At 50.9% G+C, this 71757-nt stretch overlaps 1 protein-coding gene across 1 annotated transcript; it reads left to right on the top strand.

Moving 5' to 3' along the window:
- The first annotated feature begins 26397 nt into the window (after positions 1–26397).
- Positions 26398–69833, top strand: LOC140385856 (dermatan-sulfate epimerase-like protein). Its single transcript, XM_072468449.1, has 2 exons — positions 26398–27574; positions 67046–69833. Exons 1-2 carry the CDS (start codon positions 26598–26600, stop codon positions 69639–69641), a joined length of 3573 nt encoding a protein of 1190 aa, XP_072324550.1. The 5' UTR covers positions 26398–26597; the 3' UTR covers positions 69642–69833.
- Positions 69834–71757: the final 1924 nt, after the last annotated feature.

The following is a 71757-nucleotide window of genomic DNA, read 5'->3' as shown; positions in this document are numbered from 1 at the left end:
TCTTGAAGATGTGGGGCGGAATTCTCCCCCCCCTCCCCCCCCGCCACGCCGGGTGGGAGAATCGCCCGGGCGCCACGCGAGTTCCGCCACGCCGTCCCGACGCCCGCACGCAATTCTCCCACCTCCACCCCCCCCAAACCGGCGCGGCGCGAATCACGGCTGGCCGCTGGGAGAATCGCCGCTTGCCGTTGGTAATGGGCGAGCGGCGATTCTCCGGCCCGGATGGGCCGAGCGGCCTGCCCAACACGACAGGTTCCCGCCGGCGCCAGCCACACCTGGTCGCTGCCGGCGGGAACAGCGCGGGAACGCTGGGGGGTGGGGCAGCCTGTGGGGGGGGGGGGGGCGAGGGGGGTTCCTGCACCAGGGGCGGCCTCAAAAGGGGTCTGGCCCGCGATCGGTGCCCACCGATTGGCGGGCCGGCCTCTCTGAAGGAGGACATCCTTTCCTCCGCTGCCCCGCAAGATCGATCCGCCATCTTCTTGCGGGGCGGCCGCGGGGAGGACGGCAACCGCGCATGCGCGGGTGACGTCATTTACGTGGCGCCGCTTTAACGTGGCGCCAAGGCCCCCGGGGGCGGGAGAATGGGGGGCCGGGAACGGCCTCCGACGCCAGAGTGAAAACGTCCGGTTTTCACTCCGGCATCGGGACTTAGTCTCCCGATGGGAGAATTGCGCCCGTGGTTTTCCCAACAATACTCATGTTGAGATCACATCAGGCGTGAATGCACCGTGCCTGCTGTCACACTTTGGAAATGCAAAACGCAGAAATCAATCTATAATTAATTTACCGTATCAAAATTAATGTGGTGTTGCCGGCGTTAGACTAGGGTGGGCACAGTAAGAAGTCTGACAACATCAGGTCAAAGTCCAACAGGTTTGATTCAAACACTAGCTTTCGGAGCACTGCTCCTTCCTCAGGCGAACTCAGCCTCGTTCACCTGAGGAAGGAGCAGTGCTCCGAAAGCTAGTGTTTGACAAAAACCTGTTGGACTTTGACCTGATGTCGTCAGACTTCTTACTGTAAATCAAAATTGGATCACTGTCGTGGCCTCTGCCCCCCTCTACGAACCCGCCTCGGAGTTATTATCGGGCTTTTTATATGTATGAACAAAATGAATTAGTCATGGAATATGGATGTTAACATTCCTTTCTCAGTCAAAGAAATCTCACCTAAATTTAAAAAGACACTTTGCAAACACCAATAAAACTACTCCTACCACAGAACAATGAGAATTCTGTTACTGTCAAGCTTTCCCTGGATTTTTTAAAAGCAGTTTTCAGGAGTCCCCTTGTCACATATTTTTCAGGGATTACAAATTGCTCGTCAACTTTCCAAGAAGGTCAGACCTCGTACCACGGTAACATATTAAAAAAACCTTTGCTGAGATGGATGTTGAAAGCTCTCTTCCCATACAAATTACCTTTCTGACATCCTACAATCATGTATTATTACCGCAAGATGTTGCTAATGTACTTTCTTTTCTTTTAACCAAAGGGAGAACGCTGACCAGTTGTCAGATTGCTGAATTTCTGCACCCTCGTTAGAGCCAGCTTCAAAGCGTGGTTAAAGATTGTCTGATCATATGACTTCACGAGTTCAAAGTGGTGCTGATGGGACCATAAAGGGAATGCACACTGTTCCCAGTGTTCCCAGGACCATCACTCACATCACTCATGCACCCCTAAGCCATTGATTGGCCTTCCGCGATTGCAGAATGTTGCTGTCAACGGGAAATCGCTCCATCAACTTAATCCAGTTGCCAGACGTTTTGACTTTCCAGCCACAAGTCAATTGTGACTCGGGGGGGGGGGGAGGGGGGATACTTCTTTTGATTCCAAATCATATCAATCTTTTTTTAAAAGTATGTGTATTAAGGATTTCCATTTTCAAGAACAGGGCAACTAAGTTACAAAGTAATACTTTGCCATAAGAGAGGGAAAAAAACGGCTCAACATACATGAGTGCGGAGGGAAACATGGGAACGGCATCACAATTGGCTCGATTCAATCGTTAGCCAGATCTAGATGCCAATACACTCCCAGCAGAGACCAAGGGAGAAACAGGGTGAGGCCATGGTAACATAGTAAAACGGTGCACAGCCTCCCACCCCGCCCAAACCCCCAATCATCACCAGAAATCAGGATAGATTTTCCCCTTGTGCCCGAGTGCACACCAATGTACATCAACTCTAGCAGCACCAGAGGCTTCAATGACCCATTGCAGCCTCTTCTCCTCGGACGGCATGTGGGAGCCAAGAATGAATTCATCATGCCCCCCCACCCCTTACAAAAAAAAAGAAAACACATGAAAACTGCTCCAGGCCCCCAATCCAGGCCCAGGGTCTAACCAATATCATTCCATACAATTGTGGAGAGGGGACCGGCAACGACGTGTTCGGATTATGATCAAATGAAAAAAGGAACAACGGAATGGAGGAAGAACTACCCGAATTAGCTCACCAGATAACAAGTGATTAGGACCCAACCCAGGCCCCACTTGAATGTGGTGGTGTTTCAAGTGCTTTTTGAAGCTTGTGAGGTTTCCAGCCTCCACTACCTTCCCAGGCCGTGCATCCCAGATTCTCACCACCCTCCGAGTGAAAGGTTTTTTTCTCAAATCCCCTCGGAGTTTCCTGCTCCTCATCCTAAAACCATTCCCCCTTGTGCTTGACCCCCCTCAACCTCGGGGAACAGTTGCTTCCAATTTATCTTGTCCAAACCCCTTATAACCTTACACACCTCAATCATATGCCCCTCAGCCTCCAAAGAAAATCAATCCAAATCTCTCCAGTCTCTCCTTATTGCTCAGATGCTCCATCCCAGGTAACGCCCAGGTGAATCTCCTCTGCACCCTCAGCAGTGCAAGAACCTCCTTCCTATACAGTGAGGTGACCAGAACTGCACACAGTACTCCAGCTGCGGCCTCGCCAACGTTCTGTACAGCTCCACACATTTCCACCAGAGGCCGGGTTCCTCATCCCAGACTACAGGGTAGCATTTTCCACCAGACTAGTTGCACATTTTAAAACGACTGGAGCCCATTCAGGGAGAAAAGTTCTCGACATGAATTTTGTTGTAGCAATTTGAGAAACCTTGTTGAAACGTTAATGGATGGAATGAATTCTGCCACATCCCTGAAGCTGAAATGGAGAAGCTCACTGAAAGCACAAATGTGCAGGTACCTATGTTCCCTTGCAGCATTCAAACCAGTGTAGATTGGCTGTAACCACTGCGACTCTTGCCTAGGCAATAATCTGGTATAACTTGACTAACCACCAGTCATTTGTGTTCAGCAAAGATATGCGGATTATTAAAAATGTATCGTTATTCAAAATTGATTTTAGGATGCCAGTTACTAGACGTTATCACATCCAGTTCCACCTACACAAATAGCCCTGAGGTTGAATGGGAAACGGCAGGAATTTCAGAGGTGTTGGGACGGCTAAAGAATGTGCAGTCGGGATGGATTCGGAACATTGTCTCAGGGCTCAAATCCTCCAAAGCTATCCTGGCAGATCTCAGACCTAAATCTGTGAACGTGAGTTCACACAAAGCTCTGCGGCCTGCACACCAACTCGCCACATTGGGGGGGGGCCACTAATTGACCTCCGGAGTATCAGAATTCCGCTGTCGACTCCCAGTCACATTCTTGCCTTGTTACCGAACAGAATGAATCCAGTGTCTCAGAGCAAGCTAAAGTGGCAGAGTTTGTACCTTAGCAGCTGATAATCAACTTTGAAGAAGCTAAAGCAAGTTAAACAAAAATTGAGTAATGTTTGAGATTAGTTTTTACCGGGTTGCTGTTGTGTCTCTCCTCAGAGACACTATTACAGCTGTTTGGCCGAGAGCAAGGTGCTGCATCCACAGTGTGTCTGAACAATGTGGTGATGTCCAGCAAGGGTCATGAAGGATGCACACATGGATAGTTAGTTCCATCCCGACCCCTTCCCCACTAATAGCCTGGATGAGCCAGGGTTCCTTGCTGGGCCTTTACGGTGACCCATCTGCAATAATCTCTGCTTGAAATGCTTCCCAAGAGGCTGGGTCACCGGAAGCAACCGGACAATGGAGCATCCGGTTCAAATCTAGTATCGGACAGGCGATGGTCCACGAGTAAACAGGATTGTCCAGTCTAAAACGAGACAACAGTCCACCCTACACACCCCAACGCTGTTTGCCCAGCACTTCTTGACTTTGCTCACTTATGTTAGTTCCCTGTCCAGCAACACCACAATTTTTAAAATTTTCAACCTTGTGCTCAAATTCCTTCACAGCTTTGGCCCCTTCCTTTCCCTGGAAAACATCACCAGTCCTGCAACACTTCAAGATCGGTAGCACAGTGGTTAGCACTGCTGCCTCACAGCACCAGGGGCCCGGTTCGATTCCGGTCTCGGGTAACTGTCTCTGTGGAGTCTACACATTCTCCCCATGTCTGCGTGGGTTTCCTCCGAACGCTCCGGATTCCTCCCACAGTCCAAAGACGTGCAGGTCAGGTGGATTGGTCATGCTAAATTGCTCTTAGTGTCCAAAAATGTTAGGAGGGGGTTTTGGGGTTATGGGGATAGGGTAGAAGTGAGGGCTTAAGTGGGTCGGTGCAGACTCGATGGGCCGGATGGCCTCCTTCTGCACTGTATGTTCTGTGTATCTGTGTATCTGTGTAAGACTGGTGGCCGTGACTTCAGCTCCCTTTGCCCTAAGTTCGGGAATTCACTCTCCAAACATTTCCATCTCTTCCTTCCTTTAAGTTGCTCATTAAAACCTCCCTCTTTGAAGAGGGTTCCCCAGTATTCCTCATTTAGCTCTGTGCCTCATTTTGTTTAATGGCTGTCCTGTCAGAACGCCGGCATCTCCACATCTTGCAATGAAGGCCAACATACCATTAGCCTTCTTTACTGCCTGCTGCACCTGCATGCTTACCTTCAGCGAATGGTTCACAAGGACACCCAGGTCACGCTGGACACTCCCCCTCTCCCAATTTACAACCATTTAGGTAGTAATTTGCCTTCCTGTTTTTGCTTTCAAAGCGTGCGACAAAACGGGCCTTTCACTAAAGGCCCATGAAACTAAGGTGCTCATCCAATCAGCTCCCACAGCACCCCCCCCCCCCCCCCCTCCACCCCAAATTGATAATGAAAGGCGAGACTCTGGAAAATGTGAACCATTACCTTCAGTTTGGCAGCCTTCTCTTGACAAAGACAGTTACAGATAATGAAATTCACCATCACCTCCAATCTTCCAGGAAAAGAATTTTTGAGGACCAGGATGTCAGACCAAAGATACACGCCCATGGTTGGCTGGGCAAAGTGATTCCAGTGCTCCTATATTCCCCAGCAGAGTGGGGGTCGGTTAGCTCAGTTGGCTGGACGGCTGGTTCGTGATGTGGCCAACAGCGCAGGTTCAATTCCTGTACCGGCCGAGGTTATTCACAAAGGCCCTGCCTTCTCCACCTTGCCCCTCGCCTGATGCGTGGGGACCCCCAGGTTAAATCATCGCCGGTCAGCTCGCTCTCACAAAGTGGAGGCAAGCCAATGGTCCTCGGGGTCGATGACAACTTTCATCTTCGTTCCTCAGAGAATTGGACATGCTATAGCAGGTATCATCAGTGGTGCCTTCACAAGATCCTCCAGGTCCAGTGGCAAGAAAGACCGTCCGACAGCAACGACCTTTCCCCAGCCAGTATGCCCAGCACCGAGGCGTTAATCACTGCAAACCAGTCCTGTTTGATACCAGACTCCCAAAGTCGCATGGCAGGCGACCCCCAGAAGGGCAGTGGGAATGTTTTAGGGATGTCCTCAAAGCATCGCCGAAGACGTCAAATATTCCGACTGACTCATGGGTGTCGCTGACTTGCCATTGGTCAAAATGGCGAAGGTTCATTCAGAGCGGCACATTGAGAGACGCCATTGGGAGCAAGCGGGGGCATAGTCGAGGCATCGGAGAGAGCGCACAGACCTCCAAACAATTGTGGGCGAGTCTCCAGACCGCACATTGGACTTGCCAGCCATCTCATCCCCATCAAACTGGAGCGGACGCAAGTCCTCCTTGATCCTGAGGGACCGCCTAAGAAAGGGAAGGAAGAAACCCAGCATGTTGGGGACAAATATCCTCCCACCATTCTGTAACTTTGTAATGCTCTGTGATTAGTTTGCCAATAACCTAGTCAACAACAGATAGCAGGGATTCCTCACCTTTAAAAAAATTTTTTTTTAGAGTACCCAATTCTTGTTTTTTCCAATTAAGGGGCAATTAAGCGTGGACAATTCACCCACCCTGAACATCTTTTTGGGTTGTGGGGTGAGACCCACGCAGACATGGGGAGAATGACGTCACCTTTTCTTAAGGAAGTGACAAGTCGATATGTTAGAGAAAGCCACATAATATGCTGCATCTTGACTCCCAAAAAAGTATTGGGGGGAGGGTGAGGGGGTGGGGGGAGGGGAAAGGGTGAGGGGGTGGGAGGGGGGGGGGGCGAAGGGTGAAGGGGGTGACCCTTCGGGGAATGGGAGTTTAATAGTATATCTTACTCAATCTCTTTCGTTGTATCCTGACGTGCGTCCTGTGAATGTTTCCCGCCCGTCGGATTCTACACCAAGTTCCATAAAGAAGTCAATGGGTGGGATTTTTCCGAGGAGGAGGAGGGGCTGAGGGGGGAGGGACACAATAAAGAGCAGGGCTGGATTCTAAACACCAAACTGGCACACAGGATAGTGGGCAGCACGGTAGCATTGTGGATAGCACAATTGCTTCACAGCTCCAGGGTTCCAGGTTCGATTCCCGGCTTGGGTCACTGTCTGTGCGGAGTCTGCACATCCTCCCCGTGTGTGCGTGGGTTTCCTCCGGGTGCTCCGGTTTCCTCCCACAGTCCAAAGATGTGCAGGTTAGGTGGATTGGCCATGATAAATTGCCCTTAGTGTCCAAAATTGCCCTTAGTGTTGGGTGGAGTTACTGGGCTATGGGGATGGGATGGAGGTGTGGACCTTTGGTAGGGTGCTCTTTCCAAGAGCCGGTGCAGTCTCGATGGGCCGAATGGCCTCCTTCTGCACTGTAAATTCTATGATTCTATGATAAGGGGACAGAATGAATACATGAGCCTAAAATGGTACTGCTGAGCCAATTTGTCCTGAATCAGGCACTAATGGGCATAATGAATGTCCCAGCAGTTTCAGTGCTGGAGTGGAGGACCTGGAACTATTGCAAACAGTCGTCTGAGTTCTCCCCCGTGACTTTTCTTGACCAAAATTGCTGAATGATTCATTGCACCCTGATTAGCATACTCCCCTTCCCACCCAAAGAAAACACCATTCACATCGACAGATGAACATACTGGATGAATAATTAAATAGGCTTCCCATCCCCGATCGCCATTTATACCCATGACAAACACTTTCTGGTTCTCTCAGGGTAAAACCGAGACAAATAGTACATCAATGGGCTGTGAAGCTGCAGGGCGCTTTCGAGTAACCTTTTCCCCGTGTTTAAGGCTACCTCCCACTGTGGGTGGAATCGAAAAGACGTCACAAGTCGCCCTCATTTCTCAAGAAAGTATTTAGCAGAGGGGGGGGGGGGAAGCAAAGTGTTTCCCGTACTGGTGAAAACAAAAATGCCTCTTTGATTTCAGACATCTTCTTAGTTGTCTGATTTGATTTTAAAATTCTCATTCTTGCATTCAAATCCCTGTGTGACCTCTCACCCCCCTCCCCCAGCCCCCCCTCCCCCCTCCCACCCCTCACAGATATCGGTGCCAATTCTGATTCTCTTGCGCATCACTGATTTTTATCGCTTCGCCCTTGTCGCCAATGTAACAATTCTGGCTCACCGGTTCGGTATGGAACAACTAACCTTGAAAGTGAAAGTGAAAGTGAAAATTGCTTATTGTCACAGGTAGACTTCAATGAAGTTACGGTGAAAAGCTCCTAGTCGCCACATTACGGCGCCTGTTCGGGGAGGCTGTTACGGCTTCCGGAGTCGATCCGAGGCAAATGTCGTCGCCCCCTGCAGCAGGAAGGAGTTGCTCTTGGCTAAATTACACGGTGCCCAGCCGGGCGTGTCCAAAATAAAGATGCTCAGCAGCAGTGATGCCGTCTTCACCACCTCATTGGTCTTCCCAAATACAATGCGGCTTCACCTCTTCAGAAACCGGCTGGTTGGTCCATCGTGTTAATATTCGGTGCTTCACTTTGGACCATAGCGGACCTCTGCAAGTCCAAACCTGCCAACACATCTAAGTGGTTTAGCACCATCACAATTTTCCTGTGATACTGTGGGGCGGGGGGGGGGGGGGGCCTGTGTGCCGGAGTGTACCACTTTCAGGCAATGGTAGGCGATTCAGTGCATCAGCATTTGCTACCTGCGTTTCCAGGCTGGAGTTGGAATGTCTACTCTGTTATGGGCCAGGGTTCAGAGAACACCAAAGTATATCATGGAGTTCACCTGACCTACAACTGTTTATAGATTTTGACTATGAGGAGCATAAGGGCCTACCTTTCAGGTGTTATTCAACAGAGGCATTCAGCACTTTTAATTAAAAACAAAGTTTATTCTACGAATTCAGTTAACATTTCTATAAACCACACATAGTCAGCATTTTTATCAACTACAAATCTAAATACCCCACACAGCTACAGTTCTCTATATTTAATTCTTAATAATGTCCCTTTACTGTTTCACTCAAGTAACAACATCCATAAATCAGACAATCCCTTTCACCACAAAACAGCAGGTTTGGATTCCTTCTAGAATACAGTTGTTCCTTTGAAGTTATCAAGTGATTTGGAGACACCTTTTTAATGCGCAGAGGGAGAGAGAGACTCCAAGATCCTTGTCGTCTGAATGCAGCTCCCAACTGTCTCAAGCGAAAGTAAAACTCAGAGCCACAAACAGCTTCCAGCTCAAACCGAAAGTAAAAACCAGAGCCACCGCCCAGCTCCACCCACACAATGACATCACTGCAGTCATTTGAGAAGACAAACAGTTCTTAAAGGGACATTCCCATGACAACTCGCATGCTGCTAAAATTAATGCCCAACGCTGAATCCTTGCCGATGCAATTGGTAGAACAGCCCTGTCTTCCTTAAAAAGGCCTAGAAGTGGTTTGTGACCATTACTATGGGAAAATGCCTTCCATACTCATACTGGTGAAACTTCTTTACTCCATACACGCCAAACAAATCTTCGTTTTCAAGCTGAGAATGGCCTTTTTCGGCCTCCGAGAGGGTTCTGGAGATATAATCCATAAGTCTTTCAGACCCCACATCCTGCACAAAACGGCACCGACGTCATAAGGAGAGGCATGCGAAGTTAACACCAATTTTCTGGATGGGTCGAAGTGCACCAATAAACAAGCTGCTTGATCTTGTTAAAGCTTCTCCCTGAGGCATACTCCAAAACTAAATTGTGTTTCTTCACTAACAAATGTATGGGCCTCACAATGTCGACAAATTCAGCAGGAAACACATAATAATTCACCATTCTGAACAAGGACTTAAGCTCAGATGTGTTGCTGGGGGCCTGGTGCCTTCTTTATTGCTCTAACCTTGGTGTGTACCCCATGTGCATCTACTCGGTAACCCAGGTAAATCATTTCATTGGTCTGGAAAGTACATTTCATCTTGAGGCAAAACCCAGTCTCTTGACATCTTAGCATCTCTTCCAAGTTAGGTCGGCTTCTGTCCATCCCGTTATCGATACGTCATCCATTATAGGGTGACAATCCTTGCAACACATTTTCCTTTGTTCTCCGGAATGTGGCACAAGCTAACGGCACGCCAAAGGGCAGGTGCGGCAACTAAAACAAACCCTTGTGGCCGTTATTTTGAACATAACTTTGGGAAGCACCATCCAACTCAAGCTGCTGGTAAGCACGGTTCATGTCTAACTTCATATAAGTTTGGCATCTGGCCAGCTTTGTGTACAAACCTTCTACCTTTGGTTGGGGTACTTGTCCAGTTTGGCTGCCTGATTCACTGTCAATCTGTAGTCCCCAAAGATGTGGACAGTCTTGTCTGGTTTTATCACAGGCACTGCGGGGGCTGCCCATTCTGCAAACTGGACTGGCGTGGTGATTTCCAGTTCTTCTAACTTTTTCAATTCTGGCTCCAATCATTTGAACAAGGCACAGTGCACGAGTCTAGCCCTGAAAAACCGTGGGGCTGCCTCTGGGTCAATGTGGATTTTCACCTGTGAGCCCTTAATTTTCATCGCAAAATATATCTTCGTCCTTCTGTATTAATTCTAGAAGTCCTCCTTTTATTTGAAAAAATTCCGTCCAATTTAATTTAATTTCTTTGAGTCAGTCACAGCCCAGTCCTCGGCCTGATACAGGTGTTACTGGGAGTTGGGCACGTTGCTGCTGATAGCTCACTGCGACGGTGCTGGTAACCATGATCTCAATGGCCTCTCCAGTATAGGTCGCCAACTTTGCTTAAAACCAGAGGCTGGACCCTTCCTCACAAGTACCTGTACATGTGGTCCCCTATTAATGTAGCAGACACTCCCGCCTCTACTTCAATCTATACAGGCATCACTCTGATGGGGGCATCTCGCCAAAATTCACATTATTCAGTGAATGAACACTCAAATTATTTGTGGGGAAATCTTCTACACTATTTATTTGTGGTGTGCTGCTGCGTTGAGTGGTTGAGCAGGCTTGGCTTGCTCTTATACCCGTGCCCCAAATGCCTCTTCCTGTGGCATGAATAACATTCTGCTTCCTTAAATCTGCAATCTTCTGGGGAGTGATCACCTCTGCACTGGTAACACTCTGCTTTGGTCCTTGATGTTGCATGCACTCTCCTAAATCTTCTAACTCTGCTTCTTGCTACATTTGTTTCCCGTTTAAAATTCACGTCTTCATTTTTGCCGCCTCTGCTGACTGCCTTTATTGATGACCCGCGCAGCCATTGAAGCTGCTCTGCACCCCCCCCCGAAGCTCTCCCGCTCCGTGTAAAAACTGATATCTGTCTCCGTCAGCAGCTTTCTCTGGATGGCATCATTATTAACTCCATAAACTAAGCGATCTCTTAACCCCTCCCCACCTCACTGCCCCTCCCCACCTTGCTGCCCCTCCCCACCCCACTGCCCGTCCCCACCTCGCAACCCCTCCCCACCCCACTGCCCCTCCCCACCTCACTGCCCCTCCCCATCCCACTGCCCCTCCCCACCTCACTGCCCCTCCCCACCTCACTTCCCCTCCCCACCTCGCAACCCCTCCCCACCTCACTGCCCCTCCCCACCCCACTGCCCCTCTCCACCCCACTGCCCCTCCCACCTCAATGCCCCTCCCCACCTCGCAAGCCCTCCCCACCCAACTGCCCCTCCCCACCTCGTTGCCCCTCCCCACCTCACTGCCCCTCCCCACCTCACTGCCCCTCCCCACCTCGCAACACCTCCCCACCTCACTGCCCCTCCCCACCTCACTGCCCCTCCCCACCTCTCTGCCCCTCCCCACCTCACTGCCCCTCCCCACCTCACGGCCCCTCCCCACCTCACTGCCCCTCCCCACCTCACTGCCACTCCCCACCTCACGGCCCCTCCCCACCTCACTGCCCCTCCCCAATTCACTGCCCCTCCCCACCTCACTGCCCCTCCCCACCTCTCTGCCCCTCCCCACCTCACTGACCCTCCCCACCTCACGGCTCCTCCCCACCTCACTGCCCCTCCCCAACTCACTGCCCCTCCCCACCCCACTGCCCCTCCCCACCTCGCTGCCCCTCCCCACCTCACTGCCCCTCCCCACCTCACTGCCCCTCCCCACCTCACTGCCCCTCCCCACCTCACTGCCCCTCCCCACCTCACTGCCCATCCCCACCTCACTGCCCCTCCCCCTCCCTGCCCCTCCCCACATCACTGCCCCTCCCCACCTCACGGCCCCTCCCCACTGCCCCTCCCCACCTCACTGCCCCTCCCCCTCACTGCCCCTCTCCACCTCGCTGCCCCTCCCCACCTCACTGCCCCTCCCCCTCACTGCCCCTCTCCACCTCGCTGCCCCTCCCCACCTCAATGCCCCTCCCCACCTCACTGCCCCTCCCCACCTCACTGCCCCTCCCCACTGCCCCTCCCCCCTCCCTGCCCCTCCCCACCTCACTGCCCCTCCACCTCACTGCCCCTCTCCACCTCGCTGCCCCTCCCCACCTCACTGCCCCTCCCCTCCTCACTCCCCCTCCCCACCTCACTGCCCCTCCCCACTGTCCCTCCCCCTCCCTGCCCCTCCCCACCTCATTGCCCCTCCCCACCTCACTGCCCCTCCCCACCACCCCTCCCCACCTCACTGCCCCTCCCTCCACCCAACTGCCCCTCCCCACCCCACTGCCCCTCTCCACCCCGCTGCCCCTCCCCACCCCGCTGCCCCTCCCCACCCCACTGCCCCTCCCCACCCCACTGCCCCTCCCCACCCCACTGCCCCTCCCCACCCCACTGCCCCTCCCCACCCCGCTGCCCCTCCCCGCCTCGCTGCCCCTCCCCACCTCACTGCCCCTCTCCACCCCGCTGGCCCTCCCCACCCCACTGCCCTTCCCCACCCCACTGCCCCTCCCCACCCCACTGCCCCTCCCCACCCCACTGCCCCTCCCCACCCCGCTGCCCCTCCCCACCTCGCTGCCCCTCCCCACCTCACTGCCCCTCTCCACCCCGCTGCCCCTCCCCACCCCACTGCCCTTCCCCACCCCACTGCCCCTCCCCACCCCACTGCCCATCCCCACCCCGCTGCCCCTCCCCACCCCGCTGACTCTCCCCGCCTCGCTGCCCCTCCCCACCTCACTGCCCCTCCCCACCCCACTGCCCCTCCCACCCCGCTGCCCCTCCCCACCTCACTGCCCCTCCCCATCCCAATTCCAACCATTGATTGGATGTGGGCCTCACTGTTGAGGCCAGCATTTGGTGCTGACCCCTCATTGCCCCTGAACTGAGGGGCTTGTTCACCCGGTTCAGAGTCACCCCCATCGCTGTGGGCCTGGAGTGACACGTGGGCCAGACCAAGAACCCTAATGGACATGAGTGAACGAGATGTTTAATGTAACAATCGATGATAGTTTTGTGCTCAACATTGCTGAGATGAGCTTTCAACTGCAGATTGAATTGAATTTAATCTCCACCAGCTGCTGTGTTGGGATTTGTCTGTAAAGTGAATTGCCAGTTACCCCATTGCCTTGTCCCAGCTGCCAAGTGCTCTGGGACAGCTGCCTCAGTATCAATGGGTATTGTAAGAAGTCTTACAACACCAGGTTAAAGCCCAACAGGTTTGTTTCAATATCACTAGCTTTCGGAGCGCTGCTCCTTCCTCAGGTGAAGGAGCAGCGCTCCGAAAGCTAGTGATATCGAAACAAACCTGTTGGACTTTAACCTGGTGTTGTAAGACTTCTTACTGTGCCCACCCCAGTCCAACGCCGGCATCTCCACATCAATGGATATTGTCACTTTACAGAGGGGGGTGGGGGAGCTGCCCTTCCCCCTCCCCCCTCCCCCTGTCCAAAGTGAAGACCCAGTGAGAGTGGGAATGCTCAACAAACACAGCCCCCCCTATCCCTGACAGCATCTTCTCCAGCGGGGTAACCTCAAACAGGAGGCAGCTTTTCCAATGGGCTCAGCCTGGAGTTGATCATTTGCACTGAGGCACGGCGCCCTCTCTTGCCTTCTCCCGGACTCTCCAGCACACCCAACGGTTAAACGCCTTTAGATAAATCATTGGCATTTTCTGAAATCACACGTTTGCAGATTTCAAATCCAACAGGATTGGAGTGAAAAGAAACTGGCGACTGCACACCCTCCCTGCCCTCAGGCAGTTTTCAGGCTGAGCTGAGCTCAGGATCTGGTGTGGGAGGTCCCTGGGTGCTGGCACAATAATCCCCGCAGGCAGGGGTGGCAGCAGGACGCTCTCAGCGACTCTGAGCCCGCACTGCTCAGGATTCACCTCTCCTGATATTTTGCAACTTCACCCGCATAAGGTGCATGTTTCTGAACCTTTCTTCCTCCCAAAGGTTTTTGGAAAACAAATGTGTTGGGAAAGCGTGGGAATGCGGACTCACTGATCCGATACTACAGAGAGACTCAGAGACAATCCCACAATAGCGAGAGAGAAGCTAGTCCCAATACACAGAGAGAGAGAGAGAGACCAGTCCCAGTAAAGGGAGAGAAAGAAAGAGCGAGAGAGACTAGTCCCAGTACAGAGAGAGGGTGAGACTGGTCCCAGTACAAAGAGAGAGGGACTAGACCTAGTACACAGAGAGGGAGAGACACCGATCCCAGTACAGAGAGAGGGAGAGAGACGAGTCCCAGTACAGAAAGAGAGAGAGAGAGAGAGAGAGACTAGTCTCAGTGCAGAGAGAGAAAGAAAGAGAGAGAGACTAGGCCGAGTAGAGAAAGTGCGGGAAACTTGTCCCAGTACAGAGAGAGAGAGAGACAGAGTGACTAAGCCCTTAACAGAGTGAGAGAGAGACAAGTCCCAATACAGAGAGTGAAAGAGAGCTGAGACTAGTGTCATGTGAGCACCTTTAAGAAATGGGTGTTTATAAATGGGTGTGTATATAAGTATCTGAAGTGAGTGTACCTTTAGGAAATGGGTGTTTATTACTTGAGTGATGTCAGAGAGTGGGTGGAGCTGGGCTGTCTGTCAGCTTTTTGCTGTCATTTTACGCTGTTTGCTGCAGGGTGTGTTTTAGTGTAGTTTTCAGTGTTGGAGCTGAAGCCAGACAGAGCAGGTGTACTGTTGATCTCTCTGCCATGAAAAGACTATCTCTTGATCATTTGGTGAATTCAGAATTATAAATGTTCTCAGTAGTGAATGTAAACCTAATGTGCTTCTGTTAAAAGGTGTTTTAAGTCTTATGGATGTTAAAAGGAAAGCTTAAAGGATTACTTGGTGTTGTATTCTTTGGGGTTGTATTTTAATTAATGGTTGCTAAGATGTTCACTGAATGTTTTAAAAAGATTAACTTGAGTTCATAGAATAAACATTGTTTTGCTTAAAAAAGTACTTTTCCATTTCTGCTGTACCACACCTGTAGAGTGGGCCGTGTGCTCCCCGTACCACAATCTATTAAAAGTTGTGGGTCAGGTGAACACCATGATACACTTTGGGGTTCTCTAAACCCTGGTCCATAACACTAGTCCCAGTGTCAAGAGAGAGAGAGTAAGCAAGAGAGAGTGACAGAGACTAGTCTTAATACAGAGAGAGAGAGAGAGACTAATCCCAATACAGTAAGAAGGCTTACAACACCAGGTTAAAGTCCAACTGGTTTGTTTCGAATCAATAGCCTTCGGAGCACAGCTCCTTCCTCAGGTGAATGAAGAGGTGGGTTCCAGAAACACATCTATAGACAAAGTCAATGATGCAAGACGATACTTTGAATGCGAGTCTTTGCAGGTAATTAAGTCTTTACAGGTCCTGACGGAGCCACTGGAGAGAGGGGTAACCCCAGGTTAAAGAGGTGTGAATTGTCTCAAGCCAGGTCAGTTGGTAGGATTTAGCAAGCCCAGGCCAGATGGTGGGGGGTGAACTTAATGCGACATGAATCCAAGGTCCCGGTTGAGGCCGTACTCATGTGTGCAGAACTTGGCTGGGTGGGGATCCAGCGGGTGCCAGGTCCCGGAGGGAGACTGTGTCCTGGCGTCCGCCGGGGTGTGCCACGTAGGCATACTGCGGGTTTGCATGTAGGAGGTGGACGTTTTCGACCACATGCTTCCGAGGGAGGATGGGTCCAGGAACTGTCAGCCATGTTGGGAGCAAGTCCCCGGAGGTGGACTCCCTGGGGAAGGCAAACACATGTTCGTGAAGGGTCTCGTCAGTCGCTGTGCAGAGGAGCGATCGGATGGAGTGGAGCGTGTCGGCGAGGACCTACTGCCAGCGGGATACCAGGAGATTTTTAGACCGCAGGGCCAGCAGGACAGCCTTCCAGACCGTCCTGTTCTCCCTCTCCACCTGCCCGTTTCCCCAGGGATTGTAGCTGGTCGTCCTGCTCGAGGCAATGCCCTTGCTGAGCAGGAACTGACGAAGCTCATCACTCATGAAAGAGGATCCCCGGTCGCAGTGGATGTAGGTGGGGAAACCGAACAGAGTGAAGATGCTGTGGAGGGCTTTAATTACCGTGGCAGAAGTCATATCGGGGCACGGGATGGCGAAAGGGAACCGGGAGTACTCATCAATCACGTTCAGAAAGTACGGGTTGCGGTCGGTGGAGTGAAGGGGCCCTTTGAAGTCCATGCTGAGGCGCTCAAAGGGGTGGGAGGCCTTCACCAGGTGCGCTCGATCTGGCCGGTAGAAGTGCGGCTTGCACTCAGCGCAGACCTGGCAGTCTCTGGTGATGGTCCTGACCTCCTCAATGCAGGAGGGCAGGTTGCGGGCCTTGATGAAATGGAAGAACCGCGTGACCCCCGGGTGGCAGAGGTCATAGTGGAGAGCCCGGAGTCGGTCCACTTGTGTGCTGGCACATATATCGCGGGAAAGGGCATCAGGGGGCTCGTTGAGCTTACCCGGTTGATACAAGATCTCATAATTATAGGTAGAGAGCTCGATCCTCCACCTCAAGATCTTGTCATTTTTGATCTTGCCCCGCTGTGTATTATTAAACAAAAAGGCGACCGACCGTTGGTCAGTGAGGAGAGTGAATCGCCTGTCTGCCAGGTAATGCCTCCAATGTCACACAGCTTCCACTATGGCTTGGGGCTCCTTTTCGACAGAGGAGTGCCGAATTTCGGAGGCATGGAGGGTGCGGGAAAAGAATGCCACGGGCCTGCCTGCCTGGTTGAGGGTGGCGGCCAGAGCTACGTCCGATGCATCGCACTCCACCTGGAAGAGGAGGGAGTCGTCGACCGCGTGCATCGTGGCCTTGGCGATGTCTGCCTTGATACGATTGAAGGCCTGGCAGGCCTTAGCAGTCAGGGGAAAAACTGGACTGAATGAGTAGTCCCAGTACAGAGAGAGAGAGAGACAAGTCCCAGTACAGAGAGAGAGAGAGAGAGAGGCTAGACCCAGTACAGAGAGAGAGAGAGAGAGAGAGACTAGCCCCAGTACAGAGAGAGAGAGAGAGAGAGGCTAGACCCAGTACAGAGAGAGAGAGAGAGAGAGAGGGACTAGTCCCAGTACAGAGAGAGAGGGAGACTAGTTGTGGTGAATGGAACCACGATTTACTTCTCAACGTGTCTCTCAGTGAATTGATGATCGCATCAATTTAATCAGCTTAAAATACTACTATGGAATCAGCCCGCAAACCTGATAGACTGGAACTCGATCCACAGGCCGCGGAGGCGAGAGAAATTTTTTCGCACTGGCTTCGATGCTTCAAGGCCTGTCTCGCCGCGTCGTCTACGCCATCCGTCACGGACGAACAGAAACTGAGTCTTCTCCACGCACGGGTGATCCATCGTATTTCTGTCCAGTTCGACGGCGCCGCGTCCTATACAGAGGCCCTCGCACTACTCAAACGCATATATGTACGGCCCGTGAACGAGGTCTACGCGTGACACATCTTCACCACTCGCCGCCAGCGCCCCGGGGAGTCGCTAGATGACTACCTACGCGACCTCAAAGCCCTTGCGCGCAACTGTAACTACCAGGCCGTTACGGCCCCTTAGCATATGGAGCTCGCTATCCGAGACGTTTACGTGGCGGGGCTCCGATCGAACTATGTAAGACATAGCTCTGGCCGCCACCCTCAACCAGGCAGGCAGGCCCGTGGCCTTCATTTCCTGCTAGGAAAAGGGGCCCAGGACCTGGAGGACACGGTAACACTAGCTGCCTCTCTGGAGGTCGCGTTTCAGAGCCTTACTATGTTACCTGCCGACCACGCGACCCCCTCGTGGGCCCCTGACCAGAGACTACCGCAGGCTTGCACCGCGCGGCCGCCCGCCCATCATGGGGGGGGCTGCCCTGCTATTTTTCCGGCCAGTCCCAACAACCCCGACTGCACTGCCCGGCCGGCAACGCGAACTGTAGTAACTGCGGGCGAAAAGGACACTTCGCCAAGGTCTGCCTGGCCAGGTCTAAAAACTCGAACTCACAGACCCGATCCACAGACTCACAGGCCTGCAGACCCTGCAAAGTGGCAGCTTGTCTGCCGACTCAGCCTCCGCACCGCACGTGCGACTCATGGGGGCCACCATCTTGGCCTTCCTCCCCCACGTGGCCGGCCACGTGCGATCCATGGGGGCCACCATCTTGGATGCCATCGTCCTCACGGCCCGCCACGCTTGACCAACGGGGGCCGCCATCTGCTACACCGCCCGAGATGTACGAACGACATGGACAGCAGCCATCGCGGGGCCGCCCCAGCACCTCCAATCACGCCGCCGGCTACCCCCAGCTCAGCGCTGTCACCCTGGACCAGTCGTGACCGAAGCACCTCCGGAGCTCCATGATGGCCGTCCGGGTAAACGGGTACGAGACACCTTGCCTTTTCGACTCCGGGAGCACAGAGATCTTCATTCACCCGGACATGGTAAGACGTTGTTCGCTCCCAATATTCCCGACACGACAAACTATCTCCCTCGCCTCTGGGTCGCACTCGGTGCAAATCCAAGGGTGCACTACTGCAACCCTAGCGATCCAGGGCGCTGAGTACGCTAATTTTAAACATTATGTGCTCCCAGACCTTTGCGCTCCTCTCCTCGTAGGACTCGATTTTCAGTGCAACCTCAGGAGCCTAACTCTTAAACTCGGGGGACCCCTGCCCCCGATCACCATATGCAGCCTCGCGACCCTAAAAATCGACCCTCCCCCCCCTCTTTGCGAACCTCACCGCCGATTGTAAGCCAATAGCCACCAGAAGCAGGTGGTATAGTATGCAGGACAGGACGTTCATTAGGTCCGAGGTCCAGCATCTCTTGCGGGAAGGGGTCATAGAAGTTAGTAATAGCTCCTGGAGAGCTCAGGTGGTGGTCGTCAAGACCGGGGAAAAGTTCCGGATGGTGGTTGATTACAGCCAGACCATTAACCGCTTTACGCAACTCGATGCGTACCCCCTTCCCCGGATTGCAGACATGGTAAATCAGATCGCACACTACCGCGTGTTCTCTATGGTAGATCTGAAGTCTGCTTACCACCAGCTCCCAATCCGCCCGGAGGATCGCCACTACATAGCGTTTGAGGCAGATGGCCGCCTTTTCCATTTCCTCTGGGCCCCCTTTGGCGTCACAAATGGGGTTTCGATGTTCCATCGAGCGATGGACCGAATGGTGGACCAGTATGGGCTGCGGGCCATGTTTCCGTACTTGGACAATGTAACCATCTGCGGCCATGATCAGCAGGACCACGGCGCCAACCTCCACCAATTTCTCCAAACCGCCAAAAAACTCAATCTCACCTACAACAAGAAGAAATGCGTTTTCCGCACAACCAGGCTAGCCATCCTCGGCTACATCGTGGAAAACGGGGTCCCAGGGCCCGACCCTGACCGTATGCGCCCCCTCCTCCAATTCCCTCTCCCTCACTGCCCCAAGGCCCTGAAGAGGTGCCTTGGATTTTTCTCCTATTACGCCCAGTGGGTCCCCCAGTATGCGGACAAAGCCCGCCCACTATTTAAGGCCAGCATTTTTCCACTGGCAGCCGAGGCTCGCCAGGCCTTCAACTGCATCAAGGCGGACATCGCCAAAGCTGCAATGTGCGCGGTGGACGGGTCCGCCCCCTTCCAGGTGGAGAGCGATGCCTCAGAGGTCGCTCTCGCCGCCACCCTCAACCAAGCAGGCAGACCGGTAGCGTTCTTTTCCCGCACCCTCACCACCTCTGAAATTCGACACTCCTCGGTCGAAAAAGAAGCTCAAGCCATCGTGGAAGCCGTACAGCACTGGAGGCACTACCTCGCTGGTAGGAGGTTTACCCTCATCACCGACTAACAACCTTTATGTTTGACAATACGCAGCGGGGCCAGATCAAGAATGACAAGATCTTGAGGTGGAAAATCGAACTCTCCACCTACAACTACGATATAGTATATCGTCCTGGGAAGCTCAACGAGCCCCCAGATGCCCTGTCCCACGGCACGTGCGCCAGCGCGCAAGATGACCGATTACGTGCTATCCATGATGACCTCTGCCACCCGGGGGGTGACCCGGCTCTCCCACCACATCAAGACCCGCAACCTGCCCGACTCCATCGAGGAGGTCAAAGCTGTAACCAGAGACTGCCAAATCTAGCGAATCGACCAAATCACAGTCATCAAAGCCCTGCATAGTGTCTTCACCCTGTTCGGTTTCCCCAGCTATGTCCACAGCGACAGGGGCTCGTCGTTCATGAGCGACGAACTGCGTCAGTACCTGCTCAGTAAGGGCATCACCTCGAGCAGGACTACCAGCTATAACCCCAGGGGAAACAGGCAGGTGGAGCGGGAGAACGCGACGGTCTGGAAGACCGTCCTACTGACCCTACAGTCCAGGAATCTCCCGGTTTCTCACTGGCAGGAGGTCCTCCCCAATGCGCTCCACTCCATTAGGTCCCTCCTTTGCACGGCCACAAACCAGACCCCCCATGACCGCTTGTTTGTTTTCCCTAGGGGAGCTACCTCAGGGGCCTCGCTTCCGCCCTGGCTGATGACACCGGGTCCAATCCTCCTCCGAAAACATGTCCGGAGCCATTAGACTGACTCCCTGGTAGAGAGGGTCCAGCTCTTGCACTCCAACCCACACTATGCGTTTATCAGACACCCCGATGGCTGGCAGGATACCGTCTCCCTCCGGGACCTGGCGCCCGCAGGCTCCGACACCACGACCACTACTGCATCCCCCACACTAGGTCCCGTGCAACCTCCCATGTTCAGCGCCAGTACCCCTATCCAACCTCCCATGTTCAGCGCCCTACCCCGATATGGTTCTCGCGCTCCCTCCCACCCGCCGCACCGGTCCACAGGAATGAAGCTCTGGAAGAGCCGCTCCAGGAGTCCACGCCTGTGCCTGCTCCCGGCCCAGCTCCACAGCCACCCGAAACAGCAGCAACACCAGTGCTTCGGCGGTCGCAACGTACGATCCGGGCACCAGACTGACTGAATCTGTAAACACGTCACCCCCGCCGGACTTAATTTTTTAAACAGGGGGTGAATGTGGTGAATGGAAACACGGTTTAATTTTCAATGTGTCTCTCAGTGAATTGATGGTCGCATCACTAGTCCCAGTACAGAGAGAGAGAGAGACTAGTCCCAGTACAGAAAGAGAGAGACTAGTCCCTGTACAGAGATAGAGAGAGACTAGTCCCAGTACAGAAAGAGAGAGACTAGTCCCAGTACAGAGAGATAGAGACTAGTCCCAGTACAGAGAGATAGAGACTAGTCCCAGTACAGAGTGAGAGAGTCTAGTCCCAGTACAGAGTGAGAGAGTCTAGTCCCAGTACAGAGCTAGAGAGAGACGAGTCCCAGTACAGAGAGAGAGAGAGAGAGACTATTCCCAGTACAGAGAGACGAGAGAGACTAGTCCCAGCACAGAGAGAGAGAGAGAGAGAGACTAGTCCCAGTACAGAGAGAGAGAGAGAGACTAGTCCCAGCACAGAGAGAGAGAGAGTGACAAGTCTCAGCACAGAGAGAGAGAGACTAGTCCCAGAACAGAGAGAGAGAGAGAGAGAAAGACTAGTCCCAGTACAGAGAGAGAGAGAGACTAGTCCCAGCACAGACAGAGAGAGTGTAACAAGTCTCAGTACAGAGAGAAAGAGAGAGACTAGTCCCAGTACAGAGAGAGAGAGGGAGACTAGCCCCAGTACAGAGAGAGAGGGAGAGACTAGCCCCAGCACACAGAGAGAGAGAGAGACTAGTCCCAGTACAGAGAGAGAGAGAGACTAGTCCCAGTACATAGAGAGAGAGAGACTAGTCCCAGTACAGAGAGAGAGACTAGTCCCAGTGCAGAGAGAGAGAGAGAGAGACTAGTCCCAGTACAGAGAGAGAGAGGGAGACTAGTCCCAGTACAGAGAGAGAGGGAGAGACTAGCCCCAGCACAGAGAGAGAGAGAGACTAGTCCCAGTACAGAGAGAGAGAGACTAGTCCCAGTGCAGAGAGAGAGAGAGACTAGTCCCAGTACAGAGAGAGAGAGAGAGAGAGTCTAGTCCTAATACAGAGAGAGAGAGAGAGACTAGTCCCAGTACATAGAGAGAGAGAGACTAGTCCCAGTACAGAGAGAGAGAGAGACAAGTCCCAGTACAGAGAGAGAGAGAGAGAGACTAGTCCCAGTACAGAGAGAGAGAGGGAGACTAGTCCCAGTACAGAGAGAGAGGGAGAGACTAGCCCCAGCACAGAGAGAGAGAGAGACTAGTCCCAGTACAGAGAGAGAGAGACTAGTCCCAGTGCAGAGAGAGAGAGAGACTAGTCCCAGTACAGAGAGAGAGAGAGAGAGAGTCTAGTCCCAGTACAGAGAGAGAGAGAGAGACTAGTCCCAGTACAGAGAGAGGGAGAGAGAGAGAGAGAGACTAGTCCCAGTACACAGAGAGAGAGAGAGACTAGTCCCAGTACACAGAGAGAGAGACTAGTCCCAGTACACAGAGAGAGAGAGGCTAGTCCCAGTACAGAGAAAGGGAGAGAGACTAGTCCCAGTACAGAGAGAGGGAGAGAGACTAGACCCAGTACAGAGAGAGAGAGAGAGAGACTAGTCCCAGCACAGAGAGAGAGAGAGAGAGAGAGACTAGTCCCAGTACAGAGAGAGAGAGAGAGAGAGACTAGTCCCAGCACAGAGAGAGAGACTCGTCCCACTACAGAGATAGAGAGAGAGAGACTAGTCCCAGTAGAGAGAGAGAGAGAGAGAGAGAGACTAGTCCCAGTACAGAGAGAGAGAGAGACCAGTCCCAGTACAGAGAGAGAGAGAGACTAGTCCTAACAGAGAGAGAGAGAGAGACTAGCCCCAGCACAGAGAGAGAGAGAGAGAGAGACTCGTCCCAGTACAGAGAGAGAGACTCGTCCCACTACACAGAGAGAGAGAGAGACTAGTCCAAGTACAGAGAGAGAGAGAGAGACTAGTCCCAATACAGAGAGATAGAGACTAGTCCGAGTACACAGAGAGAGAGAGAGAGAGAGAGAGACTAGTCCCAGTACAGAGAGAGAGAGAGAGAGAGACTAGTCCCAGTACAGAGAGAGAGAGAGAGACTAGTCCCAGCACAGAGAGAGAGAGAGTGACAAGTCTCAGCACAGAGAGAGAGAGACTAGTCCCAGTACACAGAGAGAGAGAGAGAGACTAGTCCCAGTACAGAGAGAGAGAGAGATTAGTCCCAGTACAGAGAGAGAGAGAGAGAGAGAGAGAGACTAGTCCCAGTACAGAGAGAGAGAGAGAGAGAGACTAGTCCCAGTACAGAGAGAGAGAGAGAGACTAGTCCCAGTACAGAGAGAGAGAGAGAGACTAGTCCCAATACAGAGAGATAGAGACTAGTCCCAGTACACAGAGAGAGAGAGAGAGAGAGACTAGTCCCAGTGCAGAGAGAGAGACTCGTCCCACTACAGAGAGAGAGAGAGAGGGACAAGTCCCAGTACAGAAAGAGAGAGAGAGAGTCTAGTACCAGTACAGAGAGAGAGACTCGTCCCAGTACAGAGAGAGAGACTAGTCCCAGTACAGAGAGAGAGAGAGAGACTAGTCCCAGTACAGAGAGAGAGACTAGTCCCAGTACAGAGAGAGAGAGAGAGACTAGTCCCAGTACAGAGAGAGAGACTAGTCCCAGTACAGAGAGAGAGAGGGCGACTAGTCCCAGTACAGAGAGTGAGAGAGAGACTGTTGTGTTATGCTGCTTTGTTTAGCTTAAGCTGCTCCCTTGATGTATGCTTTGACAAAGGATGCCCCAGACTATGAAATGAGTACAATGTGTTTATTGAGCTATTGACACAGTTCTTAAATGAGTTTGACTCTTTGCTAATCCAACTGTAGTAACTCAGCCTATCTTTACCAGCCTGCTCTAAGCCACGTGGTGGGTGTGATGTTTCTGATCAACCCTGATGTACTCTCTAGATGTCTGTCTGTGGAAAGAGGCAGAGCATGTGTACCCTGTCCTTTTATATGGGTTGTGAAGTGCCCCCTTGTGGTAATGCCACCTCTGGGTGTCCTGATTACCCATTGGTTGTGTCCTGTTGTAATGACCCATTGGCTGTATGTCTGCATGTCATGACATCTCTGGTGCTCCCTCTAGTGGTTACTTAGTTGTAGTGTATTTACGTTAACCCCTTGTGTATACACAGTGATGCATATCACCACACAGCCCAGCCTCAGTACAAAGAGAGTCTCGCCCTGTTAGAGAGAGAGGGTTGGGCTTCTTTCAGCAGAGAGACAGAGTGACAGGGACACTGCTGCCAGGCCAGAGCCACCCCCAGCAGAGAGAGGGAGAAAGTATCCGCTTGTGCTGTATTTGTGGATGTGGGACGGGGCGAGTTGGGGCTGGTGTTGAGATCTAAATCACAAATAACTGATCAGACCGGTTTGTCCGACGATGAACTGCCACTGATCACCCTGTCAGAGGAGGGGAGGAGCGAGAGAGAGAGGAGGGGCGAGAGCGAGAGGGAGGGGAGAGTGAGAGAGGAGGGAGAGTGAGAGGGAGGGCAGAGGGAGAGAGTGAGAGAGAGGGAGAGAGAGAGAGGGGAGGCTGGGATGGGGTGGGGGGTGGGGGGGGGGGGGGGAAGAGCCAGAGAAGGGGCGAGATAGTGTGAGGGAGAGAGAGGGAGATGGAGTGAGAGGGAGGGAGAGATAGAGTGTGTGTGAGAGAGAGATAGAGTGAGAGAGAGAGAGAGAGAGGGAGGGAGAGATAGAGTGAGAGAGAGGGAGGGAGAGATAGAGTGTGTGTGTGTGAGAGAGAGAGAGGGAGGGATAGAGTGTGTGAGAGAGGGCGGGATAGAGTGTGGGTGAGAGAGTGAGGGAGGGAGAGATAAAGTGAGAGAGAGGGAGGGAGAGATAGAGTGAGAGAGAGGGAGGGAGAGGTAGAGTGAGAGAGAGAGAGCCGGGGAGGGGAGAGTGTGTGTGTGAGAGAGAGCCAGAGGAGGGGAGAGATAGTGTGAGGGCAAGAGAGGGAGATGGAGGGAGAGAGAGAGGGGGAGATAGAGTGTGTGTGAGAGAGAGAGGGAGAGATAGAGTGAGAGGGAGGGAGAGATAGAGTGTGTGTGAGAGAGAGATAGAGTGAGAGAGAGAGAGAGAGAGGGAGGTAGAGATAGAGTGAGAGAGAGGGAGGGAGAGATAGAGTGTGTGTGTGTGTGAGAGAGGGAGGGATAGAGTGTGTGAGAGAGAGGGAGGGATAGAGTGTGTGAGAGAGAGGGCGGGATAGAGTGTGGGTGAGAGAGAGAGGGAGGGAGAGATAGAGTGAGAGAGAGGGAGGGAGAGATAGCGTGAAGGAGAGGGAGGGAGAGATAGAGTGAGAGAGAGAGAGCCGGGGAGGGGAGAGTGTGTGTGTGAGAGAGAGCCAGAGGAGGGGAGAGATAGTGTGAGGGCAAGAGAGGGAGATGGAGGGAGAGAGAGAGGGGGAGATAGAGTGTGTGTGAGAGAGAGAGGGAGAGATAGAGTGAGAGGGAGGGAGAGATAGAGTGTGTGTGAGAGAGAGATAGAGTGAGAGAGAGAGAGAGAGAGGGAGGTAGAGATAGAGTGAGAGAGAGGGAGGGAGAGATAGAGTGTGTGTGTGTGTGAGAGAGGGAGGGATAGAGTGTGTGAGAGAGAGGGAGGGATAGAGTGTGTGAGAGAGAGGGCGGGATAGAGTGTGGGTGAGAGAGAGAGGGAGGGAGAGATAGAGTGAGAGAGAGGGAGGGAGAGATAGCGTGAAGGAGAGGGAGGGAGAGATAGAGTGAGAGAGAGAGAGCCGGGGAGGGGAGAGTGTGTGTGTGAGAGAGAACCAGAGGAGGGGAGAGATAGAGTGTGTGTGAGAGAGGGAGGGAGAGACAGAGAGAGAGAGAGCCAGAGGAGAGGAGGGAGTGTGTATGTGAGAGAGAGGGAGGGAGAGATAGAGTGTGTGTGAGAGAGCCAGACGAGGGGAGAGAGTGTGTGTGAGAGAGAGAGGGAGAGATAGAGTGAGAGAGCCAGAGGAGGGGAGAGATAGAGGATAGAGTGTGTGTGAGAGAGAGAGGGAGGGAGAGATAGAATGAGAGAGGGAGGGATAGATAGAGTGAGAGAGAGAGAGAGTGAGGGAGAGAGTGTCTGTGAGAGAGAGGGAGGGAGAGATAGAGTGAGAGTGAGGGAGAGAGAGAGTGCGTGTGTGAGAGAGCGAGGGAGAGATAATGAGGGAGAGAGAGTGAGGGAGAGTGTGTGAGAGAGAGAGGGAGGGAGAGATAGAGTGAGAGAGAGGGAGGGAGAGATAGAGTGAGAGAGTGAGGGAGAGAGTGTGTGTGTGAGAGTGAGGGAGAGAGTGAGTGTGTGTGAGAGAGATAGGGTGAGAGAGAGAGTGAGGGAGAGAGAGAGTGTGTGTGAGAGAGGGAGGGAGAGAGTGTGTGCGAGAGAGAGAGGGAGGGAGAGATAGTGAGGGAGAGAGAGAGGGGAGGCTGGGTGAGGGGGACAGGCTCGGAGGAAAGTTTCCCGCTGGGCTGTGTGGATAGAGTTTGGCAGCTTTGAGCTGACAGTGGGCTATTTGCCGCAAGAGGCGCGAGTGTTAAAGTGGGAGCAGCGTGGAGACTGACTGAGTTAATGTGTCTCTGTCCATCAGCTAGCCAATGCAGTGTGTGAGAGAGCAGCGCAGGGCTGGTACACTGGAATATGGCGTGGATTGTGCCAGGCTGCCTGCTCCTCTCTCTGCTGCGCCCTGGGCTGGCACACAGGGAGGTTCACTGGGATCGCAGCGGCTACTCGGAGGAGCTGTACGAACTGCCTCACCCTCTGCTGTACTTCAGCCCCCGGGATGTGAGGATCCTGCGGCAGAAGTCCCACACCAGCCACTCGGCCATCACCCGGACTATCAGGAATGCTGTGAGGACCATGCTGACCAAATCCACCTTCTACCTGCCGCCCAGCGACCACCTGAGCTTCACCTCCAAGTGGAATGAAGTCTATGGCAACAACCTGGGGGTGCTGAGTCTGTACTGCCTGCTCTACCCTGAGGACCAAGCAGCTTTGGACTTCGCCTTGGACTACCTGGACAGGATGGCTGGCTACCCGCGTTGGCAGGTCCAGGCGGCACCCAACGATGAGGTGCCTGTGGCACACTCTTTGACCGGCTTTGTGACCGCCTACGACTTCCTCTACCCATTCCTGGACGCGCCCAGGAGGCAGGGCTACCTGGAGAAGATCCACACCGTCACCAAGGAACTCTACGAGTTTTCCAAGTACAGGGCTTGGGGCAAGCATTACCTGCACAATCACCAGGCCACCAACACCCTGGCAGTGCTGATGGGTGCCCTGGTGTTGACCCCTCACGAGCCCCAGACGGCCCTGCTCTGTAAGCAGATTGCCATCGATGTGATGGAGAAGACCATCTTCCTGCTGGACCACGTCGTCGATGGCTCCTTGGACGAAGGAGTGGCGTATGGCAGCTACACGTCCAAATCCATCACCCAGTATGTCTTCCTGGCACTAAGGCATTTCCACCTGAACCACACTGGCAGCCCTTGGCTCAAGCAGCACTTCTGGTTTTTCTATGCCACCCTGTTGCCCGGGTTCCAGAGGAGCGTGGGCATTGCTGACTCCAACTACAACTGGTTCTATGGGCCAGAGAGCCAACTGGTTTTCCTGGACAGGTTCGTGACAACTCCTTGCCTTGCTCCCTAATTGTTGCTCTTATTGTCAAAAGATGCCAGTTCAAAGTATAACTAGATGCAGAGGCTGGTAGGGAGGTGGGTGCTGGGGGTGGGTGGGGGGGCTGGCGCGAGAGGAACATGCCAACACTGAGATTTGGTAAGAGTATTAAGGGTTACAGAACCAAGGCAAGTAGATGCAGTAAAGACAGGTCAGCCATGATCAAGTTGAATGATAGAAGAGGGGGCTTGGGCTGGCTGGTTCCTATTTACTCTTTATCAGTGTCACAAGTAGGCTTACATTAACGCTGCAATGAAGTTACTGTGAAAAGCCCCTAGTCGCCACATCCCAGCGCCTGTTCGGGTACACAGAGGGAGAATTCAGAATGTCCAATTCACCTAACGGCACGTCTCTCGGCACTTAAGGGAGGAAACCGGAGCACCCGGAGGTAACCCACGCAGACACGGGGAGAACGTGCAGACTCCGCACAGACAGTGACCCAAGCCGGGAATCGAATCTGGATCCCTGGGTGCTGTGAGGCAGCAGTGCTAACCACTGTGCTGCCGTGCCGCCCAAATTTCAATTTTCACCTTCACCTTCGTTCCTTTCCGATCCATTTCCGATACCACAATCATTGCGTTCCCATTTGCTCCGAGAGACCCACTATTACTATCACTGAAACATGCCAATACAAAAGTATCCCAAATGAAATTTGCATCAATTTACAAAGGGAGGTCAAGGATTTCCTGATGAACTGACACCCTTTTTACCGATGTTTATTGGGTATACATCACTGTGAAAATGTAACAATTATTGGGAGTGTGGTGTGCAGATCACCGAACCTGATTTGATTTAAAACATAATTGAGAGTGTTTGTCACACATTAGGAAGGTGTGTTGCGGCTGTGGGATGTTATTGAATGCTTGGTTGCACCGGCTGGAAGTAGGGAAGAAGGGATCGCTAGTATTATTAGGGTTCAATATATCAGCAAAATCAAGAGAATTGCCTGAAGTACCTGAATGAAGCAGTGCTGGGAGATGGAGTGTGATGTGATTTGAGGATGAAGGCAGGTTACGGCTGCTGTGGTCCTCTTTCCTAATCCTGTTTAATCTTGCAGTTTTCCCACTTCTATCTCCTTCTCCATCTCTCTCCCTATCTCTTCATATCTTCCTCTAGCTCCCACTTAAGCCCCGTATTTGCCCAGCGAGATTGGGGTGTGTTGGGGTGGGATGGCTGATTGATGCCCCTCTCAATTGTTTGTTCCAATTCAGTCAATCGGATAGCTTTACAAGCGGGGTTTAAAATGGTAAATGAGCCTCATTGTCACCAGTTAGCATTAGGTTGGAATCAGAACCTCCCGGCCTTCCTCTAGTCCATCTCACTTCCTGTGTTACATACTGACCACAAGTACAAAGAGCAAATCCCAGTTGCAGTTTCAGTACTGTTATAAATAGGTTTTCGCAGCGTAATGAATAAGACGCAAAATGGTTTGTGGAGAAGAGAATGTCAGATGACACCATGTAGAAAGCAACTGTATTGCAGTGTCGAAGTGGTTTTATAAAATGCTTCTGGGGCGTATAAGAACACTTGGATACTTTGCAAACTTACCAAAATCTGAAATTAAACACCTTTCGAGAGCGATTGCTCCCCTTTTAAAATAAAATGTTAAAGTGTAACTGCCTCAAGTTAGCACCTTGATTGTTAGTTGAGCAGCCTGGATCTGATTAGCTACTGAATGGAAAGAAAGACTTGCATTTACATAGCACCCTTCATGATCTCGAGTGCTTTACAGTGAGTAAAATACTATTGCAGTAGTGCTGTTCTAATGTACAGAACACAACAGACGATTTGCACGTAGCAAGGTCCCTCAACACAGCAACCAGAGAGCGACCAGATCATTTGTTGTTTAATGTCAGTTCAATGATCAGCATTGGTCAGAACATCAGGGAATAGGGCAGCACGGTGGTGCAGTGGTAGCACTGCTGTCTCACAGCGCTGAGGTCCCAGGTTCGATCCCGGCTCTGGGTCACGGTCCGTGTGGAGTTTGCACTTTCTCCCCGTCTTTGCATGGGCTTCGCTCCCACAACCCAAAAGATGTGCAGGGTAGGTAGACTGGCCATGCTAAATTGCTCTTTAATTGGGAAAAATGAATTGGGTACTCTAAATTTATAAAAAATAGAACATCGGGGAAGGTGTGTGCTGTGGGATCGCTTACTCCCACCTGAGAGAGGTGACTGAGACTCGATTTTGAAATCTTGTTGAAAAGGTGGCACTTCGGACTGTGCAGCATTTCTTCAGCTTTGTCAATGGAGCATGCACCTGGATTTTGTGTTGAAAGTCTCTGGGGTGGGGTTTGAACCCAGGAGCCTCTGACTCAGAGGTGAGTACAACACTAAACCAGCGGACTGCCAATAGGCGTTATAGTCACTGATCTGGAATTTTCATTGCCTGCAATATTGCACCTCCCGGAAATCACATCAGTAAATTGTAAACTCTTTCAGAATGAAAATCAAATAATGGTGTAAGTTATTAAATGTGGCAGGATAGGTGGAGAGAGCGGTTAAAACATGTGGTATTCTGGGCTTTATTTCCAGGGATAGGAAACGTCAAGGTGAGATCGAACCACCCTGTTCCCTGCAGGGTGCAAAATGGCTGCTAAATCTGGCGAGAGGGCCAAAACGGGATTTCCGCTGGCAAGATCTCAGTTTGCCATCTTCCCCACGCCCTGCTGGTGATGTAATCAGGTTCACGCCCTTCTGGGTGTGAACTTGATTTCCATGAATTTGAATTAATTTTAATGTGATTGAACGGCTTTCGGTCATCCCGTTCGCCCACAATCTCTCCGCCCCCTCTGGTGGCATGACGTCAAGCTGGTACGAATCGTTACTGGTTTTCAAAAGCAAAAAAACAGTCATGATGATCACGCTGGGGGCACAGTTGCCTGGAGACCCTGGAGGTTATGGGCCAAGGCTGGGCATTGCCCCCCCGACAGTGCCAAATTGGCATTGCTTATGTGGCCACATGAAGGGGACAATACCAAGGGGGCTCTAACAGGGGGGCAAACTGTTCTCCAAAGGGGGGGCGGGTATTGGGTTCCCCTTTACGTGTGGGGGGTGGGTGGGGAAGAGGGGAGAACCCTAATGCCTGTGTGGGAGTGCGACAGCAGTGAAGGGGGTCAGTGCCCCCCTAATACTTGCTGTGTTTCTGCAGAGAGTAGTGGGGGAAGAAACCGTTCCAGCTCCCAAAAGTTTCGAGAACAAGAAGGCACAGATTTAAAGTGATTTGCAAAAGAAGCAAATGCGATGTGGGGAAAAAAACCATTCTCGCACAGCGAGTGGTTCACGCCTGGGATGTACTGCCTGGAAGTGTGGTGGAGGCAGGTTCAATCGGGGTATTCAAGAGGGCATTAATTGTTTCAGCAGACACTGACCTCAGGAGTTCCCTTCCAAAACCTCTCCACGTCTCTCTACCCCTTTACGATGCTCCTTAAATTCTATCTCTTTAACAAAGCCTCCGGTCACTGTTCCTCATACCTCATTTTCTGGCTCGGTGTCATACTTTGCCTGATAACATTCCTGTGACATGCCTGGAGATGCCTGACGACAATAACGGCACTATATAATCGCACCTGATGTTTTGGAATTGTTCCCTTGAGCATTATGCGGTAATTCAAAAAATAAAATGCTGCCAGTGAAGATATGGATGGAAGTTTTGAAATATATGTGATAAAATATCATTGTCAATCAGAGTTCCAAGGCCTGGGCTATTCACATTACAATGGAAGGTATGTGCACGGTGCAGAGCTTCAGCTGATTCACGGTTGATGTAATCGAGACTGTTTCTTTGACTTTACTGCATTGTCCAAATGTTCTGCTGCCTGGGTATTAATCAGGGGCAAACCCATGTGACGGCCTCTCAAACTGGTGTGTGGAAACCAGATTTGAGTGATCTCTCACTTTGCACTGTGGAGAACATTCATTTTTCGCACAGGTAGATGTTAAAATGGCAGGGGGGGGGTGGGATCGCTCAATGCCAGCAAAACTAAAGAGCTGGTCATTGACTTCAGGAAGCAAAGTACTGGACACACCCCTGTCAGCATCAACGGGGCCGAGGTGGAGATGGTTAGCAGTTTGTAATTCCTAGGGGTGCACGTCTCCAAAAATCTGTCCTGGTCCACCCACGTCGACGCTACCACCAAGAAAGCACAACAGCGCCTATACTTCCTCAGGAAACTAAGGAAATTCGGCATGTCCACATTAACCCTTACCAACTTTTACAGATGCACCACAGAAAGCATCCTATCGGGCTGCATCACAGCCTGGTATGGCAACTGCTCGGCCCAGGACCGCAAGAAACTTCAGAGAGTCGTGAACACCGCCCAGTCCATCACACAAACCTGCCTCCCATCCATTAACTCCATCTACACCTCCCGCTGCCTGGGGAAAGCGGGCAGCATAATCAAAGATCCCTCCCACCCGGCTTACTCACTCTTCCAACTTCTTCCATCGGGCAGGAGATACAGAAGTCTGAGAACACGCACGAACAGACTCAAAAACAGCTTCTTCCCCGCTGTTACCAGACTCCTAAATGACCCCCTTATGGACTGACCTCATTAACACTACACCCTGTATGCTTAATCCGATGCCAGTGCTTATGTAGTTACATTGTATACCTTGTGTTGCCCTATTATGTATTTTCTTTTATTCCCTTTTCTTCTCATGTACTTAATGATCTGTTGAGCTGCTCGCAGAAAAATACTTTTCACTGTACCTCGGTACACATGACAATAAGCAAATCCAATCCAATCCAATGAATGCCAGGAGCAAATCACATCCGGCCTTGTTATAATAATGATCTTTATTAGTGTCACAAGTAGGCTTACATTAACACTGCAATGAAGTGACTGTGAAAAAACCCTAGTCGCCACACTCCGGCGCCTGTTCGGGTACACAGAGGGAGAATTCAGAATGTCCAATTCACCTAACAAGCACGTCTTTCGGGACTTGTGGGAGGAAACCGGAGCACCCGGAGGAAACCCACGCACACACAGGGGGAACATGCAGACTCCACACAGACAGTGACCCAAGCCGGGAATCGAACCTGGGATCCTAGAGCTGTGAAACAACAGCGTTAACCACGGTTACCTTGCTGCCCTTGTTATGTCAGTAAAGAACGAGCCTCTATCGAGCATTTTGAAAATAATTCACGGATGTAGCTGTTTTGATCCACCTCACTGATTTGGATGTAAGGTCTCACTTCCAATCGTCTGAACACTATTTCAACCGAGTGCGCATTTATAATATTGAAACTATCCATAGTTCAGGTGGAAACTGGTAGGTATGTCGATGTTCAGCTATTGCAAGCCACAGGTGGCGATATTTAGCTGAACGAAAAAGAAACTTGCATTTATATTGTGTCATTCATTATCTCAGGGTACCCCAAAGCTCGTCACAGCCAATCAAGTATGTATAGAAAGGTAGACACTGTTGGAACTGAGGCAGCCAACCTGCTCACAGCAAGCTCCAGCAATGAGACAATGACCGGATAATCTGCTGAGGGGAATAATGGGATAATGCTCCTGCAGTGTAAAAATGACCCCCACAAACACCACCAAGCGTCAGCAGCTATACTATCTCCTTATATGGCTCAATGACGCTGAGGGGAATAATGGACAGGACTACCCTGTTCTTCTTCGAGTTGTGTCATGGGATCCTTAGTGTCCGCCTGAGAGGATAGACAGGGTCTAAGCTAACCAGCTCCTCCGGAACACGTACCTCCAACAGTGCAGCGCTTCCTCAGTAATGCACTGGAGTGTCGGCCAAGAGTTTTGCCCTCAAAACTGAGGGTCGAGCCCACGTCCCTTGACACAAGAGGTGAGATAGTTTTACCAACTGGACCTTGGATGACACCACTGTTGCTGTATGATATATTATAATTCTGCATCCTGAGAGAAAATAGCAATCAATCAGGCCAACTGATAACAAAACTACTGTTATGGCATAGTTTGAGAGAGTCAAAGTGGAGGGTGAGGTCTGAAGACCATTTTAAATCGTCAGTCCAGTTGCCTATGCTCCAAAAATGCTCACATTCCCTTCCTACCTCTCTGCCTCTCTCTTCCCTTTTAAGACACCCCCTAAAAGCCACCTCTTTGACCAGGGGTCAGCAGCTATACTATCTCCTTATGTGGCTCAATGCCAAATTTTGTCTGCCAACTCTCCCGTGAAGAACCCGAGGATGTTTTACTCGGTTATATTGCAGCTGTTTTTTGCTGTAAATTGCACCTCCTGCATTCCTGATCAAATTGAAGGGGTTGTATTGATGGCAAATGTTGTGGCTTTTATGTTACCAATGAGCAGGTCCCGGGTGTTTACGTGGTGATTGTGGGTGTCATTTTTACAGTGCAGAAATAGACCATTCATCCCAGCAAATTCATGCAGTTCTTTATGCTTCCTCCACCCACCCTTTAGCACAGGGCTAAATCACTGGCTTTGAAAGCAGACCAAGGCAGGCCAGCAGCATGGTTCAATTCCTGTAACAGCCTCCCTGAACAGGCGCCGGAATGTGGCGACTAGGGGCTTTTCACAGTAACTTCATTGAAGCCTACTTGTGACAATAAGCGATTTTCATTTTCATTTTCATTTCATTTCATGTAACCCCATCAACAAATCCTTCTCACCCTTTTTCTCTCTTGTGTTTACCTCGCTTCTCCTTAAATGCATCAATGTTATTTGACTCAACTACTTCTTCTAGTACGTTCCACAATCCAATCATTCTCCGGGTTAAGTCGTTTCCCTTAAAATCCCTATTGGACTTACTAGTGCATTGTCTGATCGTGATGATCCCTCATTAGGTGTCCCTCACCAGTGGAAATATCTGCTCTTTGTCTCTCACTGTCAAACTTAGGGGGTGGTATCCCCCCCCCCCTCCCCCCCCCTCCCCCCCACCCCTGCCAGGTGGGAGAATCGCGCCACGCCACCCCGACACCCGCACGCGATTCTCCCACCCCCCGAAACCAGCGCCACACGAATCACGCCGGGCTGCTCGGAGAATCGCCTCAAAGGGCGGGCGGCGGTCGAAAAAAATGACAGTCCCGCCGGCGCCGTTCTAACCAGCTCTCGGGCCGGCGGCACCTGGGGCCTCAAGGGCCGGGAGCGGCCTGTGGGGAGGGAGGGGGGGTTCCAACCCCGGGGTGGCCCTCCGGAGTGGCCTGGCCCGCGATCGGGATCCACCGACCGGCGGGTCGGCCTCTCTGTCGGCGGCCTCCTTTCTTCCGCCGGCGAGCCTGGATCCATGCGCCATCTTTGTGCGGGGCGGCCTGGGGGAGGACGGCCATCGTGCATGCGCTAGTTGGCGCCGGCCGAACGGCGCATGCGCAGGACCCAAGGCGTCACGCCTTTTATGTGGCGCCGGGTCTCTGATGTCGTGCCGAGGCCCCGCCCCTGTAAATCGCTGACACCCCTGCCAGCCCCAAGGGGGGGGGAGAATAGGGGTCTGGGAACGGGTGCCGACGCCGGAGTAAAACACTCCGGTTTTTACTCTGGCGTCGGCACTTAGTCTCCTGTTGGGAGAATCCCGCCCAGGATATTGAATATTCCCATCCATTCTCTGCTTTCAGCGGAGTGCAAGAAGGAGGTGCTGAAAGGAGAAAAGTTTATTTGCCGCACCAGGGAGAAAATAAATGGATAATTGTGAGTGAGGTGGACTTGATACCATAGAATCTTGACAGCGCAGATGGAGGCCATTTGGCCCATTGAGCCTGCACTGACCTTTTGAAAGAGATCCCTAAATAGGTCCACTCCCCGTCCTATCGCCATAACCCCACCTAATCTGCACATCTTTGGACACTAACGGGCAATTTATCATGGCCAATCCACCTAACCTGCACAACTTTGGACTGTGGGAGGAAACCGGAGCACCCGGAGGAGACCTACGCAGATACAGGGAGAACGTGCAAACTCCACACAGACAGTGACCCAAGGCTGGATTTGAACCTGGGTCCCTGGTGTTGTGAGGCAGCAGAGCTAACCACTGTACCACCGTGCCGCCCAATTGGGTACTTGTGAAAAGGCATTGAGCTGGGTTCTGTAGCCTCCGTGTGGTGTGTTTCCCGGCAGCGAGATCTTCTTGCCTCGCTGTTTGGTCCCACCCCACTGGGAAACCTATGGGGCGAAGGGGGGGGGGGTCCAGGGGGGGTCCAGGAGATCCCGCCAATAGGAGGCGGAAGATCTCACCCATTGTTGGTGCATCCACGCCTCAGGGACTGCAGCGGTTCAAGAAGGCAGCTCACCACCGCCTTCCAAAGGGCAACTAGGGAGGGGCAGCAAACACTGACCTCGCCAGCAACGGCCCACATCCTGTAAAAATGAATTTAAAAAAGATTCACGAGAATGGTTCCAGGAATGAGGAACTTAAATGACGTGGATAGATTGGAGACGTTGAGACTGTTTTCCTTGGAGACGAGAAGGCCGAGAGGAGATTTGATAGCGGCGTTCAAAATCATGAGGGGCCTCGACAGAGCAGATAGTGAGAAACTGTTCCTGCTCGTGAAAGGATCGGGAACGAAAAGGCAAAGAGATTGAAAATATTTGGCGACAGAAGCAATGGCAGCAGGCGGAAAATCTTTGCCACACGGCGAATAATTAGGGTCTGGAATGCACTGCCTGGGAGAGCGTGGTGGAGGAAGGTCCAGGGGGAATTGGATCTTTATCTGAAAAGGAAGAATGTGCAGGGATGCAGGGAAAAGGCAGGACCAGCTGAATTGCTCCTTTCAGCAGGAGGGCCAACACAGAGATGAAGGGCCGAACAGCCTCCTCCTGTGCTGTAAACATTCTGTATTTGTGTGGCTGGCTACAGCATTGTCAGAACCTGTTGGATCTTTTTCTATGATGAGGCTGGAGAAGCTGAGGTTGTTCCCTTAGAACAGGGAAAGCTAAGGTTTGATTGGCGTGTCTTTTTGATAGGATAAAGAGGAAATCTTTCCACTGGCAGGAGGCTCAGAAACTGGGGGGGGGGGGGGACGGGACGCAGAGACAAGGTAATTGACAGAAAATATCTGGGGGCGATTTGAGAATTCTCTCTTTTGCACAGGAAGTTGTTAGGATCTGGAAGGCAGTGACTGAAACAGTGACGGAACACAAGCAATAAGAGCTGATGCAGTCCATTTAGACCAACATTGCCATTCAGGAGCCCCTGTGTTAACCTCACTTCCTGCACTGTCACCATAAGCCTTAATTCCCACAGTACCCAATAATCTATTGACCTGATGGAAGCAGATGCAATAACACTCGGAAGAACATCAGAACTAGGAGCAGGGGTAGGTCATTCAATCTCTCGAACCAGCTCCACCTCTCAATATGTTCATGGCTGATCTAATCTCAGCCTCAATTCCACTTTCCTGTCCATTCTCCATAGCCCTTCAGCCCATTACCAATTAAAAATCTGTCTGCCTGTCTCCTCCTTAAATTTACTTAATGTCCCGGCATCGACTTCACTCTGGGGTAGTGAATTCCACAGATCAGGGGCAGGATTCTCCGACCCCCCGCCGGGTCAGAGAATCGGCGGGAGCAGGTCGCGAATCCCACCCCCGCCGGTTGCTGAATTCTCCGGCACCGGATATTCGGAAGGGGCGGGAATCGGGCCGTGCCGGTCGGCGCCCCCCCCCCCCCCCCCCCCTCTGGTGATTCTCCGGCCCGCGATGGGCCGAAGTCCTGCTGCTGGAATGCCTGTCCCGCCGGCGAGAATCAAACCACCTCTCTTACCGGTGGGACCAAACGGCGCAGGTGGGCTCTGGGGTCGTGGGGGGGGGGGGGCGCATGAGGCGATCTGGCCCCGGAGGGTGCCCCCACGGTGGCCTGGCCTGCGATCGGGGCCCACCGATCCGCCGGCGGGCCTGTGCCGTGGGGGCACTCTTTTCCCTCCACCTCGGCCACAGCCTTCACCATGGCCGACGCGTAAGTGCGGCAAAGGTCTTCCACGCCAGCCGGTGGAGCGGAAACCACTCCGGCATGGGCCTAGCCCCTCAGGGTGAGGGCTTGGCTCCTAAAGGTGCGGAGAAATCCACACCTTTGGGGCGGCCCGACGCCGGAGTGGTTCACGCCACTCCATCCCGCCGGGGCCCCCGCCCCGCCGAGTAGGGGAGAACCCCGGCCCAGGACTCTTTGAGAGAAGTAATTTCTCCTCATTTTTGTTTTGAACCTGCTACCCCCTTATCCTAAAACTGTGACACTCTTTCTTGGCCTAAAACTGTGACCCCTTTTTCTCAACCTAAAACTATGACCTCTCGGTCTAGACCTAAAACTATGACCTCTTCTTCTAGATTGCCTCACAAGAGGAAGTATCCGCTCTATGCCCACTTTGTCAATACCTTTTATCATCTTATATACCTCAATTAGATCGCCTCTTCCAAACTCGAGAGAGGATGTGGCCTAAACTGCTCAACCAGAAGGGAATTGGATAACTACTTGCTGGGAATAACCACAGAGGGCCGTGGGGTAAGAGTAGTGGGGTGGGATTAATTGGATAGCCCTTTCAAAGAGCTAGCATAGGCACGGTGGGCTGAATGGCCTCCTTTGGGCCTGTATCATTCTATGACCTCTGCGGGTAACCTCGCCAAGCCTCCCACCTACATGAAGCCAAAGCGCAGAATGCTACAGATATCGAATGTCTGAAAGGGAATCAGAAAATATTGGAAGGACTTAGCAGTTTGGGCAGCATCTATGGAGAAAAGAGAAAATGTAAAATTCAGTTTTGGAGCCTTCCTCAGTCACTACCATTTATAAAAGGAATAAATGAAGGAAGAGGGATAAAACACACTAATATCGCTTCTACGTCTTAACACTTACTTATTTCATGTTCTGGTCATTCTAATTCTTTGTCTTTGTGTTTTATTTCCCCCTTCTACCTTATTCTGCTGCCTCTATGCTAGATTGTGCCATCACCCCTGTGCTCTCTGACCCATCGGTTCTAGTCCCGACAGTGTTTTTGTTCAAAAGATATGAGCCTTGTCTTCAAATCCCTCTCATGACCTTGCCTCCTCTTGACCTCGGCGACCTGCCCCCACCTCACAACTCTCTGTGATCTCTGCACGCCTCCAATTCTGGCCTCGTGTCCATCCCCTAGTTTCACCACTGTGCCATCGGCGGCTTGGTCTTGCAATTGGCACCTTAAACCCTTCTGCCACTCTCTTCTCTTTTAAGATGCTCCTTAAGTTCTCTTTGGCCATGCTCTGGTCATCTGTCCTTATCTCTTTTGAATGGAACAATAGAATACCTACCGTGCAGGAGGAGGTCTTTCGGCCCATTGGGTCTGCACTGACCCTCTGAAAAACACCCCACCTAGACCCATTCCTCTGCCCTACCCCCGTAACCCCACCTAACCTGCACATCTTTAGACACTAAGGGGCAATTTAACACGGCCAGTCAACCTAATCTGTACCTCTTTGGATTGTGGAAGGAAACCGGAGCGCCCGGAGGAAACCCACGTAGACATGGGGAGGAAAGGCAAACTCCACACAGAGAGTCACCCAAGGTCGGAATTGAGCCCGGGTCTTTGGGGCTGTGAGACAGCAGTGCTAACCACTGTGCCACCATGGTGCCCCTCCCACTGCGCCAACGTGCCACCCCTCCCACTGTGCCACCTATACATGACTCAAACTTCCACTTTCTTTGCTGACGTTCCTATAAAGTACTATGCGATCATTTATTTGTTGAAGACACTATATAAACGCAAGTTGTTGCTTTCAATGCTGTTCACCAGAAATATTTCCTACTCCTATTGAAAGGCGCTCACCTGAAACACTAATATTGCCTCAGATGGGTGCCCCATGACTTATGAAGATATTTTTCTTAAAACTCTTTCATGGGATTTGTGCGCCATTGGCAAGGCCAACATTGTTGCCCATCCCTAATTGGCCGTGAACTGAGTGGTTTGCAAGGAACAGGGCAATTAAGAGTCAGATACATTGCTGTGGGTCTGGAGTCACATGTAGGCCAGACCGGGTAAGGACAGCAGATTTCCTTCCCCCCAAAAAGGGCATCGGTGAACCAGATGGGTCTTGCAACAATCCACTAGTTTTATGGGCGCCATTAATGAAAGTGTTCTTTCATTGCTGGTTTATTTAATGAATTCAATTTAAACTCCCCAGCTCTTGTGGTGGGATTTGAACTCATATCTCTGGATCATTGTTCCGGGCCATTATTCTAGATTGCCAGTCCAGTAACCTAACCACAATGCTCCTCGAAGCAACGGCAATTAAATTAAGCAAAAATGATCAAGACATTTTGGCAGAAATGTCAAACGGGGACAGAGTGGACAGGTGTCTATAATAACACGAGGAAAGGAAAGAATTTCACTTGTGTTTTCTCACTAATTCATTGAAACGCCCAAGGGAAACTTTTCTCAGTGCTGATCAAGGCTCAGTGGATATCTTAAAGGCAGCTGGTTAGAAGCTGAAACGGATTTACTGACAGAGTTTATAACATTTTGATAAAATTGTATTTGAAGTATTGTATGTCATTTTGGTGGATGAGAAATCAAGCAGACATGAGAGATTCTCGGCAGTTTGACGAGCAGTCCATTTGGATTTGCTTCAGTAATCATCTGTGGTTTGGCTATGGAAGGGTACGCATTGAGGGTGGCTTCCTCAGTTCAGGTATTAATCCTTTGCCACAACTAATTAAAATCAATATTCTGTTGAGCTGTGACATCCATGAATGGCAATATGTCTGTGCTGATATAGTGCCTTTAACACAGTGTTCTTCAAACTTTTTTTCCGGGGACCCATTTTTACCAACTGGCCAACCTTCGGGACCCAACCCGGCCGATCTTCGCGACCCACGCCGGCCGACCTTCGCGACCCACGCCGGCCGACCTTCGCGACCCACGCCGGCCGACCTTCGCGACCCACGCCAGCCGACCTGCATGACCCACCATTTTCTCTTACCTTGTTTGCAGCTGACAAAAATGGAGGCAATGGTTTTGGGTCCCTTTGCCCCTCGTGCAAGCTCCTCCAATGGAACCTGTTGGATGAAGGCGAAGCCTTCCGGTGTTGGAAAGTATGGAGTCTCCATCTGTCCAAAGTTCTGCATTTTTTTCCTGTAAAGTTTTATCAAATGAATCCCCCCTTGTATTGAAAAAGAAAAATGAAATGAATAAAATAAATGAAAAAAATAAAAATTAAATGAATAAAATAAATGAATAAAACCCTCCCGAACTTGGAAAACAAAACGCTGCGACCTTTTTAAAAAAAAAAGTGGCCACACTGCGCATGCGCACCGATGATCGGGCATGCATGCGCAGTGCGGCCTATTTGTTTTACATGATCGTGGCCATTTTGAAGGCCGCTTGCAGCCGCCGTTATTAACAGCCGGCTGCTGCGGCTGTTGCGCGCAGATTTGCGCGATCGGGAGCGCCCGGACGGCTCCGCGACCCTCCCGACACCCGCCCGCGACCCACCCGCGGGTCGCGCCCCCGAGTTTGACAATGCCTGCTTTAACATCATTCGATGCCCCAAGGCACTGCACAGGAGTGTCACGTAAGTCACCAAGTCACGCAAGGACACATTGGGGAAATGACCAAAGGAGGTTGGTTTTAAGCAGTGTCTAAAGGTGAAAGGAAATGTAAAGAGGATTGTGGAGGGAGTTCACAAGCTCCCGGCTTAGATATCTGGAGGCACGGCCAGCGATGGTGGAATGATTCAAATCGGAGATGCTCCAGAGGCCAGTGTTGGAGGGTTGTGAAGTTGGAGGAGACGACAGGGAGGGGGAGGGAGGCGGCTGCGGACAAATTTGAAAACAAAGGTGAGAATGTAGGTCCAGGATTTTGACCCAGCGACTTGGCCAGCATTTGTTGCCCATCCCTAATTGTCCTTGAGAAGGTGGTGGTGAGTCGCCTTCTTGAACCGCTGCAGTACACATGGTGTAGGTACACCCACTGTGCTGTTAGTCAGGGAGTTCCGGAGATTTGACCCAGCGACGTGAAGGAACATGGATATATTTCCAAGTCAGGATGGTGAGTGACTTGGAGGGGATCCTCCAGGTGGTGGGGTGCCCATGTATCTGCTGCCCTCAGCCTTCTAGATGGTGGCAGCCATGGGTTTGGAAGGAGCTGCATAAGAAGCCTGAGTTCCTGAAGCGCATCTTGTAGATGGCACGCATGGCTGCCACTGTGCGGTGGTAGTGGACGGAATGAATGTTTGTGGAAGGGGTGCCAATTAAGTGGACTGCTTTGTCCTGGATGGTGTGGAGCTTCTTGAGTATTGCTGGAGTTACACTCATCCAGGCAAGTGGGGAGTATTCCTTTACACTTCTGAATTGTGCCTTGTTTCTGCGTTTCCGATGTGTCGGGGGCAGAGAATCCATGCCCTTATGCTGGAAGGAATGTCATTGATGAAGCAGCCGAAGATGGTTGGGCCTCGGACAACTCCAACAGTGATGTCCTGGGACTGAGAGGACTGACCTTCAACCACCACAACCATGTTCCCTTGAGCTAGGTATGACTCCAACAGCGGAGAGATTTCCCCCTGATTCCCACTAACTCCAGTTTTGCCAGGGCTCCTTGATGCCATATTCGATCAATGCTGCCTTGATGTCGAGGGCAGTCATTTTCACCCCACCTCTGGAGTTCAGCTCTTTTGTCCATGTTTGAACCAAGGCTGTAATGAGGTTAGGAGCTGAGTGACCCTGGCGGAATCCAAACTGAGCGTCAGTGAGCAGGTTATTGCTGAGTAAGTGCCACTTGTTAGCACTGTTGATGACCCCTTCCATCACTTTACTGATGATTCAGGGTAGCCTGATAGGAAGGTCATTGGCTGGGTTGGATTTATTCTGCTTTTTGTGTACAGGACATACTTGGTCAATGTTCCACATTGCTGGGTAGATGCCAATGTTGTAGCTGTACTGGAACAGCTTGGCCAGGGGTGCGGCAAGTTCTGGAGCACAGGTCTTCAGCACTATTGCCAGAATATTGTCAGGGCCCATAGCCTTTGCAGTATCCAGTGCCTTCAGCCATTTCTTGATATCACGTGGAGTGAATCGTCTCAACTGAAGACTGACATCTGCGATGCTGGGGACCTCTGGAGGAGACCGAGATGAAGCATGCACTCGACACTTCTGGCTGAAGATTGTTGCGAATGCTTCAGCCTTGCCTTGTGCACTGATGCTCTGGGTTCCACCCTCTTTGAGGATGAGGATGTTTGTGGAGCCTCCTCCTCAAGTGAGTTGTTTAATTGTCCGCCACCATTCACGGCTGGATGTGGCAAGACTGCAGATCTGGTGCGTTCGTTGTGGAATCGCTTAGTTCTATCTGTCACTTGCTGCTTATGCTGTATGGCACACAAGTAGGTTGATCTCCTGGCTTGGTGGTAATGGTAGTGTGGGGGATATGCTGGGCCATGAAGTTGCAAATTGTGGCTGAAAATACAGCGACCCTTGTCTTTCGCGATGGTGGAGTTCAGAGGTTTGAAAGGTGCGTTTGCAGGAGCTTTGAAGTACTCCCTTAGTCACAGTTGGCATTAAGACGAAAAAGGAATACTTACATTTATATCATTTTTTCATTACCTCACGACACGCCAAAGCACTTTACAGCCAGTGAAGGACCATTCAAATCGAACCACGACTGTAATGTAGAAAACGCAGCAGACAAATTGCATTATCCAGGAATCCGCAAGCACCAGTGATTGAAATTTCTGTCTTTTTTTGAAACATTAAATTGTCAAATGCTACTTCCACCATGAACACTTTTTCCAGAGCAATGGACTATTTAGGCCTGTGTGAATATTTCTTGGGACAACTGATAGGATTCGATGGAATTTGAGGAGCCCTTAAGGTGTTTCTGGAAAAGAGACATGTTGTTGAAGCTTTTCATCCAGGCACCCATCAGGATAGGTTCGCAAGAATAGCAAATTTTAAAGGGAACAATTTCTATATAAATGAACCAATTAGAACCCTCTTCTCATGGAGTATAAATTGCTGTTCCCTTTGAGGTTTGGTACTGTTGCGAAGCTGCCCTGGTGATTGCAAGAAGAAAAACTTGGACAAGGTGTAGGTGAACTGGGGAAATCAGGGGCGGGATTCTCTGACCCCCTGCCGGGTCGGAGAATCACCGGGGGGGGGCGGCGTGAATCCCGCCCCGCTGCTCTGACGCAGGCTTCCGAATTCTCCGGCGCCGGTTTTCGGGTGGGGGCAGGGTTTACGCCGCGCCGGTTGAGGGTCTTGGCAGCGGCCCCCCCCGGCAATTCTCCGGGCCCCGATGGGCCGCGCAGCTGCCCGTTTATGGCCAGTCCCGCTGGCATTAAATGGACATGGTCCAGCCCGGTGGGACCTGGCTTGGAGGGTGGCTACTGGAGTCCTCAGGGGGGGGGGGGCACGTGGGGGGGGGGGGGGGGTCAGGCCACGGGGGGGGGGGGGGGGGGCATGGTGGCCTGGCCCGCGATCAGGGCCCACCGATCTGTGGACGGACCTGTGCCGTGGGGGCACTCTTTCCCTACGCGCCGGCCTCTGTAAGGCTCCGCCATGGCCGGTGTGGAGAAGAAACCCCCTGCTCATGCGTAGGAAACACGGCGGTGGTTCTGCGCATGCGCCAAAACACGCCGGCGGTTCGGCGCATGCGGCAACACGCGCCGGCCCACGGCGGCCGTTCGCCGCCGGCTGGTGCGGCGCCAACACCGCTGGCGCCCGACTATCCACTGGAAGTGCGGAGGATTCCACAACTTTTGGGCTGCCCGACGCCGGAGTGGTTCACGCCGTTTTTGGCGACGGCTTCGGGCCGTCCCGCCGATTGCGGGATAATCCCGGCCCAGGTTGGTAGCGGATCCCAAGAAAAGAAATTTGAGGAATGTCCACGAGATGGATTTTTGGAGCAGCTTGTGGTAGAGCTCACTCGGGAGTGGGCAATTCCGGATTTTGTGATGTGTAATGAGGCAGACGTAATTAGGGAACTTAAGGTGAAGGAACCCTTAGCGGGTAGTGACCACAGTATGATAGAATTCACCCTGTAGTTTGAGAGGGAGAAGCTGGAATCAGATGTAATGGTTTTGCAATTAAATAAGGGTAACTACAAAGACATGAGGGAGGAGCTGGGCAGAGTTGATTGAAAAAGAGCCTCACAGGGAAGACAGTGGAACAGCAATGGCAGAGGTTTTTGGGGGTTATTCGCGAGGCACAACAGAAATTCATCCCAAGGAGGAGGCAACATGCTGAGGGGAGGACGAGGCATCCATGGCTGATGAGGGATGTCAAGGACAGCATAAAAGCTAAAGAAAAATCATACAAAGTGGCAAGGATTAGTGGGAAACCAGAGGATTGGGAAGCCTTTAAAAGCGAGCAGAGGACAACTTAAAAGAAAAAGGGGGGAGAAGATGAAATATGAGTGCAAGCTAGCTAGTAATATAAAGGAAGACTGCAAGCTTCCACCTTGTGAAGAACTTTGACCATCCATGTTACCATCTGCCGTGGTGGGATTCATACCTGGGGTCCCAGAGAATTAACCTGGGCCTCCAGGCCACTGGACCAGTGACAATACACCACTGCTGGGGAAGCCGAAGGGTCTGAAGGTGGATAACTCACCGGATCGGATGGACTACACTCCAGGGTTCTAAAGGAGATAGCTGAGGAGATTATGGAGGCATTGGTGGTGATCTTTCATGAATCACTGGGGGCAGGAAGGGTCCCAGAGGACTGGAAAATGGCTAATGTAACATGCCTATTTAAGGAGGGAGGGAGGCAGAAGATGGGAAATTATAGGCTGGTTAGCCTGACTTCGGTTGTTGGTAAGAATTTAGAGTCCATTATTTTTTTAATTTTATTTTTAAAATAAATTTAGAGTGCCCAATTATTTTTTCCAATTAAGGGGCAATTTAGACCATAAGACCATAAGACATAGGAACGGAAGTAAGGCCATTCGGCCCATCGAGTCCACTCCACCATTCAATCATGGCTGATTTCAACTCCATTTACCCGCTCTCTCTCCATAGCCCTTAATTCCTCGAGAAATCAAGAATTTATCAACTTCTGTCTTAAAGACACTCAACGTCCCGGCCTCCACCGCTTTCTGTGGCAATGAATTCCACAGACCCACCACTCTCTGGCTGAAGAAATTTCTCGTCATCTCTGTTCTAAAGTGACTCCCTTTTATTCTAAGGCTGTGCCCCCGGGTCCTAGTCTCCCCTGCTAATGGAAACAACTTCCCTACATCCACCCTATCTAAGCCATTCATTATCTTGTAAGTTTCTATTAGATCTCCCCTCAACCTCCTAAACTCCAATGAATATAATCCCAGGATCCTCAGACGTTCATCATATGTTAGGCCTACCATTCCTGGGATCATCCGTGTGAATCTCCGCTGGACCCGCTCCAGTGCCAGTATGTCCTTCCTGAGGTGTGGGGCCCAAAATTGCTCACGGTATTCTAAATGGGGCCTAACTAATGCTTTATAAAGCTTCAGAAGTACATCCCTGCTTTTATATTCCAAGCCTCTTGAGATGAATGACAACATTGCATTTGCTTTCTTAATTACGGACTCAACCTGCAAGTTTACCTTTAGAGAATCCTGGACTAGGACTCCCAAGTCCCTTAGCACTTCAGCATTATGAATTTTGTCACCGTTTAGAAAATAGTCCATGCCTCTATTCTTTTTTCCAAAGTGCAAGACCTCGCACTTGCCCACGTTGAATTTCATCAGCCATTTCTTGGACCACTCTCCCGAACTGTCTAAATCTTTCTGCAGCCTCCCCACCTCCTCCATACTACCTGCCCCTCCACCTATCTTTGTATCATCGGCAAACTTAGCCAGAATGCCCCCAGTCCCGTCATCTAGATCGTTAATATATAAAGAGAACAGCTGTGGCGCAAAACACTGAACCCTGCGGGACACCACTCGTCACCGGTTGCCATTCCGAAAAAGAACCTTTTATCCCAACTCTCTGCCTTCTGCCTGACAGCCAATCATCAATCCATGTTAGTACCTTGCCTCGAATACCATGGGCCCTTATTTTACTCAGCAGTCTCCCGTGAGGCACCTTATCAAAGGCCTTTTGGAAGTCAAGATAGATAACATCCATTGGCTCTCCTTGGTCAAACCTATTTGTTATCTCTTCAAAGAACTCTGACAGGTTTGTCAGGCACGACCTCCCCTTACTAAATCCATGCTGACTTGTCCTAATCCGACCCTGCACTTCCAAGAATTTAGAAATCTCATCCTTAACAATGGATTATAGAATCTTGCCAACAACCGAGGTTAGGCTAATTGGCCTATAATTTTCCATCTTTTTCCTTGTTCCCTTCTTGAACAGGGAGGTTACAACAGTGATTTTTCAATCCTCTGGGATTTTCCCTGACTCCAGTGACTTTTGAAAGATTATAACTAACGCCTCCACTATTTCTTCAGCTATCTCCTTTAGAACTCTAGGATGTAGTCCATCTGGGCCCGGAGATTTATCAATTTTTAGACCTCTTAGTTTCTCTAGCACTTTCTCCTTTGTGATGGCTACCATATTCAACTCTGCCCCCTGACTCTCCGGAATTGTTGGGATATTACTCATGTCTTCTACTGTGAAGACTGACGCAAAGTACTTATTTAGTTCCTCAGCTATTTCCTTGTCTCCCATCACAAAATTACCAGCGTCATTTTGGAGCGGCCCAATGTCAACTTTTGCCTCCCGTTTGTTTTTAATGTATTTAAAGAAACTTTTACTATCATTCCTAATGTGACTGGCTAGCCTACCTTCATATTTGATCCTCTCTTTCCTTATTTCTCTCTTTGTTATCCTCTGTTTGTTTTTGTAGCCTTCCCAATCTTCTGACTTCCCACTACTCTTTGCCACATTATAGGCTTTCTCTTTTGCTTTGATGCATTCCCTAACTTCCTTTGTCAGCCATGGCTGTCTAATCCCCCCTCTGATAACCTTTCTTTTCTTTGGGATGAACCTCTGTACTGTGTCCTCAATTACTCCCAGAAACTCCTGCCATTGCTGTTCTACTGTCTTTCCCACTAGGCTCTGCTCCCAGTCGATTTTCGTCAGTTCCTCCCTCATGCCCCTGTAGTTACCTTTATTTAACTGTAACACCTTTACATCTGATTCTACCTTCTTTCTTTCAAATTGGAGATTGAATTCTACCATATTATGATCACTGTCTCCTAAGTGCTCCCTTACTTTAAGATCTTTAATCAAGCCTGGCTCATTACATAACACTAATTTAGCGTGGCCAATCCACCTATCCTGCACATTTTTGGGTTGTGGGGGTGAGACCACGCAAACACGGGGAGAACGTGCAAACTCCACACGGACAGTGACCCAGGGCCGGGATTCGAACCCGGGTCCTCAGCGCCGTAGGCAGCAATGCTAACCACTGTGCCACCGTGCTGCCCTTAGAGTCCATTATTAAGGATGAGATTGCGGAGTACTTGGAAGTGCATGATAAAATAGGACTGAGTCAGCACAGCTTCGTGAAGGGGAAGCCATGTCTTGCAAATCTGTTAGAGTTCTTTGAGGAAGTAACAAGGAAGTTAGACAAAGAAGAACCAGTGGATGTGATCTCTTTGAATTTCCAGAAGGCCTTTGACAAGGTGCCGTACAGGAGGCTGCTGAAAAAGATAAGATCCCATGGTGTGAGGGGCATGGCAGTGGCATGGATAGTGGATTGGCTGACTGAAAGAAGGGAGAGAGTGAGGATGAAGGGGTCTTTTTCAGGATGGTAGCCGATGACTAGTGGCGTTCTATGGGGTCAGTGTTGGGACCACATCTATTCACGATAAACATTAACGATCTGGAAGAAGGAACTGAGAGCATTGTTGCTGAGCTTGAAGATGATACAAAGATATGTAGAGGGACAGGTAGTGTTGAGGAGACTGTAGAAGGTCTTGGACAAGCTAGGAGAGTGGGCAATGAAGTGGTAGATGAAATACAATGTGGATAAGTGTGAGGTTATGCACTTTGGGATGAAGAACAGAAGCATAGAAGCATGGGGAAAGGCTTCAGAAATCTGAAGCACAAAGGGACTTGGGAGTCCTCGTTCAGGATTCTCTTAAGGTTAACGTGCAGGTTCAGTCGGCAGTAAGGAAGGCTAATGCATTGTTAGCATTCCTGTCGAGAGGGCAGGAATATATTGGGATAGTCTAATGATGACCATGAAACTATTGTCAATTGTCGTAAAAACCCATCTGGTTCACTAATGTCCTTTAGGGAAGGAAATCTGCCGTCCTTATCTGGTCTGGTCTACATGTGACTCCAGACCCACAGCGATGTAGTGAACTCTTAAATGCTCTCTGAAATGGCCTAGCCAGCCACTCAGTTGTTTTCAACTGCTACAAAAGCACAAAAAAGGAATGAAACCGGATGGACCACCCGGCATCGAACCCGGCACCGGAAGTGACAACGGCAAAACCAGCCTTGTCGACCCTGCAAAGTCCTCCTTACTAACATCTGGGGGCTTGTACCAAAGTTGGGAGAGCTGTCTCACAGACTAGTCAAGCAACAGCCTGACATAGTCACACTTACAGAATCATACCTGACAGACAATGTCCCAGACACCACTATCACCATTCCTGGTTATGCACTGTCTCACCAGCAGGACAGACCCAGCTGAGGTGACGGCACAGTGGTATACAGTCACGATGGAGTTGCAAAGACACCTCCTGCTTATTGCCACGTACCGGCCACCATCAGCTGATGAATCAGTACTCCTCCATGTTGAACACCACTTGGAGGATGCACTGAGGGTGGCAAGGGCGCAGAATATGCTCTGGGTGAGAGACTTCAATGTCCATCGCCAAGAGTGGCTCAGTAGTACCACCACAGACCGAGCTGGCCGGGCCCTAAAGGACATAGCTGCTAGACTGGGACTGCAGCAGGTGGTGAGGGAACCAACAAGAGGGAAAATCATACTTGACCTCATTCTCATCAATCTGTGCAGATGTATCTAGTCAGGACAGTATCGGTAGAAGTGACCACCGCACAGTCCTTGTGAAGACAACGTCCCGACTTCCCATTGAGGATACCCTCCAGCGTGTTGTGTGGCATGACCAATGTGCTAAATGGGATAGACTTTGAACAGATCTAGCAACTCAAGACTGGGCATCCATGAGGGTCTGTGGGCCATCAGCAGCAGCAGAATTATACTCAACCACAATCTGCAACCTCACGGTCAGGCATATCCCCACTCTACCATCACCACCCAGCCAGGGGGTCAACCCTGGTTCACTGACGAGTGCAGGAGGACATGCCTGGAGCAACATCAGGCACACCGAAAAATGAGGTGTCAACCTGGTGAAGGTACAATACAATACCACTTGTGCACCAAGCAGCATAAGCAGCCAGTAATTGACAGAACTAAGCGATTCCACAACCAATGCATCAGGTCTAAGGTCAGTAGTCCTGCCACATCCAGCAGTGAATGGTGATGGGCAATGAAACAACTCACTGGAGGAGGAGGCTCCACAAATATCCCCTTCCTCAGTGATGGAGGAGCCCAGCACATCTGTGCAAAGACAAGGCTGAAGCATTTGCAATAACCTTCAGCCAGAAGTGCCGAGTAGCTGATCCATCTCAGTCTCCTCCGGAGGTCCCCAGCATCACAGATGTCAGTCTTCAGCCGATACGATTCACCCCACCTGATATCAAGAAAAGGCTGAAGGCATGGATACTGCAAAGGCTATGGGCCCTGACAATATCCCGGCAAACGTCCTGAAGACTTGTGGTCCAGAACTCCGGACTTGTGCTTCCGCGGCTGATTGCAGCCAGTGCAAATGCTGAACCGGATCGATTATTTCGATCATCGTTCTGACAGGGGGGATACAAAACATGGCTGTTTGAAATCTCCAAAATGTCTCAGGTTTACTTGCGCAACATATCAGATGTAATGTGTTCCATCAGCTCCAACACCTTGGGTTGCTCTTATGCCCAGAAGCCTCTGTCGTAGCAATTGTTTGGAATGCAGCACAGACTGAGCAGCGAATATTTACCAGACACCTTTCCTGCTGTTGCGTGCCCATTGACCTGAATTTACAGCTGGCTTGAGGCCCGAAACTGACACCAGCTTGTGGATTAAGGTACTTGTACGCGCAACTGAATGGTCGTTATGTAACCCTGTTCATGTCAGTTCAGATCAAAGGGTTGATAAAATGGATCTTTAATCTTGTCCTTTTCTTCACTATCGACCCTGATGCTTCACTGAACCGAGCAGCGTTGCTGTTTATTAAGCTCAATTAGCATCGAGTCCAAGACTTAACAGATGAACATCGATGTTGCATGTTGAAACCTCGTGAATTGAACCTGCGATGTTCAGAGCTGTGTTCTGCCCTTTGGCCTCACTCTATTGGCAACAAACAACCGGTCTTTGAAACATCTCCCGGGAGATAGCAATGGTGGCTACTATAAAGCTCTGTGAAGAGATGCTGGATAGGCTGGTGTTGTTTCCCTTTGAGCAGAGAAGGTTGAGGGAACCCCTGATTGAGGTGCACACAATTATGAGGGGCACAGAGCAGGTGGATAGGAAGCAACTTTCCCCCTTAGTGGAGGAGTCAATACCCAGGGGGGCATAGACTTAAGGTAAGGGGCAGGAAACTTAGAGGGTATGTGAGGACAAAGGTTAAGAGGTAACCTTTATTGAGGCATACAAGATGATCAGAGGATTGGATAGGGTGGATAGTGAGAGCTTTTTCCTCAGGTGGTGATGTTTAGGGGCTGGTTTAGCACAGGTCTAAATCGCTGGCTTTGAAAGCAGATCAAGGCAAGCCAGCAGCACGGTTCAATTCCCATACCAGCCTCCCCGAACAGGTGCCGGAATGTGGCGACTAGGGGCTTTTCGCAGTAACTTCATTTGAAGCCTACTTGTGACAATAAGCGATTTTCATTTCATTTTCATTTCATGTCTCGCACGAGGGGACATAACTTTAAATTGAGGGCAGATAGATATAGGACAGATGTCAGAGGTAGGTCCTTTACTCAGAGAGCAGTATGGGCGTGGAATGCCCTGCCTTCAACAGTAGTGGACTCGCCAACACTAAGGGCATTCAAATGGTTATTGGATAAACATATGGACGATAAGGGAATAGGGTAGATGGGCTTTAGATTGGTTTCACAGGTCGGCGCAACATCGAGGGCCGAAGGGCCTGTACTGCGCCGTAATGTTCTATGATGTGGAGATGCCGGCGTTGGACTGGGGTGAGCACAGTAAGAAGTCTTACAACCCCAGGTTAAAGTCCAACAGGTTTGTTTCGATGTCAGGAGTGACATCGAAACAAACCTGTTGGACTTTAACTGGTGTTGTAAGACTTCTTACTGTAATGTTCTATGTTCTATGTTCTAACCTTTTTCACCCAAGGGGTGGTGGGAACCTGGAACTCGCTGCCTGAAAGAGTGGTCGAGGCGGAAACCCTCACAACATTTAAGAAGCACTTAGCTGAGCTCCTGAAACGCCACAGCACACGAGGCGGCGGCCCAAATGCTTGAAAGGCCCGGCGCGAGCACCTATTTGGTGCTCGTCCGCGATTCACCCGTTGCTCCCCGCTCCGCGGGGGTGGCTGAATCGCGCCCAATGTTTCAAGTCCACATGACTCTTCTTCAGAGCGAAAGGGGGGAAGAATTGATGCGGTGCGAAAACAGAATGCTGATGGGTCGGCAAGTGGACACTCTTCTGCAATGAAATTGTTCTCTTTTCCATTTACATCCTTGTTTCTTGTCCACCCACCAACTTCTATCCATGCTGCTTCTATCCATGCTGTTCCACCTCCTCTTATACTCCTGAATCTTTTTGTTACGTCTCTGGTGGGACAGTTTATTGTTAAGCACCTTCTGAAAATCCACATGCGCTGGATCTTTATATATTCGTTCATGGGATGTGGGCGTGGCTGGCAAGGCCGGCCCTTGTTGCCCATCACTAATTGCCCTTGAACAGAGTGGTTTGGCTGACCATTTCAGAGCATCAGTCCAGAGTCACGCACAGGCCACAGCAGGGGCGAAATTCTCCCGAAACGGCGCAATGTCCGCCGACTGGCGCCCAAAACGGCGCCAATCAGACGGGCATCGCGCCGCCCCAAATGTGCGGAATGCTCCGCATCTTTGGGGGCCGAGCCCCAACATTGAGGGGCTAGGCCGACGCCAGAGGAATTTCCGCCCCGCCAGCTGGCGGAAACGGCCTTTGGTGCCCCGCCAGCTGGCGCGGAAATGACATGTCGGGGCGGCGCATGCGCGGGAGCATCAGCGGCCGCTGACAGTTTCCCACGCATGCGCAGTGGAGGGAGTCTCTCCCGCCTCCGCCATGGTGGAGACCGTGGCGGAGGCGGAAGGGAAAGAGTGCCCCCACAGCACAGGCCCGCCCGCGGATCGGTGGGCCCCGATCGCGGGCCAGGCCACCGTGGGGGCACCCCCCCGGGGCCAGATCGCCCCGCGCCCCCCCCAGGACCCCGGAGCCCGCCCACGCCGCCTTGTCCCGCCGTTCAAAAGGTGGTTTAATCCACGCCGGCGGGACAGGCAATTTATCGGCGGGACTTCGGCCCATCCGGGCCGGAGGATCGAGCGGGGGGGCCCGCCAGCCAGCGCGGCCCGATTCCCACCCCCGCCGAATATCCGGTAGCGGAGACTTTGGCAACCGGCGGGGGCGGGATTCACGGCAGCCCCCGGCGATTCTCCAACCCGGCGGGGGGTTGGAGAATGACGCCCCAGGTCAGGAGGGCAGATTTTGTTCCCGAAAGAACATTAGTGAACCAGATAGGTTTTTGTCTTTGAGCAACAGTTTTTTTCCGATTCGAGATTATTAATTGAATTTAAATGGCATCAGTTGCCATCGTGCGCTCTGAACCCAGGCCCCCAGTGCATTAGCTTAGGTCCCTGGATTACCTGTCCAGTGACATTACTGCACCACTGCCCCTCCCCTGTTGCATTCCCTGTATCGATGCAATTGGTTGCATTTCCACAAAATATGTTTAATTTGTATGTTTTAACAATTCCGCGTAGACTCCCTTTGATCTCGGCATTTCTAAATGAATGAAATGAAATGAAAATCGCTTATTGTCACAAGTAGGCTTCAAATGAAGTTACTGTGAAAATGTTTTCCGAATCAAGTCTTCTGTAACTGTCTCTGTGGTGTAATCAGTTAGTGGCAAAAGTTGTGCTGTGTGCGGGTGATAAGGATTAAATTAGCGAAACCATCTGTTGCGCACGATGTGGTAATTGAGGCCAGAGGAATTGTGCAGGACTGAGGGAGAGCTGTACTGTTGGAGACGCTGCCTTTCGTCTGAGATGCAAACCCGCAGCCCCATCTGCTCTCTGGGGTGGAGGTGAAAGGCCACTTGACACAATTTCAAAGGGGATGGAGTGTTGTCCACTGCGTCCTGCTCAATAGCAGCACGGTAGCATTGTGGATAGCACAATTGCTTCACAGCTCCAGGGTCCCAGGTTCGATTCCGGCTTGGGTCACTGTCTGTGTGGAGTCTGCACATCCTCCCCGTGTGGGTGGGTTTCCTCCGGGTGCTCCGGTCTCCTCCCACAGTCCAAAGATGTGCAGGTTAGGTGGATTGGCCATGATAAATTGCCCTTAGTGTCCAAAATTGCCCTTAGTGTTGGGTGGAGGTGTTGACCTTGGGTAGGGTGCTCTTTCTGGGGGCCGGTGCAGACTCAATGGGCCGAATGGCCTGCTCCTGCACTGTAAATTCTATGATAATCGAGGATAATATTAATCCTTGAAAATAGATGATCTGGTCATTATCACCTTGTTCATTGTGGGAGCTATTTTAAAAATATTTGTTTGTGGGATGTGGCCGTCGTTGGATGAGCCAGCATTTATTGCCCTTGAGAGAATTGGGGAGTCATTTGTGGCTCTGGAGTCACGTGTAGGCCAGACCGGGGTAAGGACGGCAGATTTCCTTCCCTGAAGGATGCTAGCGAACCAGGCGGGTTTCCACGACACCGTCCGACTTTTAATTCCAGACTTTTTTTTAATTGAATCTAAATTTCACCATCCGCCATGGTGGGATTTGAGCCTCCCCAGGGCAGTACCCTGGGTCTCTGGATTATTCGTCCAAATGCTGTGTGCAAGTTGGCTGCTCCAATTCCTATTGATTTCTGCTACAGTTCAGAAATACTTAATTGGTTGTCAAGTGTTTTGGGGCATTCTGAGGTGCTATATAAATGCAAGACGTTGGCTGGAATTCACGCCGGGGGGGGGGGGGGGGGGGGTTCTCTGTTCCCTCCGACAGTGCCCCCTCTCCCCTGAGTTTCTGGCGGCGTGGGGTGGCTTCAATAAGAATTCCCATTTGTGGTGTTCTTTGTGTTCCTTATTTCAGGATGTTTGGCGTAGTGTTCACAAAGACCACAGAATAGCTTGAACTTAAACAAAGCTATAAATTTATTAACACTGCTAACTTGGATTCGACACGTACGCCTAAAGAATGCACAGTTGATTAATAAAATGTAAACTACACTCATCTGCAGCTAATCTCACTACGGATACAAATGATGATCTGCTCTCACTTCCACTATCTATACTTCTGACTCTCTCTAGCTATCTCCTGCCACAAGGCTTAGTATCTCTGCATTATATAGTTGTAACTGTAGCTCCCTCTGGTGGCTACTCTAGACTCATTAACCCTTGCAATTCATAGAATCATAAAATTTACAGTGCAGGTTGAGGCCATTCGGCCCATCGTGACTGCACCGGCTCTTGGAAAGACCACCCTACGTCAGCCCACGCCTCCACCCTATCCCCATAACCCAGCAATCCCACCGAACCCTTTTGGACACGAAGGGCAATTTAGCATGGCCAATCCACCTAACCTGCACATCTTTGGACTGTGGGAGGAAACCGGAGCACCCGGAGGAAACCCACGCAGACACGGGGAGAACGTTCAGACTCCGCACAGAGAGTGACCCATGCTGGGAAAAGAGCTTGGGACCCTGGAGCTGTGAAGCAACTGTGCTAACCACTATGCTGTACCGTTCTGCCACGTTCTTACAGTTATGATAATACCACACCATTGACAGCGGCAGGAGCCCAGAACCATTCCGCCAATGAACCGTGCGCCGCTTCTCACCGCCGAGAATGACGCGGCGGTGAGGCCGAAGAACCCCGCCCGTTATTATTTTGTTTAAATGTAGTGTCACCTTGGGTGAGCGTGAAATTGCTTTTTCACGTCTCTGGTTACTGCGTTTTTTCTTTTTGATGATTTTTATAATTTTCTCATTCTGATCATTCTCATTAAGAACATAAGAACTAGGAGCAGGAGTAGGCCATCTGGCCCCTCGAGCCTGCTCCACCATTCAATGAGATCATGGCTGATCTTTTGTGGACTCAGCTCCACTTTCTGGCCCGAACACCATCACCCTTAATCCCTTTATTCTTCAAAAAACTATCTATCTTTATCTTAAAAACATTTAATGAAGGAGCCTCTACTGCTTCACTGGGCAAGGAATTCCATAGATTCACAACCCTTTGGGTGTAGAAGTTCCTCCGAAGCTCAGTCCTAAATCTACTTCCCCTTATTTTGAGGCTATGCCCCCTAGTTCTGCTTTCACCCGCCAGTGGAAACAACCTGCCCGCATCTATCCTATCTATTCCCTTCATAATTTTATACGTTTCTATAAGATCCCCGCTTCTAAATTCCAATGAGTACAGTCCCAGTCTACTCAACCTCTCCTCATAATCCAACCCCTTCAGCTCTGGGATTAACCTAGTGAATCTCCTCTGCACACCCTCCAGTGCCAGTACGTCCTTTCTCAAGTAAGGAGACCAAAACTGAACACAATACTCCAGGTGTGGCCTCACTAACACCTTATACAATTGCAGCATAACCTCCCTAGTCTTAAACTCCATCCCTCCAGCAATGAAGGACAAAATTCCATTCACCTTCTTAATCACCTGTTGCACCTGTAAACCAACTTTTTGCGACTCATCACTCGGTTTGGTCCTGCTGTGGGAAGAAAATCTTTTTTTGCAAGTGAGAGATTGCTCGATTCTGAAACTTGTTGGCTCCCTTTGGCGTGACCTGCTCGCTCGAGGGGACACGCTAGCTGCTTTATGGATGCTTTTGCAAATTCTCTGTTTGCCGCGCTCAAGCGTGACCTGTTTACCGATTTTACAAACCTTGAGCCAACGAAATGTGAACTCTGTCGACCGCACGTGATTTTGAGCAGCTCTGGCAGCAAAAAGATTAGTGAAATGAAAATGAAATGGTTCTTGAAGCAAGGACGACGAAGAATACAACCTGGGAGTTCCCGGCAGGCTGCAAAACCCATGTTGTGTGCAGGGGTGTAGGACATGGGGGATAACTTCAAAAGGTGCTCATAGGAACATAGAACGTACAGTGCAGAAGGAGGCCATTCAGCCCATCGAGTCTGCACCGACCCACTTAAGCCACTATCCCAGGGTCGTCCTCTGCCAGCGGAGACACGCGGGGAAGCACAATCACTAGTCTATTCGGATGAGATAGGGTGCTCTTTCGGTGGGTCGGTGCAGACTCGATGGGCCAGGTGGCATCCTCCTGTACTATCGGGATTCTCGGTCCTCCTTGGAGCAAAGGAGATTGACGGAACAAGATTATGACAGGCTTCGATATAAGAAAAATTGTTCCCTTTAGCTGATTGTACAAGGATAGGTTTCGGGCAGGGGATGCAGGTGGAACCTTTTTAAACAGTGGTCGTTAACAACTGCTTATGAAGGGGGGTGGAAACAGAGGTGAAGAACAATTACAAAAGAAAATACACTTGCAGGGTAACAGAGGTGGAATGGGTGGCAGTGTTGGGTGGGGGGGGGGGGGGTTGCGTGTGGGACTGACTGGTCCCGATAGGCTGGATGGCCTCCTCCTGGGCCATAATGACGTGATGATTCTCTGAACATAGGCCCTGTACAGGACAATCCACAGCTGGGCAGAGTCAGCAGCTCGCTCATTGGGATTTTACAGCAGCTTTAGCAATGGAGCGAGTTTCATAGAATCAGAGAATCTACAGCGCAGAAGGAGGCCATTCGACCCATCGACTCTGCACAGGCCCTTGAAAAGGGCACCCTACTTAAACCCACACCTCCACCCTATCGCCATAACCCCACCCTAATCATTTTGGACACTAAGGGGCAATTCAGCGTGGCCACTCCACCTAACCTGCACATCACTGGACTGTGGGAGGAAACCAGAGGCACCCGGAGGAAAACCACGCAGACACGGGGAGAACGTGCAAACTCCACACAGACAGTGACCCAAGCCGTTAATCGAACTGGGCACCCTGGAGTTTTGAAGTGACAGTGCTAACCACTGTGCTACCGTGCCACCCACAGTTTGGTTGCACCTCAATAAAACGGAGATAAGCAGATGGATGAAATCGTATAATTCGACCGTGTGAGTCCAACCAGTGAAGACTTCGTCTCCCCCACCCCCGCACACCCCCCAACCCCAACCCCGATTCCCATTGACCTCCAAATGATCTACTTCTACTCCTACGTCTCTTGGTTTTTGTTTTTAAAAAACTTTTTGAGTGAAGTAATTTCTCCTCTGCTCAGTCCTGACTTTCAGCCGCTTGTTCTGAGGCTGGGCCCCACCCAGTGTTTTAGATTCCCTGACCAATGGAAACAATCTCTCGATGTCGAGCCGATCAAATCCTTCCAGAATCTTCTGGGTTTCAATGAGATCGCCTCTCATTCTTCTAAACCCTCGAGAATGCAAACCCAATTTACTCAGGCCCTAATCCTAGAGCAACCGGAGCATCCCGGTAGCACAAGTGGATAGCACTGTGGCTTCACAGCTCCAGGGTCCCAGGTTCGATTCCCCGCTGGGTGACTGTCTGTGCAGAGTCTGCACGTTCTCCCCGTGTCTGCGCGGGTTTCCTCCGGGCGCTCCGGTTTCCTCCCACAGTCCAAAGACGTGCAGGATTGGCCACGATAAATTGCCCTTAGTGACCAAAAAGGTTAGGAGGGATTATTGGGTTACGGGGATAGGTTGGAAGTGAGGGCTTAAATGGGTAGATGCGGACTTGATGGGCCGAATGGCCTCCTTCTGCACTGTATGCTCTATGTTGTTCCATGCATCCCAGTGGCCAATTTGGTGTACCCACGCTTTGCCGTCTCAAGTGAAAGTATGTTCTTTCTGAGGGAGGCCGGTTAGCTCAGTTGACTGGACGATGTGGAACGACGGCAACAGCGTGGGTTCAATTCCTGTACTAGCTGAGGTTCATGAAGGCCGCACCTTCTCAACCTCGCCTGAGGTGTGGTGATCCTCAGGGTAAATCACCACCAATCAGCTCTCCACCTCAAAAGGAAACATAATCTATGGTCCTGGAGACTATGGCGACTTCCATTTCACTTTCAGCCTTATTTAAACATCGAGACGAAAACTGCACATAATGTTCCAGGTGTGGCATCACAATTGTACAGCTGGAGAAAAATGTGTTTATTTCTGTACTCCAATCCCTTCGCAATAAAGGCCAACGTGTCAATTGCCTTCCTAAATGCTTGCTGTTCCGGCGTTCCACATACAAGCACACCCAAGAATCTTCGAACATCACCAGAGAATCCCGCCACCAGGGAATGACCAGAGAATTCCAGCCCTTGTTTTTCACTTATAACCTAACCTCTCCCTGTCTCTTCGCAGCCACTTTGTGACCTCACAATGGCTTACTTTTCCACCTACCTTTGTATCGTCGTCGATTTGGGGGCGTCTTTGTCAAGGCAGCACTCCCGAAACACAGCTCGGTCAGCCGAGATTGCATTGCTGAAATGAAATGAAAATCGCTTATTATCGCAGGTAGGCTTCAAATGAAGTTACTGTGAAAAGCCCCTAGTCGCCACATTCCGGCGCCTGTTCGGGGAGGCTGGTACGGGAATTGAAGCCAGCGATTTAGCCCTGAGCTAAACCTCCTGATCATGAGGCAGGAGTTCAGCCAGTAAGCTGACTGCTTCACCCTAACGTTCACCCAGCCAAGGGAACCGCTGCAGAAGAATTACAAAAGAGCAGCGCACGAATGCTTTGCTCCTTCTAATAACTTCGGAATTAAGCTGAATGCCTGAATGTCACACCACTTCCATTCACAAGGCGGTTCTTTCTGTGAAATGCCTCGTAAAGTCAAGCAGCGCAGAAGGAGACCATTCGGCCCATTGTACTGTGTTCGAAAGAAATATCCGATTGGTCGCAATCCAAAGCTTTCCCCAAAGCTTTTCCCATTTTTTGAAAGTTACTTTTGAATCTGCTTCCGCAGAGGCGAGGAGGTTTGTCAGAGATGCTCGAAATCCCGAGGGATCTGGACAGAGCAGATTGGGAGAAACTGTTCTGATTGGCAGAAGGGTGGAGGAACAGAGATCACCGTGCCTGGTGATTGGTTAAAATAAAAAAAAACAAATTACTCATGTGGGAAAAACTTTTTTTATGGAACGGGTGATTCCGATCTGGATTGCGTTGCCTGGGTGTATGGTGGAGGCAGATTTAATTGCGTCTTTCAGAGGGAAATTGAGTGTGCACCTCCTCAACAAATATTTTCAGGACTGCGGGGAAACGTCAGGGGAGTAGGATTAGCTTGAGTCCCTGTCACAAAGAACCAGTGCAGACCCAATGGGCCAAATGGCCTCCTTCTGTGCCATTCTGTCAGTCAATTGCCCAGGCAGTCCATTCCCGATCACAGAAACTCACTGAGCTAACTAACAAATATCCCCTCCTCCCCCTCTGGCTCTTTTGGCTAATTATTGCAAATCTGTCAGGAAATCTGCCGCCCACTCGATAACAATCTCCCATCATTGTCAACACCGCCATGAAACATCGGTCTTTGTAATTGGGGAACAGGTGTGTGGTTTTAAGTGTCTGTTGTGCTCTGGCCTGCAGTATGACCGAAGGAGAAGCTATAGCTGATAAGCTCACAGCCACCCGCAATAGTTTGCATCTTTCCTAGCCAAATTCTGGTTGGGAGGGCGAGCTGTGAGGAGGATACAGAGACCCTTCAGCGTGATTTGGGCAAGTTGAGTGAGTGGGCAAATGAATGGCAGATGCAGTGTAAATGTGAGGTTATTCGCATTTGGTAGCAAAAGCAGGAAGAACAAAGAACAGAGAAAAATTACAGCACAGGAATAGGGCCTTCGGCCCTCCAAACCTGCGCCGATCCAGATCCTCTATCTAAAACTGTCTCCTATTTTCTCAGGATCTGTATCCCTCTGCTCCCTGCATATTCATGTATCTGTCTAGATACATCTTAAATGACACTATCGTGCCCGCCTCTACCACCTCCGCCGGCAATGCGTTCCAGGCACCCACCACCCTCTGCGTAAAGAACTTTCCACGCATATCTCCCTTAAACTTTTCCCCTCTCACCTTGAACTCGTGACCCCTAGTAATTGAATGCCCCACTCTAGGAAAAAGCTTGTTGCTATCCATCCTGTCTATACCTCTCATGATTTTGTGGACCTCAATGAGGTCCCCCCTCAACCTCCGTCTTTCTAATGAAAATAATCCTAATCTACTCAATGTCTCTTCATAGCTAGCACCCTCCATACCAGGAAACATCCTGGTGAACCTCCTCTGCACCCTCTCTAAAGCATCCACATCCTTTTGGTAATATGGCGACCAGAACTGTACGCAGTATTCCAAATGTGGCCGAACCAAAGTCTTAAGGTAGACTATATCTGAATGGCCATAAATCAAGAGAGGGGAATGTGCAGCGAGACCTGGGTGTCCTCATACACCAGTTACTGAAGGTACAGCAGGTGATAGAGAAGGCAAATGGTACGTTAGGCTTCATAGTGAGAGGATTCGAGTACAGGGCCAGGTAATTATACAGGGCCTTGGTGAGGCCACACCTCGAATATTGTGTGCAGGTTTGGTCTCCATATCTGAGGAAGGATGTTTTTGCTCCGGATTGTTTGGATTGGATTTGGATTTTGTTTATTGTCACTTGTACAGAGGTACAGTGATAAGTGTGTTTCTGTTAGAAGCTCAATAGATCATTAAGGACATGAAAAGAAAATAAGAAAAGAAAAGAAAAGAAAATACATAATAGGGCAACACAAAGCATACAATGTAACTACATAACACCGGCATCGGGTGAAGCATACAGCGGTGTAGTGTTAATGAGGTCAGTCCACAAGAGGGTCATTTAGGAATCTAGTAACAGTGGGGAAGAAGCTGTTTTTGAGTCTGTTCATGCGTGTTCTCAGACTTTTGTATCTCCTGCCCGATGGAAGAAGTTGGAAGAGTGAGTAAGCCGGGTGGGAGGGGTCTTTGATTATGCTGCCCGCTTTCCCCAGGCAGGGGGAGGTGTAGATGGAGTCAATGGATGGGAGGCAGGTTTGTGTGATGGACTGGGCTGTGTTCACGACTCTCTGAGGTTTCTTGCGGTCTTAGGCCGAGCAGTTGCCATACCAGGCTGTGATGCAGCCAGATAGGATGTTTTCTATGGTGCATCTGTAAAAGTTGGGAAGAGTTAATGTGGACATGCCGAATTTCCTTAGTTTCCTGAGGAAGTATAGGCGCTGTTGTGCTTTCTTGGTGATAGCGTCGATGTGGGTGGACCAGGACAGATTGTTGGTGACGTGTATCCCTAGGGATTTGAAACTGCTAACCATCTCCACCTCGGCCCCGTTGATGCTGACAGGGGTGTGTAAAGTACTTTGCTTCCTGAAGTCAATGGCCAGCTCTTTAGTTTTGCTGGCATTGAGGGATAGATTGTTGTCGCTGAACCACTACACTAGGTTCTCTATCTCCCTCCTCTATTCTGACTCGTCGTCATTCGAGATCCGGTCCACTATGGTCGTATCATCAGCAAACTTGTAGATGGTATTGGAACCAAGTTTTGCCACGCAGTCGTGTGTGTACAGGGAGTATAGTCAGGGGCTAAGTACGCAGCCTTGCGGGGCCCCGGCATTGAGGACTATTGTGGATGAGGTGTGGTTTATTATTACAGAGTGTGGTCTGTGTGGTGATATACGTCACTGTAAGTACAGAAAGGGTTAATGTACATACACTACACCGAGCTAGACACTAGAGGGAGCACCAGAAACCTGACACACAGGCAGTCAACCAATAGGTCAGTAGGATAGAACGCGACCAATGGCCATTCACGATACACATAGAGGTGACACTACCACAGGAGGGCATTACACCAACCCATATAAAAGGACACATCACACATGCTCAGTCTCTTTCCAGTGGAGACACTCAGTGAGTACAGACACAGGGTTGATTGAGCATCACTCCCACCACGTGGATTGTAGCAGACTGGTTCGTCAGTCTGAGTAGCTGTAGAAGGATTAACAGTAGCATCGAATCCAAGTTGGAGAATTGTTAATAGTTTAATAAACGTGTTAAAGCTATCTCCAAGTCTGAACCTTCCTTTGTCAGAGTGCACATCAAGGAAGCAGCTTATGCTACAACAAGAGCATAACAAAACAGTCTGTGGGTCAAAAAGTCGAGGATCCAGTTGCAGAGTGAGGAGCCAAGTCCTAGGTTTTGGAGCATTGATATGTGCTTGGCTAGGATTATGGTGTTGAAGGCAGAGCTGTCGTCAATAAAAAGAAAGAAATCTTACAACACCAGGTTAAAGTCCAACAGGTTTGTTTCAAATCACTAGCTTTTGGAGCACTGCATCTGAGGAAGGAGCAGCGCTCCGAAAGCTAGTGATATCGAAACAAACCTGTTGGACTTTAACCTGGTGTTGTAAGACTTCTTACTGTGCTCACCCCAGTCCAACGCCGGCATCTCCACATCATAGTCAATAAATAGGAGTCTGAAGTAGGAGTCCATGTTGTGAGATGCTCTAGGGATGAGTGTAGGGCCATAGGAGACGGAGGGAGTGCAGCAAAGGTTTACCAGACCGATTCCTGGGATGGCGGGACAGAAACATGAGGAGACATTGAGTCAGTTAGAATTGTATTCGCTGGAGCTCAGAAGGATGAGTGGGGGGGCTCATAGCAACCTATAAAGGATGAGTGGGGGGGCTCATAGCAACGCCAGCTGGAGCATTGCGGACAATTCTTGACACTCTCCTTTAGGAAGGGTATCAAGGTTTTGGAGTGGATGCAGAGGAGATTTACCAGATTTATACTAGTGCGAGGAGAGATTTAAGTGACGTGGAGAGATTAAGCTGGCATTTCGCAGTTTAGAGCAGGGAAGGATAAGGAAAGGCCGAAACTAAAATGATAATAGGAACAAAGGAATTCGGAGCCAAAGGAGGTAGTTCAGCCCATCGAACTGCTCTGCCATTCAATCAGGCAAGTCAGAGGAAATTGAGGAGACAATTCTTCACAGGGGATTCTTCGGCTCTGAAACACACTCCCTTCAAAAGGTAGAGGAATCAAATTCCATAGGATCTTTTAAAAGGCATAGGACTTGAAGAGGATTCATTTGCAGGGCTATGTGGGGTAACAGAGGTTGAGGTTGCGGTTGGTTTGCTCAGTTGGCCAGTTGGACAGGGGGTGCTGGACATGTTGGATTTGATTCCCATTCTGGCGAAGGTAGTCTTGAGTCCACCTCTGACGGTGGGAGGAAAAGGTTTGTAGGCAGCCAGAGGGAGTTCCAGGTACCAAGCCAGGTTGTTTAAGAGGTGATGTGGGACTCCATCTCAGTTAATATAAAAATAAAAAGAACCTAAATCCCTCACCCCATACATCCCCTCATCCCTCATAACCCCAACCTTTCCCCTCACACACTCCCAAAGCCCCATCCATGTCCCCTCATGCTTCCTACCCAACCCTATGGTGTCTCATGTCCCTCTCAGGCTCTCTCATACATAATGAGACTTGTTTGGGAGCCCAGGAATCCATTACACTGTTGATATAGCTGAGCCCCAGGGAAACATTATTTGATTGACAGTAATGGCTCCCTGATCAATGCTGTTGGTTTCATAATATTTATTTACACAAGATAAAAGGTGCTTGCAATAAGACCATAAGACATTAGAGCAGAATTAGGCCGTCTAGCCCATCGCGGCTGCTCCACCATTCAATCATGACTGATTTAATTATTGAGAATGTAATAAATTTGGATGATTGACACTTTTATTGGGCTGTAGTAAAATTGAGTTTTTTTTAAGAAAGCGGAAGTTTACCAGCAATTACATTTTAAGTGCTTTTATCACACATCTGACTGTCATCATAAGTTTCCTTGGTTTTAGAACACAGAACATGGAACATAGAACATTACAGTGCAGTACAAGCCATTCGTCCCTCGATGTTGCGCCGACCTGTGAACCCACTCTAAAGCCCCTCTACACTATTCCCTTATCGTCCAGATGTCTATCCAATGACCATTTGAATGCCATTAGTGTTGGCGAGTCCACTACTGTTGCAGGCAGGGCATTCCACGCCCTTACTACTCTCTGAGTAAAGAACCTACCTCTGACATCTGTCCTATATCTATCTCCCCTCAATTTAAAGCTATGTCCCCTCGTGCTGAACATCACCATCCAAGGAAAAAGACTCTCACTGTCCACCCTATCCAATCCTCTGATCATCTTGTATGCCTCAATTAAGTCACCTCTTAACCTTCTTCTCTCTGACGAAAACAGCCTCAAGTCCCTCAGCCTTTCCTCATAAGATCTTCCCTCCATACCAGGCAACATTCTGGTAAATCTCCTCTGCACCCTTTCCAATGCTTCCACATCCTTCCTGTAATGCGGCGACCAGAATTAAACGCAATACTCCAAATGCGGCCGCACCAGAGTTTTGTACAGCTGCAACATGACCTCATGGCTCCGAAACTCAATCCCTCTACCAATAAAAGCTAACACACCGTACGCCTTCTTAACAACCCTCTCAACCTGGGTGGCAACTTTCAGGGATCTATGTACATGGATACCGAGATCTCTCTGCTCATCCACACTGCCAAGAATCTTACCATTTGCCCAGTACTCTGTCTTCCTGTTATTCCTTCCAAAATGAATCACTTCACACTTTTCTGCATTAAACTCCATTTGCCACCTCTCAGCCCAGCGCTGCAGCTTATCTATGTCCCTCTGTAACTTGTAACATCCTTCCGCACTGCCCACAACTCCACCGACTTTAGTGTCACCTGCAAATTTACTCACCCATCCTTCTACGCCCTCCTCCAGGTCATTTATAAAAATGACAAACAGCAGAGGCCCCAAAACAGATCCTTGTGGTACACCACTAGTAACTGGACTCCAGTCTGAAAATTTCCCATCAACCACCACCCTTTGTCTTCTTCCAGCTTGCCAATTTCTGATCCAAACTGCAAAATCACCCTGAATCCCATGCCTCCTTATTTCCTGCAGTAGCCTACCGTGGGGAACATTATCAAACGCTTTACTGAAATCCATATACACCACATCAACTGCTTTACCCTCATCCACCTGTTTGGTCACCTTCTCAAAGAACTCAATAAGGTTTGTGAGGCACGACCTACCCTTCACAAAACCGTGTTGACTATCTCTAATCAAATTATTCCATGAACGGCATGAGGAGCCTTACGGGTTGTTTGGGGTGGCATAACATGCGGGGCATGAGGAGCCATAAGGGTTGTTTGAGGGGGGGGTTCATATCTTGGCCTAGAAGGTATGAGGAGGACCTTTTGAACTTATCTCATGAAAGGTTCATTCCTGTAAACAATGGCTGTGACACCTCTGCAGTCCTGTGAACCACGACCCTGAAATCCAGCCACGACTCTACAAACATTGCGGAGGACTAGGACATTTCTATCCCTGCTACGGAACCATACCTGTCAGGAGTACAGTATGAGGGCTCGTAACACAAGCCAGCTCGCACTCCCAAAAATCGGAAACCCTGGGAATGGGGTCAGGAATCCTGCAACCGGGGAAACATGGCCCAAGACTCCCAACTTGGTTGAAAATCCAGCCCATTTAAGTTGGAGGCAATGAGGAATGTCTTCTCTCAGAGGGTCAGAGGGTTGTCTATCTTTGTAATTCTCTTGCACAAAGAGCTGTGGGGGCCGGCTCATTGAATAAATTCAAGGCTGAGTTCGACAGGGTTTTTGATCGACAATGGGGGTCAAATGTAATGGGGCATAGGTGAGACAGTGATGCTAAGGTGACAATCACATCAGCTCTAATCTTATTGAATGGGGGGTGGACAGGCTCGATGGGCCAAATGGCCTTCTTCTGCTCCTAGCCTTGTGATCTTATTGGTGCTTCGGGAGTCAGGAAAGTAATTGGTTGTCGGTGGACTATCACACAGTTCCTATTGGCCCACACGATGCCTGTTTGAGCGAGTTGGCAGTGATGGACGGTGATGCTGCCAAATTCCAGGGACTACTTTCCCACCTTTCCCTTCCTGCCTGAGATTTTACATGTGCAATAGTGCGGAGACCACTGAACAGGCAGGATAAACGTTCTGTGGAAGGGTCATTAGATAAGAAACGTGTTCCTCTCCTCAGATGCAGCCCAGCCCTGCTGTGCGTGTGTGTGTGTGTGTGTGTGCCGCATTTACAGTTTTCATTTCAGGCGTGCAGGATAAGTGGCAGGAGGTCAGGCAGTCTGTTTGTTTTAACCCTGTCACCAAGCGAGGTCTGTCTAACGTCCGTGTGTGTGTGTGCTCCCTCTGTTCCAGGTACGTGCTGAGGAACGGCAGCGGGAACTGGCTGGCGAAGCAGATCCGGAAGCATCGGCCCAAAGATGGGCCGATGGAGGCCTCCAGCGCCCACAGGTGGTGTACCCTCCACACCGAATACATCTGGTACGACCCCGAACTGACGCCACAACCCCCCGCTGATCATGGCACCCCCAAGCTGCATGTCTTCTCCAACTGGGGCGTTGTCACGTATGGCGGGGGCCTGCCGAACAATTTGGGGAATACCTTTGTGTCTTTTAAATCGGGGAAGCTGGGAGGACGCGCAGTGTTCGAGATAGTCCACGAGAATCCATACTCCTGGATTGATGGCTGGAAGAACTTTAATCCAGGACATGAACATCCAGATCAAAATTCCTTTACCTTTGCCCCCAATGGACAGGTGTTTGTCTCCGAGGCGCTATACGGTCCGAAATACAGTTACTTGAATAACGTGTTGGTCTTCGCCCCATCTCCCAGCAGCCAGTGCAACCAGCCCTGGGAGGGGCAGCTTGGCGAGTGTGGCCAGTGGCTCAACTGGATGGTGGATGAGGTCGGGAGGTCGTCTGGGGAGCTGGTAACGGCGACGCAGCAAGGCGGGATGCTGTTCACCAGCGGTGAGGCCGCGGCGGCCTACTCGTCCGCCATGCGGCTCAGCAGTGTGTACCGCGCCCTGCTGCTCCTCAATCCACAGGTCCTGCTCGTGGTCGACCACATCGAGCGACGGGACGAATCCCCCGTCACCCTGGCCAGCGCTTTCTTCCACAACCTGGACATTGACTTCAAGTACGTCCCCTACCAAACCTCGGAGCAGCTGAACGGAGCCTTGATGGACATCTGGGACGCTCAGTACAAGATGTTTTGGTTCGACCACCGCGGCAACAGCCCGGAGCCCCGGATACAGGAGGCCGAACAAACGGCCGAGTTCAAGAAGAGGTGGACCCAATTTGTCAACGTGACCTTTGCCCTCGGGAAGCGTGTCACCCGGATGGCCTACGTGTTCCACGGCCCGTATGTCAAAATATCCAACTGCCGGTTTGTTGACGACAGCCGACGCGGGCTGAAGATAACACTAAACGTTAACGACACGGAGGTGGTCGTGTCTGTGGTGACTCAGTATACCGACCCCACCGCTCGCTTCAGTTATTTGGGATTTGGGGGCTATGCCAAAGTGGAGGATGCCAATCAGGTCACTCGATTTGGTTTCGGGACGACCGCTCTTCAGAGCCAGAGCAGAACCACCAGCAGCTTCTTCCATTTTGGGTTAACGGTGAAAGTGCTCATGGCCATTGCCCTGAGCCTTGGCCTGGTCCTGCTGGCTGCACACTGGAAGCTCTACATCTCCTTCAGCAAGCTGCTGCGCTTCACGTTGCTGATGGTCATCACGCTGTGGTTTATGGAGCTGGTGGCCCTGTGGAGCACGTGCAGGCAGCCCATGTGCGGAATGAACTGGAACGGGAACGAGGCCGACTTGGACACGGACGGCCGCTCCGAGCAGTGGGACGAGAGCCTCGGCAAGATGTCGCCCGTCGTCATCGCCTCACTCCCGGGCTCAGGAGCGGAAATCCTGAAGCACCTCTTCGTGAACCACACGGACTTCGCCTACATCCGGGTCCCCACGGAGCACCTCGACATTCCCGAGATGGAATTTGAGTTCGACTCCTTCGTCGACGCTTGCGAGTGGAAGCTCTCCGACGTCCAGGCCGGTCGCTATCGGCTGATCCAGGGCTGGCTCCAGTCCCTGGTGCACAACACAAAGCTCCATTTGCAGAACATCCAACTGCACACGGGGAGCAGAGGCCCGCTTCCCGCCGAAAAGCCCGGAGAAGCCAAGAAGAGGAAGTACAGAAGAAAGGCCTCCTCCTTGGATCAGAATACAAAGTACAAGGAAAACGTAGAGAAGGACACGGAATATATCAAAGGACTGAGGAGGCACCTTGCGTCCTACCCCAACGCACGTGTTGTCCTCAGCTTAAGCAGCGGGAGTTGGACACTAAAGCTCCCATTTGTCCAGGGAGTTATTGGACCTTCAATGAAGGCTTTGTATATGGTGAGGGACCCACGTGCATGGATCTATTCACTGCTCTATAATAGCAAACCCAGTCTCTATGCCCTAAGGAATGTTCCTCAGCATCTAGCCATGCTTTTTAAGGAAGAGAACAAGGAAAAATGCAACTTGGACTCTGGATATGCCTTTGAATACGAGCTACTCCGGAGACAGTTCTCCACCCCTGCCAAGGACACAGTGTCCCTCTTGGCTCATCTGTGGCTCGCCAACACCCGGGCAACGTTGAGGATAAACAAGGAGCTGCCGCCCGCCAACTACCAGCTGCTGAAATTCGAAGACGTCGTCGACTTTCCTCAGGAAACGGCCGAGAGGGTCTATGCCTTTTTGGGCTTCCCCCTCCCCCCGGCTGTACTAAACAGGATACTCTTTGCCACGTCGACAAACCTGTTCCACCTGCCGTTCGAGGGCGAGGTCTCGCCCGCCAACCTCCACACCTGGAGGGGCAAAATGCCCCAGAAGGACGTCAGGGCCATCGAGGACATCTGCTGGTCAGTGATGACTCAGTTCGGGTATTCCAGGTTGACCAGTTGAAACCTGTGCCCCGCAGCGGTTGCAAGAAAGCGCTGACAACATTGTGGCGTCGAGGTTCGTGCAGGTCTGGGAGCTGCGGGCGCAGATGTGTCATTCGACAAACTTTGGGTCAAGAAAGACAGAACCCGTCCATGCTTTGCTCGGTATTGCTTGAGGAATAATTGTTGCCCCAGGGTCCCACAGGGGAGAGGATGAGGGGGGGGGGGTGCGTACTGGGGAAGCAGGGCAGCGTGGGGAACCTTTCAGTGAACGGGAAATACAGAGATTGAGGAATACATTGGGAGGAGGGAACATAAAGGAATCTGGCGGCATTCATTGATGTTGCAATAGGCTTTATCGCAGAAAGCAACATTCAGGAATGTGTCCTTCAGCTGAGCCCATTAAGTAATAATGAGCTGCAGATGGTGTTTCCTGTCTGTGCGGCTGACTCTCAAGCTCTGTGGCTGTGAACCCGTTGCCAAACAGTCTCGGAGAGAGGGCAGCCGCTCCCGAGGAGAGACAGAGATATACGACCAGAAAAACAATCTCAGGCTCACGTGGGACTTTTACTGTCTTGCATAGCGCTTCGGATTTATCGCTTGCAAGAACAGCGCATCAAAATGCATCATGGGAATGCTCTGCAAAATTTATGGAGACTATAAATTGTGGTTTCCAAACCAAATTTAAACATCTGCCAATGTTGTGAGGCCTCGCGTGAACTGTGAAGGATGGAGGGGGACCGTTGGGCCTGTACTTGCGTACAGGTTGGGGGTCACCCTTTTCAGGCATGCTTGACACCGATAAATATTATTAATTTTCACCCACGGGACGGGCACTGTTTTCCGGCATTTGGAAATATTTTGGGCTGTTGGGCATTCCTTTCTGCGGTAAATTGCAAAGTCATTTGGTTCACAGCGACGCCCCAGCATGATGGTGAATGGATGAGTGACTTCTTGACGTGGACCAGTTGCCTCTTTCCTCTTCAGCTTCCTCGCCCCTCGTCGTGGCATTAAGAAAGGGGAAGGAGAAACCGGAATGGGGCATTGGGGCAAAGGCCATTGACACATAACAGGAAAATGCTTGGAAGATACGATCAGTGGTTAGCACTGTCGCTTCGCAGCGCCGGGGTTCCAGGTTCTACTCCCGGCTTGGGTCGCTGCCTGTGCGGAGTCTGCACGCTCTCCCCCGTGTCTGCGTGGGTTTCCTCCGGGCGCTCCCACAAGTCCAAAGATGTGCGGGTTAGGTGGATTGGTCATGCTAAATTGCCCTTAGAGTCCAAAAGTTAGGTGGGGTTGCTGGGTTACAGGGAAAGGGTGGAGGTGTGGCCTTAGAAACGGTGGTCTTTCAGGGGCCGGTGCAGATGCGATGGGCCAAATGGCCTCCTTCTGTACTGTAAAAGGATTCTATGATCTTACCCAGCGCAGCCATGATGGACCAGTTGGTTCCTTTTATGTACTGTTAAATTTTACGACTATTCAACCTCAATATAGTCAAACTGATAAAACAAAACACAGAATAAAAGCTGTTCAGGAAGAATCACTGGGTGGATTATTCAGGTCCACGATGCAATACTGTAATTTGAAATTAAAAGGTGTTTACAGATTCTGATCTTTCATTGGGCTGGAAGATGGGTCATCACGTCTGAAACAAAGGATAAAAGGTGAAAAAGGCACGCGTGGCTGAACTGACCCACATTGGTCGCTAATCTGGTCGCTCTTTGATTTGTAAAATCTCATTATTGTTTCCCAATCCCTTCGTGGCCTTGGCCTTCCTTCAGTCCTCGCGCTCCCCGAGATCTCTGCGCTCCTCCAATTCTGACCTCGTCACAGCCCCAAGTTTAATCCTTCCACCATTGGTGGCCGCGCCTCCTGCTGCCAAGGCCTTAAGCCACGGATGTCCCTCCCACCACCACACCTGCCTCTTTACCCCTCCTCCTTAAAGCCACCCCTTCACAATCGACATCTTCAACAAAGTCTTTTGGCTCACTGCCAAATCGTGTTGGTAATGTTCCTGCAATGTATTTCAGCGCGTCAAAAGAGATTTATAAAATGCCAGTTGTTGGACAGAAAACTGAAATGAATCCAATCCAAGTCCCCGGGAGATAAAAGCCAAAAGCTTGTTGTGTCCCTGACACAAA

This window comes from Scyliorhinus torazame, chromosome 11 (assembly GCF_047496885.1).
Source record: "Scyliorhinus torazame isolate Kashiwa2021f chromosome 11, sScyTor2.1, whole genome shotgun sequence".
In the NCBI taxonomy this organism is placed as follows: Eukaryota; Metazoa; Chordata; class Chondrichthyes; order Carcharhiniformes; family Scyliorhinidae; genus Scyliorhinus; species Scyliorhinus torazame.
The sequence above is the reverse complement of the archived record's forward strand: the minus strand, read 5'-3'. Positions and strand labels throughout refer to the sequence as shown.

Bases quoted from the DNA above. Each gene is read 5' to 3' on its own strand.
- LOC140385856 (XM_072468449.1), top strand. From the start codon at position 26,598: ATGGCGTGGATTGTGCCAGGCTGCCTGCTCCTCTCTCTGCTGCGCCCT. The intron at 27,575-67,045 runs GTTCGTGACAAC...CCTCTGTTCCAG, and splicing joins CAACTGGTTTTCCTGGACAG to GTACGTGCTGAGGAACGGCA.